At 48.0% G+C, this 63,249-nt stretch overlaps 1 protein-coding gene across 2 annotated transcripts; it reads left to right on the top strand.

Moving 5' to 3' along the window:
* Positions 1 to 2,864: 2,864 nt before the first annotated feature.
* Positions 2,865 to 59,046, top strand: LOC144122021 (ras-related protein Rab-34-like). 2 transcript variants are annotated; one of them, XM_077655531.1, is made up of 9 exons: positions 2,865 to 4,270; positions 27,540 to 27,631; positions 30,361 to 30,426; positions 39,670 to 39,771; positions 46,667 to 46,731; positions 47,963 to 48,099; positions 49,358 to 49,448; positions 50,721 to 50,837; positions 52,712 to 59,044. In XM_077655531.1, exons 1-9 carry the CDS (start codon positions 4,226 to 4,228, stop codon positions 52,786 to 52,788), a joined length of 792 nt encoding a protein of 263 aa, XP_077511657.1. In that variant the 5' UTR covers positions 2,865 to 4,225; the 3' UTR covers positions 52,789 to 59,044. The 2 variants fall into 2 exon arrangements, with proteins under 2 accessions (XP_077511657.1, XP_077511658.1); XM_077655532.1 differs by lacking the exon at positions 30,361 to 30,426 and having other exon boundaries at positions 3,259 to 4,270; positions 52,712 to 59,046.
* The last annotated feature ends 4,203 nt before the right edge of the window (positions 59,047 to 63,249 follow it).

The raw sequence follows: 63,249 nt of genomic DNA, 5'->3' as shown, positions 1-63,249 counted from the left end.
ACAGATACTGCGTCATTTCCTTTCTCCAAAAACCAATCATTAAAAACCAATCATCATTATAAAACGGCCCTTCATCTGCCGATGCATACAGCAAACGAGAAGTTACTAGCACTCGGCATTCACAATACATTCTAAGAGATGGAAGAGGCACAGCTAGAGATGCAAAAGGAGAGGCTGGTGCAAACAAGAAGCGGCAGAAGAATCCTAGAAAAGTTGGGGTACAACTTCGAAAAAATACTAGAAAAGGAAGCAGACATCCCCGACAACATGAGAGCCATTATCACAGTCTGCTCGCTCGCCAAAAACATGGACCCAAACCTACACCGGGCTAGGAGAAAGGCGAGAGCAAAATACATAGAAGAGAACTGGCGGTCAAAGAAAATGCGGTATATGTGGACGCGTCCAGATACAGAGGAAGAGACGTGAGAATGGCAGCGGTAGCACTCAACTGGGAGAGCGCAGAATTTGCTAGCGCATCCATTAAAAACGGTACGGTTGATGAGGGCGAGGAACTCGCAGTTGCTCTAGCGATCGCCGAAGGCAACCGGATCGGAAAATCTTTAACCATCCTAACGGACTGGAAAGAGGAGCGCAGGAACTATATGAAAGGATAGGATATGTAAATGTGCAAGACAGGTCCTAGCACAAGTGGCTCCAAAAAAAGGACCAGGCGAGGAATTTTATTTTATGGGTACCCGGACATGCGGAAGTATGGGGCAACCTCAGGGCCGATGAGACCGCTCGAGCTTACACGAACCGAGCCTCTCAACCACTCAGGCAGGAGGGGGCCTCAGAAAACGTAATTCCCACCTTCTCACAAATCACCAATTACAACAGGGGGGTAAGGAAAAGATATCCGGAATCGCACTCTAGCCTGACTCAGGAAGAGGCGGTCATATGGAGGAGGCTCCAAACAGAAACCCTAGCTGATCTTTTCATATTAAGATGTATCCAACGCAGTACAGAGACACTTGCCCCAATTGCGGAGGCAGACCCACGGTGTATCACACAACGTGGGAGTGCAAGGACAATTATAGTTTCCATAATCAGAAAGAAGCGTGTCGGGAGCAGTGGGAGGAAGCGCTTTCCAGCCACAGTCCAGCCTTCCAACGAAGGCTGGTACAACATGCTGTGAAAGCTGCCAGGTCCAATGGGGCCCTGGAATAGGGGCTCCACACGCTGAAGAGGGCGAATACATAGCAAGATTAAGACGACCTCTGAACACTGAAGTGTATAGAAACTAGAGCAATAAAGTTTATTCTATCCTATCAATTCCTCTCCACCAATAAAGTTTTTCTCTCTCTAACGGTGGTGGCGCCACTCAGTGACGTCACACGCTCATCAGCCACACGGCTTTACCATTTCCTTTGCGACGCCACCAGACTTATCTCGATCGATCGCGGCTGCGCGAAACTGCTTCCACATTGGAGGACGCTTAAGCTTCGTTTTTAAGACTGGTATGCGGCAGCGTGTTTCAGGGTTGCCAAGGGGTCCACGGAAGGAACGCCATCGCCCGTCCGACGCGGCGTCCCGTTGGAATTGTCCCGTTGGACAATTCAAGAAAAGAAAATGACGCCTGTCTCAAATATCTCGGCGGACACCCGAACCGCATTGGATTGACAGCTATAATGTGACAGATTTCGCGGATGGACGGACAACGATGAGCCATTAAAGGCCTTCGCCTTAATGATTTACTGGTGGATGCAGAGATAACGCTATACTGGCTGCGATAACATATTAGCGTCATTGTGCTGCTTGAAGGCTCGCTTGTCGCAGGTATTGTACGGACATATGTATAAGAGAGTGGTGAATTGGAGACGCTGCTGTGTCAGGATGATTACGATAAGTAAGCTTGATTTGCGTGTGCAGAATTAACAAGGTTTTATTCTACTCAGTCCCCGCTTTACATGAACTTTCGCGCAGTACTTTCCACGGGCATTCTGGGTTTCACTGACAAATTTTCTTAGGTGACAATAGTATGAATAGGATACGCGCAGCTGGTTTAAGAGGTTTGGATCGCCCACTGGTTGCGCGCGAGAATATGTGGCCTTATTTGATATACTAAAATTGGTTTTGGGGGAAAGGAAATGGCGCAGTATCTGTCTCATATATCGTTGGACATCTGAACCACACCGTAAGGGAAGGGATAAGGAAGGGAGTGAAAGAAGAGAGGAAGAAGGAGGTGCCGTAGTGGAGGGCTCCGGAATGATTTCGACCTAATGGGGATCTTTAACGTGCACTGACATCGCACAGCACACGGGCGCCTTACCGTTTTTCCTCCATAAAAACGCAGCCGCCGCGGTCGGGTTCGAACCCGGGAGCTCCGGATCAGTAGTCGAGCGCCCTAACCACTGAGCCACCGCGGCGCGCCAGGCCTTCTTTGCACTTCGCTGTCAAGAACGCCTGGTCGGAGCGATGTGGTCTGGGGAGTCAGCTAAGGATCGGGCTTTGAAGTAACCTGTTTTCGGCTCGCAATATTCCTTTTGGTGGCTGTGGCGGAAATTAGTGCGATGTTATCGAAACCTTCCCAGACATTGCGAATTTATTCTCGAAGTAGCGCATATCAGAGTACACGCAGCATCCCGAGATACCCCACTCAACGCGAGTGTGCCCATGGACTAAACGTCGAGAGTGACACGCGCTGACCTTCGCGACTACACATTGTGGCGCAAATGTAGGGCCGAGTGCCTCCATGTTTTCCAGGTCTCCTTTGTTTCGGCGGGGAAAAAAAAGCTAATCTTTTAGCTTCGCAACACCACAATAGGTGGCGCGTGCCGACCTGCTGCTGCGCTATGCTGCGCAGAGCGCACAGGACCTTGGTGTCTGCAACACGCGCACGCGTCGTGCCAGGCAGCGCGCAGAGCGCCCTTCGCCATGTGTTCGCTGAAGCGCACTCTTGGTGGCGAAACGCTCGAACCACGCACCGGCCCGTGGAGCGCCGGCGCAGGATCCGCGCAGGGGGTCCTTTCTTCAGCGTCCGGCCACTGTGACTTATCCTATCGACCTAGACTTCAGGGTCGCCTGCGGATCGATCCAACTGTACAGCGTAACACGCGTCCACGTCCATCGCACTCTGCGTTCTAATCTCTGCGGTTGCCAAGCCCGAACTGGTGCTTCGCGAAACAGACGCTGTCCAGACCCGGCGCTCGTCGAGGTCGCCCCTGGCGTGCCAGAAATACGCGAAAGAAAGAGGGACGTCGATGACGGCGGCGGCGACGTCAAACAGCAAGCAGACGACCACGCGCGCGTCGTCTGCTGTACGGCGCCTTGGTTTCTTCGTTTCGCTTTTAGGCCCAGGCCTCCTTTCCCCCTCTTCGAGACCGAAATAAGCGCGCCCCTTGTGCGCTGCTCGCACGAATGAGTGCCGGCATTATTATCAAGCGCCGGCCGGCGAACTGGGGTGGCCTTTCATCGCGTCGCCTCCTCCGGTGTCCCAGAAGCCCAGCGACAAATAATGGACGCTCGCGCGAGTGGCCAAGCGCCGAAGAAAAGGCCCAGCGCGAGCCTAGGGCGTCGTCTGCTTTTCTTGCGGGGATGGCGGTGTGTGAAGGCGTGTGCCAAGTCGGGCGCCGCCGGATGTTAGGAGGGGGGTCCAAAATTAAACCTTTTGTTGCGCTGTTTAGCTTCGCGAGCCGGGACGCCGGTTGTAGCCGCACCACCGACGGCGGCGTGCAGTGGCGCTGTTCCGCGCGCGCTCCCCTCCGCCCCAACGCGCTCGGGCGTTGTTGTCGGCGGCGCTTGAACCGTGACGATCCGCGGAAAGGGACGACGCGTCGCTATGCGTCATGACTCTGCCCCGGAATCGGTAAATGTTCTCTGACGGCGGCACAGGTGGAAGAACAATTCGCCGTCCCTGCTGCCCACTCGTTTCGCCGACTCCCGAGTAGCTGGCCGCCGCTTTTCCCGCTGGTGGCTGCGACGCCGGGGAGTCACGTTGCCGGGGCCTCCCATTCCGCGGTACTCCGGGCGAGGAGGACGAATGCGCGTTGCCCTCTTCCTTCTCTTCATATCTCTTGGCGTCGTGAGTGGGGCCCGGAAAACCCCTGTCTTTTTAAATGTGCGCCGACAACAACGGCGTGCGGACGTGATCGAGCGTCGTTTGTTTTGGAAAGTGCGCGGCTGATCGGAGCAGAGGTGCCTCCCGTGCGGGAGTCGTCCCCCTGACCTTGCCCGTTTGGCCCTCGGCGGCGTCCGCCGGGCCTTCGACCGCAGCGTCGCCGCTCCGATGAGGATTGACAGCGAGGGCTCCGGGATCGAGCACTTCCCGCAGGTGAGTGCCAGGGATAGACTGCGCCGCCCGTTGTGGGTCGCTCACTTGTCGCGCTTTGGTTGAGGAAGGACAGGCGGTGAGGAGAGTGCGTGAACGATTGTGCGCGAGGTGCGTGCGGGATTGGTGTGTTGGCAGGGCAGCTGCGTATGGCTCAACTGGCCGTTCGCGGCCAGATATTCGTCATCCAGTGTTTGACAGAATTTCGTCTGGAACGGGTTTAGATTGAAACGCGCGCTTTATTGAAAACCTTCACTTGCACATTACTCTAGGCATCTGTGCCGTCATGTGGCCCCACAGATGTCGCGGAGGACGAACATGCGGAAATAACGAACGCGCACTCGCGAAGAGACACAAATCATGGCCAATTCAGCACTCCTATACATCATGTTTGTCTTTTATTTGCCTCAAGTGGGCGAGTGTACGTTTATTATTACCACCAGGTGTACTCGTGGTTTATTGATTAAAAATCAAAGGTCAAGCATATTTGTGGAAGCAGTGCGTAATCTTTCTGCATGTCAAAGGCCCACCACGACTGCCTGATTTTCTCATTACATGTGTCTCAGGATATTAACTAACGTATGGATTAATTTTCTAGCGCGGGTTCAAACCTAAATGCGCATTTAAACCACGCGCTATCTACGTGCCGCTGTCCACCGGCGCTGGGTACGTCTGCACTTATGTGGGAAGTCTTCGGATTAATTCTCGTGTTCCATGCGAAGCAGTGTGTAAACTTATTTTCGATTGCTCGCGGCTAGCTCACTCTCATACGTCATAAGTCACTTGCTAACCTGAAAGGTTTCTCTAGGATATTTGAGCCTTTGCGGACGTTTAAAGATTCTGGAGCCATTCGACAAAAACAAATATTCTAACTAGAAAAGAAGCATAAGAATAACGAAAAGTTGAGCGAGTTGGTTTTGCGTATGCACCATGGCGCCCAAAAATGATGACAACAGATATAGCGCCTGTCTCGTCTTCTTGTCCGTTGTCCTCATTTTTTATGCCTTACGGTGTAATATAAAAGTAAAGAACACCCCTTTCGTATCTCTGCTTGCATCTTTTCTTGCAGCAAGCTGTCAATCACACCCTATTTCAGACATTGAAGAGTCCTCGAGAGATAAAACCACTTGACGGTCTCCATGGAGGGCGAGATAAAATCACTCGATGGCCTATTGACCCTGCGTCGATGCAGCGTTCGCCAAGTGAACGCTTCGTCTCTTCCTGGCGTCTGCTAATTCTCGAACACCGATTCGAACGTTCGGCGAACGCGAATGGAATTTCTACGGCGATCGCGACAACGACACTGCAGCTCTAACTGCCGCTCAAACTTTCGGTTAATGTCCCGAACACATCAGGACCTAACTTAAGCGCGCTGATTGTGTGTCACGTTGCCACATTTTACTGCCGTGACATTTAGAGCAAAAGCTTTAAACTTCCATAGCTTCGCCTCCATAACTTCGCTGTGTGCGCGAATTTGACATTGAACCGAGGAGAAGCCACGTGACAACTATGACGTCTCTCAGCCGCCGCCGCCGAAACCGAGCGTTCGCCTCTGTATATAGGCCATCGGCGTTTTTACTGTGTTCATTAGCATTGGCGTTGACAGCGTTCTAGACTCCGATGATTTTGTGGAAAGGAAGGGCGCATTACTAGCTCCCTGAGTCAGTGGACGCCTCAGTCGCGCTTTGAGGTACGTGGCGGTGAGAGAGAGAGATGTGCGCTGCATGCATTAGCGCTGACAAAGTTGTGGCACGCGCCACTGCAGAATAGGCCGCAGCGTGCATTGGGTGACCAACCTCTCGCGATCAACCATTAATTTCACTGCCACCTGGCAGAGTAGCAGGGTGGGCGCGCTGTATAACCAATGTGCGGAATGCACTCAACGTTACAGACGCCAAGCCGCGTCTATACTTGCCCGATACAGCAGAGCTTTCGCTCTCTAACTAGAATCAGCAGCAGTTAAACCGCGGCAATTTTTGTAGCGGGAGCTACACTAGGCTACCAGTCGAGCATTTCGCGGTACACGCGAGAGGGAAGTTGTGCGCATGCGCTGTTACCATGGCAACCGGGGCGGAGGAGTTGGTGCGCCACGCGCTTCGTCGCCGCCGTCGCCGCTCTTTCTTCCGGAGTCCCTCCTTTATCTCTTCCCTTATGGTACGGTTCAGGTGTCCGCCGATATGCGAGACAGATACTGCGCCATTTCCTTTCCCTAAAAACCAATTGAACCTTACGGCCGCGGTCCGCGTTGTCCGTCTCCACGGCAGGCGTCGCATGGATCACACCTACCGTTCCGCTGAACGCATCAAAGTGCACCGGCGTTTTATGATAATAATAATAATTGGTTTTGGGGGAAAGGAAATGGCGCAGTATCTGTCTCATATAACGCTGGACACCTGAACCGTGCCGTAAGGGAAGGGATAAAGGAGGGAGTGAAAGAAGAAAGCAAGATAGAGGTGCTGCAGTGGAAGGCACCGGAATAATTTCGACCACCTGGGGATCTTTAACGTGCTCTGACATCGCACAGCACACGGGCGTCCTATCGTTTCGCCCTCATCGAAGCGCGGCCGCCGCGGTCGGGTTCGAACCTAGGTACTTCGGATCGTTGATCGGAAGGATTGGCCTTGTGTATATGAGAGAAAGCAACCAGTCTAAATACTGTGTAGGCAGCACTGATGAGACAATTGCGCGTTACTTTACCGACCATCGGGCAGTGCTTATCTCTGTGAAAACAATTGAATAAATAAACAATGTGTCTCACCGAATACTTGTTCAGTGCTTAAAGGGAAGCTGAAACGGTTTTCAAATTGCATGAAACGCTGTGGTTGGGAAGAAGGTACTTTGAAAATCATGTGTGTAAATTTTTTCTCGATTCTGTTCTCAAAATGAGCCGCAATCGCTTGTTAAAAACCCGCCGCCGACACGCCCTCTTCGCTTCCGGAAGCGCCGAATGGGGGGACGCCAGAAAGCGGGAACTGGCGGAAGTGACACCATTCACGAGCGTTAAGGACTTGTATATATATATATATATATATATATATATATATATATATATATATATATATATATATATATATATATATATATATATATATATATATATATATATATATATATATATATATATATGAGAATGCCGTATGTCGAGCTTACAGGTTACTGAAAAATCGCCTTTCTTCATGCGACAATAATGATCTCGGCCTAGTTCAGCACGTCCTTTAAATACACAAAATAAGCGCTACGAAGAAGAAAATATACTTCAAAATCTATTCCAGAAGCAATTTTCGTAATTTTCGTATGCATCTACGAACCCGACGTTTCAAGATTTCGGTCTTGGTATTTCTGCTCTGTTACTTAAAAAATGCAAACTATTTCGTATCTTCATTTTTACACCAATGGCCATGGGCTAAACCAGTGGTTGACAATTTGTGGGGCCTTATTTGATAAGCTCTACCTGAAAAAGGGAGATCAGAACGCAAGCCAGTGTTCTGTTTCTCCTTCAAACTCTGTTTATTACAAACTTACTGCATTTAAATCGACGGAAAAGCTGCGCACATCTCCTTAAACTCTCTTCCTTACGTATCCTTGGCGTTCCAAGTACACCTATATACATGTGACTCCCGCAGGCGGATCTCGTTCTTAAAGGTATCACACAGTATAGTGCTGTGTACCGCCATTTGGTCAGTGCTATGCGGGGGCGCACGCAGTCTGCTTAATCTCCGGGCGTCTTCCCGTGCAGGGCAGTAGCCGTCGCGCGACTATGCATGCAAAGCGGCGCGCCGCGGAGGCTATGTTTAAAGCGCGTGGGACCCTTTGGAGCTCCTCTTGACTTTCGCGCTGCCGGAGTTGGCGCGCCGTCATCTCTGGACTTTTCGTCATGCGGTGCTCGCGTTCCTATTCACAGGCTCGAAAAGAAGGAAACGTGAAGGTGGCGAGGTGCCTTGAACGCGGCCGAAAAGATTTCTTGACAGCTTAAACTGGCACGAAAACGCTACAGCGCTTCAAACTGGAATGGTCGCGCTTGCGAACGCCAGGTTAACGTGACGGTGCGCGGCAGCTTGAGTGGCCTGTTTACTTTTGACCTGACCTGTACATTGTGTGTGCAGGTGCACGGAGGAGCTTAGCGTGCGGACGTTTCGTCTCGACTGCTTGCACGCATAGCTTTGAAAGTGGTAATCGCAGACTGCGAAAACTTGTTTATTAGACAGGAGAGTCAGGTCTGCCCCGATATACAGCTCTCATCTCCGCAGCGTTAGTCGTAGATAATTTGAGTTCAGTGACACAAAAGTCACCGCACTTTTGTGGTACGGTACTTGTAAGCTTATCATAGATTCCGAACTGACAAGATGTCCCTTTTAACTTGAGCCATAAGTTGGTGACAAAAAGAATAGCAGTTTTGGGTATCATTTTCTGTAACGGTTATCATCTCAATGCATTCTTCTCTTTCCAGCCCACTCTTGAATAGCAGAGCCGGTGGCTATCATTGCTAGGCAGGTATCAGCACCGACAGCTCAAGTGGCATTTATGTCGCTCATAAGAGGGGGCGAAAGAAGAATTAGAAAAATGACTGCTATATGCCGGAACCGAACAGCGCTTTTCACGGTCTCGAAGAGAACAGCGGCGTATGTTCCACGTCGCATGTTAATCAGTTCAACTCGTTGGCTCCGACTTGAACTGAATAACATGAAACCTGCGACGTAGTGGCTCAGTCATTATGGTGCTCGGCTGATGACCGGAAAGATGCGCGTCATCCCGACCGCGGCAGTCGCATTTCGATGGAGGCGAAATACTAGAGGCCCGTGTGTGCATTGTTCGCGCACGTTAAAGGAAATTGAAAATGGGGTTTTGGGGATAGAAGATGATGCAGTATCTGTGTCACATCTCGGTGGACACCTGAACCGCGCCGTAAGGGAAGGGATAAAGGAGGGACTGAGAGAAAAAAAGGAAGAAAGGGGTGGCGTAGTGGTGGGCTCCAGAATAATTTCAATCACCTGGGGATATTTAACGTGCACTGACATCGCACAGAATGCGGGCACCTTTGCGTTTCGCCTCCATCGAAACACAGCCGCCGCGGTCGGGTTTGAACCCGAGCACTCCGGATAAGTAGCCGAGCGCCCTAACCACTGAGCCACAACTAGAAAAGTCTTTCCCGACGAGGCTGTGGTGAAAGAAATGTAGCACCATGGAGCTTTACTTGATTTGATGCCGTGTAACTTTTTGAGTGGAGTTCTTCGCTAATTTTGCGGTAGAAAAAGTTTATTAGACCTTGGATACTTGTCTTGGTGAATACTAAATAAAAAAAAATAATTGGAGAGGACACTTAAATTCCGCCTTGAGGGTATGTCACGATGGCGTTAATGGGCTAATGCCCATATATGCGGAGCTGGTCATTCTCTCCTTTACATTCATAGATCCCTTGGGAGTCTTCACACCACTCCTGGCGCAGTGGTGCAGCGGTGAAGCGATGCGCCCCGCGATGGCAGGCGCTGCAACCGGCGGGGCTTGTGAGACCCAGGTTGCTCTTCGCGAGAAATCTATCCCGACCAGTCATTCATTTAACTGCCACCTGCCACGGTGGTCAGTTTGCTCACTATCTGGTGGGAAGGTTGGGATGACGCCACAAGGTCACGTGACCTAGGGGGCCCATCTAGGTTGCTGGACCGGGGATTTTCCGCTCACAACATCGACCACGACGACGGCGCCGGATTTTGTGCACAACGGAAGCCGTAACGCTTTGCCGCTGAAAAAATGAGCTTTCAGGCTGATCCCTGTTACGCCTGGATTACCCCATTGCACGAAAGGCATTGGGTATTCCTTTATGCAGTAGGCATAATTTCTTGTTCCATTTATCATAATGGAACTGCGGAAAGTCACATGTACTACTGCGAAAGCTCAGTGAGAGACTTCGGCCTGTTTCGCGACATTCTGTGTCCGCACTGGTACAGCTGCGCCCAGGAAAAACACAGACGCAGAGCATGTGTAGACTTAATCTGGCTCAAGTGCGGACCCTTGCGATTTAGAGCACGTGCGGATGGACGGGCGGGTAAAACTAAGAGGACACGGGCAATTGAAATTGGTCCGAAAGACGCCGGTTCGATCCCGACCGCGGCGGTCGAATTTCGATGGAGGTGAAATTCTAAAGGCCCGTGTACTGTGCGACGTCAGTGGACGTTAAAGAACCCCAGGTGGTTGAAATTCCCGGAGCCCATCACTACGGCGTCTCTCATAGCCTGAGTCGCGTTGGGACGTTAAACCCCCCATAAACCAAACCAAAAAAGAAAAGAAAAAGTGGTTTTTGAGGAATGCAAATGGCACAGTAACTGTCTCACATATCTCAGTGTACTCCCGAACCACGCCGCAAGGAAAGGGACAAAGGATGGAGTGAAAGAAGAAAGAGGTGCCGCAGTGGATGGCTCCAGAATAATTTCGATCACGTGGGGATCTTTAACGTGCACTTACATCGCACAGCACACGGGCGCCTTTAGCGTTTCGGCTCCATCGAAGCGCGGTCGGCTTCGATCCCGGGAACTCCGGATCAGTAGCCTATAGCGCCCTAACCACAGAGCCACCGCGGCGTGACAGATTCCGATTTACAAAGCTTCCATTGAGGACTGCAAGCGTTCTGTGTCTCCGAGGGCAGGCAATAACGCATAATGCCGCTTCAAACGGCACGCGACCTGGCCGCGGCGGTCATGCAGGGAAGGCCGGAGCTGTTTTTACCTTGTCCCTTTGTTGCGTCCCCTGTGTTCTTCGGCACTTAACGAAGCGTCGTGTGAAATCGGCCAGCCGAAGCGCGGACTTCACTCGGCGCCTAACGGCTTTGGACAGCGCGCGCCGCATAGCCGCTCTAATCGCAACGACAAACGAGACCGTATTGTCTAGCAGAATCGCATCACGGGGTACGGTGGTTCCATCGCGGCCATGTGGGTCAGGGTTTATTACCAGGCGCTTCTTTCCTGCGCATGCATCAAAATAGCCTTTCTTTCTGCACAGGTCTCGAAACATCCGTGTACGTTCAATGCGAGGCGCGAAATTGCTGGCACAGCAAGGCCGACCAGGCTCGGACACTTGTACGTAATTTTATTTATTTATCAAATACTGCCGATTAATTGCCTCTTGACGGCCAAGTCACAAGTTGGGTACAACAAAAATGAAAAAGAAGAAATACAGTTGCGATGTTCACATACAAGTATGAAATGAACGTCGTCCATAAAACCGAAAAAAAGAAAGAAAAGAATAGAAACACCAAATCCAGCTATGAAATCGAGATAAGCTATACATGCTCGTTCATTTCTGAGGATTCACAGAAGGGATTAGCAGTTAAGAAAAGCACGCCTGCATATTGAAACAGCCATTGAAAAGAAATGCCGCGCTCTGCAATGCACAGCTTTCTGATAACTTTCTGGTGCTTTCTGATAGCTTTCTCATAACTTTCTGGGGATGTTTATCACTCGAAATGAGGAGCAGTGTTTACAAGCATTATGCCGCATGATCGTTCACAACAGCCAAGAAAGAGTCGACCGATGAGAGGTTCACTATATCTGGTGGTAGGAATTCGTTCACATTCTGCTATGGTTTGAGGAAAGAAGGAAAAGTGATGTGCGTTAGTTCCAGTCTGGGGCATCACAATTGTGTTATCATGTTTCCTTCTGGTATGTCTGGTTCTGTTGAACTACTTGCAAGTGGTGAAATAGAATTTCGTTCGTTTGTTGATTATATTATAAAGCATTTGAAGCGGATGTATCTTTTGTCGCGTTTAAAGTGTGGGAATGCCATTTCTTTCCCTGAGGTTAGCGATGGATAAGTGCCTGCCATACGCGTTGGAGATAAATCTTATCGCTCTGCTCTTAATACTGTCGATTGCTTAAACGACAGATTTATTGTGAGGGTCCCACACGACATGGGCACATTCCTGTAATCGTGTTATTAGTGGTGCGTACGCCTTGAACTTGGTTTCAGACGTGCAGTGCTTTAAGCGACGTTTCAAGAGCCAGAGCTTCTTAAATTTGAAACAGTCGAGAGAATGTAATTTTACGTGACTACTTTAGTTTAGTGCTGAGGTGACATGTATTTCCAGGTATTTGAATTCAGTGACGGCTTTAACTGGTACATCGTTTATTTTACAAGTGTAGACTAGCAGGCTCTTTTGAAGCGCTACGGACACTTGGGTGCCTTTAGAGATATTTAGTTTCGTGCGCCGCAAAACACGCCAATCGCAGATTAATGCCAAGAAATCATTCCGGATGAGTTGGTCTGCGCAGGTTTGGATCTTCAGGTATGCTATGCAATCAGCGGCGAAAAAAACGTCAGCGAACTGATTAATTAAAGTGCAAGTCATTCAGGTAAATAAAAAAGGAAGCAGACCGATTACTGACCCTTGAGGAACGCGAGGAATAACTTATGCTAGAGGTGAAGGCGTGTTACCTATTTGTACATAATGGCGGCGTTGAGAAAGATATGCTTCAATCGAGCTGATAATACAATGAATCTTTGATAATTAGTTACTGTTAGATACCCGGTGAAAAGATTTTTCGAAATCGAGAAAAAAAACCATGTTAGTTGGCTCACAATTATCTAGAAGTTACATCAGTCAATTTTTCTCGTGAATAAGTTGGCTTACTGTCGACAGATCGCGGCGAACCCGCGCTGAGCGCTTTAAAGGAAATCGTTAGCTTCGCGAACTAAAATTGATGCTTGAAAACAATATTTTTCCTTGATTTTGCCGCAAGAGCGCGATAAGGAGACCGGTATATATAGCTCTGTTACACTGCCGTCTGATCTGAGAGTAGGCACCACTTCAGCTGGTTCCCAATATCTGGGTATTTCTGATTTTCGCAAACTTTCATCAAATACAGCATAAAGATACTTGGCGCAGCATTCTGCGTATCTGTCCAAATGCAAATGCAATGTCAGAAAGTAAAGGAGAGAAAACAAGTTGTCCGCCACGCACTCCCTGGAAAGCGAAAGGAGTGAACTATCCTGTTTTGTGAGTTCCTCGTAGCGGCGGGAAATGAATCTAGATGATGCGACTGGTGCCTGAAACGGTTGCAGACAGGCGCGTATCGTGCAGCAGCACTCTGCAGATGTAGCCGAGCTTATCGTGGCCTCGGTGCCTGCCTATAAACTGCGCTGCCACTGGATGACAACGGGACAGCCGCGTCTCGTACACTGCCTGCTCTGCGCGCCGCAGGAGCCTGGCTCCGGAGCCCGCGACATGGTCCGCATTTTTGCTTGACTCGTTTCGACACGGCGACCTGCGCAAGGAGGGAGTGGTGGGCGGGGGCGTCCGGAATTGCCCAAACGCGCTTCCGCGCATTGTTTCCCCCCTCTGCGCATGGGTGGCACGCGTGCATGCGAGACCTGAGCAACGATATGCCGTCCTGTTTCCCTTCCCTCCCTGCCTGTTTCGGGCCCCTCGAGTTCGCCTCCGCGGGGCAGCCCTTGCCGCACTCTTTCGGTTTCTTTTTTTTATTACCTCACCGGTTCACCCGTTCTTCAGCTTCTTGATGTTTATGCCTCCATGCGAAACAAGACATTACTGCTCAGAACCGGCGGCTCTGCGTTGACCCGCTGCACAAACCACGCAAAACTCGGAAAGAAAGCAGAGACCACGCCTATAGGTGCGAATATTGGCGGCCACAAGCAAGCCTATTTATCTTCCTAGGGGCGGCACATAATAAGCACTTCTTTTACTGAGCAGTACAAAATAGGGCAGACTGCAGCGGCGGCCTATGAGTGGTTCGCACATCTGGTTTGCCAATGCCGCCTAGCACGTCTTACCGGTTTTTATATGGGCACAAACATTCTCTCCGGCCTGGTCCTTGGCTTCTGCGGTCTCAAATACTTGGGGAAATGGGTCATTGACTCTCACCCTGTGCAAGTCCTCGCGTCGAAACGTTGTCGAGGCGAGATACAGCGAACGAAGCCTTTTACCTTAGGCGCTTTTTACCTTAGGTAATTCATGAACCGGATGTCGTCGCACCCACTGAAACTTGGCATCACGACGTGGTATATCTTATGCATTGCCTCTTTCTAATGTGAACAGCCGAAGCATAGCGAGCAAAACCCTTGACATTCAACACTTAGAGATAATTTTTGAACCTAGTGTCATCGCACTCGTTAAAACATGGCTTCATGACAGGGTGTATCTCATCCGCCAACTCTTTTGAGCGTGAACTGCCGATGTGTTGCGAACGAAACCGTTGACATTCAGCGCCTATCGATAACTAATGAACCGGATGTCATCACCCTCACTGAAACTTGGCTTTATGACTGGGTGTTTGTGAGCGAGTTCGCGTGAACTGAATACAGTGTTTATCGTAGACAGCAATTCTAGAGGTGGCGCAGGTGACACTGAATCCTTATTCTGAAAACTTGTGAAAATCACTGCATAGTCATAGGCGTTTTTACAGGCCACCGGGTTCAGACTTGGAAGCAAAACGCTAAGGCGCCCGTTTGCTGTGCGATGTCAGTGCAAGTTAAAGATCCCCAGGTAGTCGGAATTATTCCGGAGCCCTCCACTACAGCACCTCTTTCTTCTTTCACTCCCTCCTTTATAGCTTCCCTTACGGTGTGGTTCGGGTGTTCGCCGAGATGTCAGCCAGATACTGCGCCATTTCCTTTCCCCAAAAACCAATTATTATTATTATTATTATTATTATTATTATTATTATTATTATTATTTTTATTATTCAGACTTGGAGCTGCTGGAAAGCTGAGGCAATACATTAAAACCAGCATTACTGATAACGTTTAACCTGCCTGGAATTAACTGGTCTATATTCTCTGCCGGCAGCAAAGATGTCGCTCAAAACGAACTTATTGACATTGCATTTAATTTAGTTAAGGACTACACGCACGTTCAGGGTAACAATAAATCAGTTTACAATCGTGTATTCTTGAGAAGCAGAATATGAGGTATTCAATGTTAAGTGATATCAGATTGAATCTTGGATCACAAGGGCGTTTCAGTTAAGCTCGTCTCTTTAACTAACAAAATAATTGCCAACGTCATACGGGTGCCAGATTTTGCTTCCGCCGAGGACGTCCCGATTATAGCTAGGTTGGAGCTATGCTACGATGAAGTATGTTATAGTGGTCTCAATAAGTCGCACGACATGAACCTCTTGTGGGTAAAAGTTGAGAACACACAGTACACACATTCATTGAGCTCTTCGTCCCATCTAGCGCTAAGGAAACAAATTAAACCATTGGATCACGTGCGTAGTTATCTACCTTCAACTGCGTGGCTTTTTGGGCTTTTTGGCGCATATTCATAGCGCGACTGTTGCGCAGGAGGGGACCAGGACACACGAAGTAGAAACAAACAACACGAGCGTTATGTTAGCCCTCGTGTTATTCATTTCTTCTTCGTGTGTCCTTGTCCCCTGCTGCGCTACAGTCGCGCTATGAATAATCGGCCTTAACAAGATAAGCAAAAATCAGTCGACTAAGAAAACAGTTTAAAAAATTTAACGGCAGTAGTTCATGTGACAAAATCGCACTTTTTTCCCACGAACTTAACGGTAAGATGCGCTGTGAACAGTACAAGTTTTACAATGTACGCTTAAGCAAGATGATTCATGAATCACTTGCAAAGTTTGGAGGTCTATACCACCATAACATCTTTCAGAGATATTTTAGTTATAAGCGGTAGTCCCACGTTAGAGGTTGAAAAGATATCGATTGCCTTCAGCTATTTCAAATCAGTGCTCACAACAGGGCTGCTCGTCAGTTTGATAAATTCCAAGCAGTCCCAACTGTTCAGGATTCGCGAATCTCGGAACCAGAAATACTTAGTATTTTGTTCAATCTAGCTGAATTTTAAGTCTCCCGGTCCTGATAGCTGAAACAGATGCGCTTAATGGGCTTCTAAAATCTTTGCACTTATGTTTAACGCTTCTATTTCTATGGTGTTTTACGAAATGATTCGAAAGTGTAACCGATATTTAAATAAGTTGAGAAACAAATATTTTCTGACTATCGTTGAATAGTCTTAACACGAACATGCTGTAAATTACTTGAGCATATAATTCAGAAGATTATAATTGTTTTTCGTAAAAAACCACTCCTTTTTTTTTCTGCGGCGCAACGCGGTTTCAGACATGGATTCCCCACCTTAACTCAGCTTGTGGGAACAATTCAAGATTTCGTCTCAGCTGATAATGAGCGCAGCCAAATAGATTCAGTTTTCTTGGATTTCGCAAAGGTGTTTGATAAGATTTCTGACTTAACTAATGAATACGCTTTGGGTTGTCCTGAAGAACAAACAGCTCTGCCATTAGTTAGAGTCATACCTATAACCACCTACCTCTCCTTGCAGATATAGGCTCATAGCCCTCACCAGCTGTCTTGCGAAATCTTTCGAAAGTGTCTTGAATATCAGATTAACCTTCGTGCTAGAAGTCCGTGACTTCTCGATGTTCATCAATGTGGTATTAAAAGGTCGTGCTCCACTACTGACCACCTAGTTCGTCTTGAAAACACTGTCCGAGAAGCTTTTGTACACAAACAACACTGTCTTGCAGCCTTTTTCGATTTAGAGAAGGCATGCGACACAGCCTGGAGGTTCGGGATTCTTCACGACCTGGCTGACCTTGGCATCTGTGGGAGGATGTGTACAGCCTAAAAGACTTCCTATCTAAGCGTTCATTTCGTGTTCGCCTAGGCTCAACCCTTTCGAGGAATTTCATTCAGGAAAATGGAGTACCTCAAGGATGCATTTAAAGCACCACTCTTTACTCTAAAAATGAATTTTATCAGCAAAATAGTCCCAAGGTCTATTATGTATTCCGTCCATTTAGATGATCTTGAGATAGCTTGCAGGTCCTCAAACATATCAACATGCGAACGTCAAGCCAAGGTAACGATAGGTGAACTGGCAACATGGGCGGATAGAAACGGCTTGCGCTTTTGCCCACAGAAAACGGTAGCCACCCTTTTCTTTCTCAACACTATACCTGCACGAAACCGAATTTACAATAAAAAATGAGCACATATTTCTTGATATAACTTTTAATAAAAAACTCACATTCATGCCTCGCTTAAACGCGTTGCAAAAGTAACTTCGATCTCTGAACATACTCAAACTCCTTGCACACAAACACTGGGGTTCTGACAGCGCAAGCCTTCCACAAATTTATCGCTTTGCGGTACGATTCTGCTTAGACTACGGTTGCATAGTCTACTGTTCAGCAAAGCCGTTATACTTGATACGACGTCACCCATGAACCGTCCGTATCTAGAAACCAATCAACCACGACTTGCAGACAAGAGAAGCATGCTCACATGCTCCTACATTCTAAAATTTAGTTCACTACGAAAACATATCTGTTATCCAATAGCTAGAAGTTGCCCATCTAGAACACATTATCTGGCATTGGGCAAAGACGAGGCCCTCTACCTCCATGGTACAATTTCACTTTAATCTACGATTTGACTCCCACTAAGTTTCGTAAAATACATAATCCACGACTACATATACAAGAATTTCTTGCACTCGAAGAAAAATACAGTGGTTTCACGGACTTCTAGACGGGTGGTTCAAAAACAGATGTTTAAGTTGGAAGCGCAATGGTACGAAAGAATTCGACAGAAACAGTAAGACTTCCACAGCGCTCATCCATCTTCACTGCCGAATGTTACGCCGTCGCTGTAGCCATTGAACAAGTACTAAACGAGAACCACACAAACAGTATTATTTACACAGACTCCCTATAGTTTACTTACTGCTCTCCACCCTAGAAATGCAATCACTCCTATACTTGGTGACATCATACACAACATTGTAACAGCCACAGCTCGAAGACAAAACATTAAACTCTGCTGGGTCAACGAGAGAACAGACTTGTGCGCTGCTCAACCTCGTGGCAAGCAGGTAAAGAAAGTAAACATGCCCTATAACGGTAGCATGAACACAGTACACCGTAAAATAAGAAAAAAAAATAGCAGTCTGCTTGGAACAACGAAGTAAATAACAAACTACACTTGGAAAAACCAGTTCTGGGTCATTTGAAGTCTTGCACACACCAAATTATTAAAAGAAATACAACCACAGAAACTCGACTCGTGATTTGTAATTATATTTTTTAGAGATATCTCATGTGTCATTGTTATCAGTTAGCCCAACAATTGATACCAAAGGCGACGAGTAACATACATTGCACGCTAGCTATCGTCACTTACGTCTCAGGAGGTCCACTGTGAAGGAGCAAACGAATGAATGCGGAAAAGAATCGCTCGAAAATACGTCCCCTGCTGCGGAGCTACAGAGCGGCAAAAGTGAATCTTAAGCTTTTTTAAATTCCGTTTTTCTCGAACATAATGTACTGGAATTTTGCCGTTCAAGCAGAAACTCAGGTGTCGGCAGTAAAGGGGCTTTAGCCTTTCCTGTCAAATCTAACATATGTCGACCACAACAGCAGTTCCTTGACGTCTTCAAACCTGAGGTAAAGGTCGCAGTACGAGCGTTATTCAAAGCACATTTCTCGGGTCTAAGTTTTCTCATGAACAAACAAGAATATTTTGCAGCGACTGGTCCAACAGTTATTTCTCTATGCCCTGCCTCTGTGCTAAGTGCTACGGGTCTGTATGCCACAAGGAACATTGAACAACGTCTACTTGCGCATATTTAGTCAAGGACACTCGCGGCAGGATACATAAGTGAATCAAAGAGATAGATAAATAGGAGGAGGGAAAGGCAGGGATGTTAACCAGAAAGGGGTTCTGGTTGGCTACCCTGCACTGGGGAAGAGGAATTACGGGACTGAAAGGAGGAAGAGAGAAGGGGAGAATCGCAAAACGCACACACACGCACAACGCTGTCACAATTTGTCACTCAATCCAGTGAATCAAAATTACAAATAAACTCACGGTGAAGCGCGAGCAACTTATTTGGCCGCTGGTAGTTGGAAGTTGATTTACACAAAGCCGCTAACATGGAAGCTTGCTCAGGGCGCCCATATTGCTACAGAGTTCTTTAAAGGTGGCTACGTGGGAGTACAGTGAGCGCTATGAACTTTCAGAGGAACTTAGGATGCACACCCAACGTGTGGTTTTTATTTTTTCAAAACACCATTAAGGATAGATGTGCATTACTTATGCATGGAGTCTAACGAAGTTGCCGAGGGAAATTGTGCATCCCCGATGTGTTTGAACAGGGAAACTAGAATTTCGCCGGAGCGAATCATCCACCTATACTGTTGCCAGAAGGAGGAGACATCATTGTCTAAATGTGATCTGGAGCTGCGAGGTCAATGTTACCACGCCGTTGCTCGAGTCATCGCTGCCCCTGGGTTACACGCGCACCGCATAGGATTACACGCTTTGTTGGCGGTGCGTCGGCGCAACCCACTCCCGTAGCGGGCAACGACGCTGCGAGAGATGCGTCACATTCGGCCGTCTCTGGGCGCGCCGCTAAGCACACGCGCCATCTGCGCGCGCTCAGACTGATTGCACCGGGTCTTATTTACGACCTTAGCACTGTCACACTGCGCCCGCAGTCCTTCGGGGGAACGGTGACGTCACTAGTGCCATTCCGGAACAATGCGTTACTCATGCTCTATACGCGCTGGTTAGCGACACCTGGCTTGCGATGCATAATTTAAAGTTATTTTTATTAGATTTTTTCATGGCTTTCACAAGAGACGCCGCGCTATCCGATGGATAACCATCCGAAGAATACTACTTCCTTGTGAAGCTCTAAAATGAAAAAGAAAAACGAATCACTACTGTCGGCAGTCAAGTTCTGCATAAGTTAGAACACAGCAGGCTTCTTGAACCTCAGGTTGATATTTCGTCGGACTCGGCAACTCACAGTTCATCGTCGCCACCATCCTCCGTCGCAGCAAAAAGTTCCAGCTTTGCATTGGTGCCCTCAAAAGCTGCGCTCCATCTAATGACATTGCTCCGCCCAGGTGGCTCAGTGGTTAGGGCGCTCGGATACTGAGCCGGAGTTTCCGTGTTCGAACCCGACCGCGGCGCCCACGGGCTGTGCGATGTCAGTGCACGTTATAGATCCCCACGTGGTCCAAATTATTCCGGATCCCTTCACTACGACACCTCTTTCTTTTGGTTAACTGGCGTTGAAAACGTTGCAGACTCCGTTGATTTTGAGGAAAGGAAGGGCACATAACTGCCTCTCTAAGTCAGTGGACAACTCAATCGCACTTTGAGGTAGGTGGCGGTGCTGTCCACCTGAAAAAACCTGCTTTCGCACAATATTTCGTGCTTAGGAATGCTAAACAGGCAACTTTTTTTCCTTTTTTTTAACAGTTCTCTAAGAGAAACTAAAGTAGAACCGTCAACCACTTTTTGGTGTGTTTCAATGTTGAAACGCAAGGAACACGATCTGTTATTTTGCATACCACTGGAAGAAGGTAACTTTAACGGTTGCAGTTTGTGAATTTGGTGTCATATCGCTGTGTTCTCGTGTGTCGTGATGCGCGATTCTTGATCTCTGCTGCATTTGCGATTCGCAAGGCGAAGTTTAAAAGAAGCGAAACGGGGGGTCGATGAACGAATCAACAGACCTGCACGGAAAAGACGAACTGGTTTAGTCGTGGCTGCGTCCCTCCGTAGCTGCCTTGCCATTTACTGATGTTTGGTATCGCTTCGGAATAGTTCCATGGTTGGCCGAGTTTCTCTCGAGCGTGCGTAAGCATAAACAATTCCTATCGCCTTGCTGTAGGCAGAGATTCGGTGGTAGTTCGCTTTTGCTCTTTTAAGCATGACGTCTGCCGACCTAACCTAACTGGGTTAACTCGGTAATATTTTTTCTCTACGTGATGCCTACACTTGTTGCGATGAATCAAGTTTTGCTCTTCGGACACCACACCACCGACGCGTGAGTTTCCTTACATCGAAGAGATCAGTTCGCTGAAGGGCACCGCGCGGGCCAATCGTCCAATACATCTTGGGTGCTCGGGAACATTTACTTGGATTGACATTTAAGCTTTGTCGTAGTCTAGAAATGTTCGTTTTTCCGTGGATGTCGTCGCGGCAGCTGGAAGTCCTACTTTCCAGAAATTTCGAATTAGGCGCCACTGACGAACATGTTGGGCCTACTGGTTTATCTTTAGCTTTTCTGCATTGCATTCACTTGCCAGCTCACGCTCCATTAACAAAGACGCGCTGCATGTCTTCAGGCGGAACCGCATGGCGCGTTTTCCGCGAGCGAAAAACGCGACGCGCGGTGGACGCCCGCGTTGCCGTCAACGCGCGAGCACCCGCACGAAAAAAGGGGAGCGGCGCCTCCGCGGCGCGTTTTCCGGGTTGCCAGACAACGTAACTCCCAACGACATGAATTGTCCCTGCTACCGCATATGTAATATGCCCTTAAACTTACACAACACTGCAACAGAAATAATCTAAGTGTAATTACACAACGACATTTTTTTCCGAAGTATATTTATCAAGCTTAATTTCAAGCAGGAAGAGTGTGTGCGAAACTGCGACTATGTACTTTCTGCATGCCAAGAGGCCGCTGCTTGTTTACAACTCGACATAGAAAATGGAGTGTCGGGCGCTTACTACAGAGCAGAAGAGGCGGTCGCGTATATCCCACAGGACGCGACGCCTCTCCACTTCCGTGATAAGGGCCTCGTTGAAGACTGCTTTCTCCATTTTCGATGAACACGATGCGCGCACGAAACAGTAGCACGTGTTTTTCACGTGCGCGCCGGTTCTGCAGAGCGAAAAAAAAAATGCGCCGAAGAGGTTCCGTCGAGATGCGCAGAGAGTAGGGCCATCTAGCGGCAAAACCAAAAAGCCAAAAATGCCACGTGACCAAATACCACGTGACTTACTTGAAATCTGATTGGCGGACGCGCCCCGGACGCGCCGCGCGAGGCGTTTTTTTCTACTCCGAGTAGGAGCACGCGGCGGCGCGATTTCGTGACGGATCATACTGGGCACGCGTCAAAATGACGCGCGCGTCCCACCATCCGCGCGTCAATCGCGCCTGAAATCGCGCCATGCGGTTCCGCCTTAAGATCACAAGAACTTGAACAAAGTGTAAAAGGTATTGGTCATTGGATTTCTGAAAATTACCGAGGGCACTTACGTGCAAGTACTTCGAAAATGTTGCAAATCTATGCCAACTATTTTCCTATTCTGCTGTAATTTAATTCTAATTCTATTCTAATTCTTTTCTATATCTTTGCGGTTGGTGCAGTTTTAAGTATTTTGATGACGTCACACCGTTTCAGCCAATCGCGAGTCCTGTATCACCGCCATTTTTTAGGCGACGCCAGGATTTTGTATCGATGAGCCATCTAATGCCTTTACATTACTAAGTATTTGCCCGCAGGGATCTCTCTCTCTTTTAAGGTCTAGGGAAATTTCTTGACAAGCAGCCTACATTGTCGTGTGATCGTAATTCTCACCGTCGCATGCATACGCCTCTCCATGAGGGGGGTCAAAGTTTCTTATGCGGGAGGTGCTGAGTTCGATCCCCAATGCCACCGTGTACCACCGGTGATACAATGGGTGCAATCTTTCCCCTGGTCTGGTGCTCGGCTTCTTTAGGGTGAAATGCTTGGGAAATGGGTCTTTGACCCCGCGTTGATTATACAGCTAATAATAGTTCCTTCCCTTTAGACGCAGGGGAGTATACGGAACGAGGTTATTTGTCCGCACCGCGCCCTGCCTCTTATGGATGGGTGCACCTGGGCCCCAGCTATAGTAAACAGTTTTAACCCTCCATTTGGGATAGATTGCATACCACGAAAAGACGACTCCGTATTAGCGAATACTGGCAAGCTTGGAGTGCCGCTCGATTCAAGGCGAAAAATAAATTGCCTTCAGGCGCTTAATATGCTTTGCACTATTGAGTTACCAAATCACTGGCACGTTTTACTATGTTCTGTTGTAATGTGCGCTTTGGCGAATTTAGGATCTTGTGTATCATCGACCGCTAAAAGTTTACAGAATCGGGTGTGCGAGAAAAAATTATTTCGAGGCAGTCACCCAAGTCAATCGCCTCAAATGTTTGAAGTTCATTACTATGAATTCAGGAGAGACACTTCTAGTTCCCTTGGCTGCTACAAGGTGGCGCATGCTGCAACATTAGAAAATAGCGCGCTGACATCATGCGAAAACAAAATTGCGGCAACAGTACATATTAGATCACGTGTCTTCGCGGTTCGCAAGTAGCACCTGTGCAACACTCGGCCACAGAGCAACGAACACGCGACAACGGACAGGTTGGCTTTTGACCATATACTGCTCAGGATTAGTTTGCTCTTTTCTGAAAATGTCAACTTTGTGCACTTTTCTTCGTTCTTCTGACAAAAAAAAAAAACAACCTTTAAGAGTAGAAAGCTCGGTCCCTCCTATTTCTGTTTCCGCTATTTAAAAGCGATTGAAGGAGCAGATTCTTGATAAATCAAGTTTACGTCTCCCAAAACACCTTCGAATTTGGGCCGTTTCCACAGACTACCACTATTAACACTTTGAAGGGGGTGAGAAGAAAATCTCTATTCTGCACTAGGACGTCACTGCCTTCAGATGCTCTGAAAGATAACCAAAAAATCTGAATCACGTGAAAAAATCCAGGCCGATATCTCTGTGACTAGTTATTGGAAAATACCTGCCGCCTCCCGTTGAAGCGATAAAGGCTTCTAGGCTTAGCTGCACTGCTGGGCGCTCTCCAGACTCTCTGGTAATGATGTGGGAACGAGCACGCTCAATCAGATGGCAGCGTTATAGGGCAGCTGGGTCGCGAGGCTGCGCGACAATAATTTCATTTTTTTTCCCGAGGACATGCTTCCCTTAAACTTATATGGCGGACAGTACGCTCTAAGTACGAAATGAGTAAAAAAGGAAGTAAGCTATCCTCTAGCGCGCTCCCTTGAAGGAGCAGGGTCACTGCCCAAGCCATGGGGGAGATTTCTAGCCCAAAAATACAGTGTACTTATGGTTGCCAAAGGAAACAAATTTCCTCTTCAAAACAAGCGAAGTTCTAGCAGTTGCAAGGATATTAACCGAGGTTTCAATCTCCTCTATTTGCTAACCTCAGGGCCATCGCTGCCGGATTTAAAAACGTCCTGCCATTGCTAACTGCATCAACTTGATATATTTTGCAATGGGAATATAGCCCCGTAGCAAAGAGTAAGCATTCCGCATATTTATTGCTCGAAATCTATTCGAACTGAGGCATTATCATCATCATCAGCCTGACTTTGCCCAGTGGAGGACAAAGACCTCTCCCATATCTTTCCAATTAACCCTGTCCTTTGCCAGCTGCGGCCACCTTATGCCCGCCAACTTCCTAATCTCATCCGTCCACCTAACCTTCTGCCGCCCCCTGCTACGCTTGCTTTCTCTTGGAATCCGTTCCGTTACTCTTAAGGATCAGCGGTTATCCTGCCTTCGCATTACATGCTGTTACGTTTCGAAATATACTGAGCTTCGAGACAGTGGTTGTGAGATGGACGTCCGCTTGTCTGGTAAAATTCCTCCCGGCTGCTCCCATTGATTCGCGGTGCTCTAACGTTCCAATTTCTTGTGTGCATCTAGATGGCGGCGTTGAGATCGCCGTCCGCTTCCTGGGAGAGTTCATCGCGGCCATCCACTTGGGCCACAGTGGCATGGTATCGTGCGTCGGCGGTGCTCTGTGTGATTCACGGCGGACGCGTAAGTTGTTGTTTACAGCGAGCAACGGCGCCTGCATACTGGCAGTTCTAAAGAGTTTTCTCGTCTTCCTCTGTGCGCGGGTGCAGCTTCGGCATTCCGTTCCTACGGATAGCTGTAAAGTGCAAGTGTCTGTACTTTGGCACCACATGGGCCTCCTTCCAGGCTCGTCATCACTGCGGCAGGAGCAGCCCAGACAGTATTTTGCCGGAAGTGGCGAGAGCGTTTCGGGGACGTCCCTGTGGGCAGTTCAAGACGACTGGGCACGTGACCCAAACCACAGTGGTTGGACGCTTTTAACTGAACTAAATTCTCCAACTAGGGGCCTGGGGACAGGATACCTCTTTAAAAAGAGCGGCAGTGCTCACTTTCAGGACCGAATTCTTCTTGATCAACATGTGAATAAATATCTGTTAAGTTTGTCTATTCCTGGGCCCGTATCTGTATCGGCGTCAACAGCGATGTCCGAGTGCTTGCAGCCCGACTTTTGACTCGGCTCTTCCCTACCCGTCTAGTCCGCTTTCAGGGCAGACGCAACGCAACAATGCCCTGCCCAAGCCCATTTCTTCCTCTTGATTTGGACTACGATTAACTCGCGTTTGTTCCCTGACCCACTCTGCCATCGTCCTGTTTCTTAGGCAGCATACCCTGCGTCTAAAAAGGACTACGCTAGAAAATAGCTAACCCCCTTTTTACTCCGATATAGGCTTATTCGTGTACAGGTGCGGTGGGGGTGTGGAGCATGCTAAGGCTTTTTGACTCTCATTGCGCGTCGCCTAATGAGAATCGGAGTCATGAAATCTGGAGGCGACAGGTAATCTCTGATGCCGCACATTGCGATAGTGAAGCACAATGTTGCCAGACTTCTTCTCTGGCAGGCATGATTGCATTTACAACAGAACAGAGTGCTATGCTTACTTATTTACATGCCTGTAATTGCCTTGCAGCTTTCATGCGCACAGAGGAAGCTATCAATCTTAGCTATGTGCTGACTTTGCGCTATGCACTGGGCGGGTGCTCCCAGATCATGAATGGCAGTTTGCGAGTGTTCCTCAAGGGGAAAATGCATAACAGTTATAACTTGCCAGCTAGGGCTCACCTATGGCGTGTAAACTTGTAGGCTAATGAAAGTTGGGAGAAATTGAGGAAAGCTATGGGCTTAACGTTAACAAACACGAAGACAGCACAGTTTGTATGGGAACAAAAGCTAAGGAACGACATCTGGGTTGAAATCAACAAGTAAAAAGGGGCATGGGCAGGACATGCAATGCAATTTGAAGGTAAGCAAAGGTCCGTTAGGGTAACGGAGCGGATTCCAAGACTGGGCAAGTGGAGGGTTTGGAAGACAGTCGGGTAGCCGGATGAGATTAGGAAGTTTTCACGGATAAGATGGCAGTAGGTGTCACAACAGAGGGTTAATTGGAGGGATAACCCTTTGTCCGGCAGTGGCCGTAGTTATGCTGATTATGATTATTAATACTGTTATGTGATGATCTTTTGGAAATGGCCTTCACACGGCTAGCACTAAGAGAGACGCGCCGGAGTACTAGCTTTGCGCCGACGCCGCGTCATTTGACGTCAGAGATGAGGCGAAAGTAAAAAAAAATACCAATTTGCGTCGCGAGGGAGGGCTTTTGACGAGAGTCAGGGCGGTGACTGGTTCGTTCTTCTGCGAAGATTACGGACAAGAGACAGGCTACCCACGCTGACTTAAGCATCTCCTCGTGGTGACCTGTCATTTTCTTCTATGGGGCTTCCGCGTATTGCGTGCTTGATTGCTGTCACAACCTTGGTGGCCGCTAAAGGGCGTTGCGCAATGCATTCGCGCGAAGGCTGCTCTCTGTTTCTTTCGTGGATGCTAGAACTGCACGAGTCGCACACATTTGCTTGCGGCCTCACCTCCGCCTGTTGATATAGGTGGCTTTGATCGGTAGGGTCGAATAAAATACTGCCCGTGTGCGTTTTCGTGTCGTCTGCTGCGCGATGGAGACGCCTGCATGTGCACACGTGGGGAAAATTAAAGTGCAACTATATAGTATGTTTTGCGCGTGTGTTTGCGTCGTTTTGCTACAACCGTGCTGTCGGGACCATAAGTGATGTAAATCTAGAAGGAGCACCGCGGAGCGAAACGATCATGCTGTCATGCCTCTGGATCCACACGGTTACATGGTCGCCTGTTTCGACAGCAGGATCTCCCGGAAGGTGGCACAACTATTACAGACCTCAAGTAAAACACACCACGCTTGCTCGTGACCGCGGGTTGCGAGCCATTGCTGTCATGCAATGCCATTTATTTCGATTTGCCCAGCAGTCCATGACGACAGTATCACGCTGTTCTTTCAACAGAAGGTATAAGTTGATCTGCTGTGCGCTTCTGTGTGGTTCAAAAGGAAACGTCTCTAAAGGGGAATCTCAATTACACCGACGCCCAGAAACTGGCCCGCGCCAGTCGGGAAGTGGCCAGCTCATGCTTCGACGTCGTACTTGACTTTGCGTCTATAATTCTAGAGAAGTCGAAGGAAGCGTGCTTTCCGCTTGGGCCGCAGTGTTCTTACTTGTGTCGCTGCTCTTTCCTTCTACCCGACCCCTCTCCCACTGGTTTCCGGACTGAACTGTTGCGTTTGTTCCGGTGGTCACCACGCAGGCCTACTCGTACCTGGACACTCCGTACCCGGAGACCGACTTCCCGCCGGACATACGCGATGCCTGCCTCCGGAGGAGCTCCGTCGGCGCAGAGTGAGTCAGCATCTTTCCTGCCACGTGTGGGGCTGTTTGCCGCTTTAAAAGCGGACACTGAGGACAGCATCGACCCGCTTAGGTTTTGGAAAAAATCGATTGTTCGCCTATAAGGGAGTGTTCAGGTTTTTATTCGGCATCAGAAGATGCACCTGTTGCTGAGAAAATAGTGACGTTCCATGCCCTAACCGGAAATTCTCTAAATTAGCCCCAAAATTCCCTATTTCAGGAGGTGTTTCCCTAGAGCAGCTTGAAAACTGGGTCAACTTAAACGAAAAAGTGTGGCAATTTCGGTTTGTAATGTTCCCTGAAACTCTGTAAAACTTTGCTTTTCACCGAATTTTACCCCTGAAATTGCAAGAATAAAGAAAAATTTCCCGAGCAGAACATCGCTGAGAGGAAATTTTAGAAATAAAATTTTTGTCATGGCGCGGGATTGCAATAATTGAAGACATTAACGAAACGCACCCTGTGATTGCCGTTCGGAAGTGAATGACGATGTAGCCGAGCCTCAGTGGTCCACGGTGGGAGGTAACGATTCACCCTATTTAGCTTGCGAAAGCGGCGCGTCCTAACTACACCCAATACTTTTTTGTGCCTATCTAGCTTAAATAAGCCGCATTTTCAGGGATAGTAGCATTTTCGGGATTAAAATGCCATAGCCTATTAATAGAGGCCAACATCAGTCTTTCCTCAGTGTCCCTTTGCTTAGAACCCTGTGCTAGCTCGACGATCCCGCTCCTATCTTTTCTGCACAGAAGAAAAGGCCTTCGCCCTACAGCTGCACGGAGACATAAAGCATGACCCCATATGAAGCAAATAAAGGCGACGGACGCGAGCAGATAAAGCTATAGCTCGCGTGTCAGATGTCGTTCTGCTGTCCTTAATACGCCGTGGAATTCCAACTAGCCCTCCAGGTGCAACTTTACCATGCGAACACTGAAAACGCTGTCAAAGAGGCCTGTGAGGTTTCGACATAGATGACACGCAGACAGTGACAGAGTACAGCAGCCTTGAAGGAGGCGTTTAAATTCTGTGCAGCACCTCCAGCATGCCAACGTCTTCTGGGCACCTCCCCAGCACTTCTGTCGCGTGTTGCTTTATTCAGGTCCTGCTTTTGCTCCATGTGGGCACAGCTAGGGGCAAAAAGTATGCATGATCTGACCCAGCCCCCCTGATTTGTGAATGTTTAGGAAATAGACCTGTCCCAATTGTTCGAGAAAACACCCAAATTTGGACTTCTCACTGCTTCGTCGATAAGGACCCTCACTTCAGGACTTCCTGGGTGGCATTCAAGGACCCATGCATGCTGCGAGAAGTGTAACGTTAATTGTGTTTAAACACGTGAAGAAACTGCTTTGCTTTAATTTTTTATACCGAAGTCGAGGTTCCCTGTCACTTGATGTAGTGTTGTTGATTTCTGCTTTTTGACAGTTTTGTCAAGAAAAGACCTGTCCATATATTTGTGGCAGTTTATTCTTCCAGTTACGGATTGAGTATTCCGGCATTCTGGTTATAGACGTAATGCCAGACTACTTTTAAGACCAATAAGTTAACAAATATTAGAAGCCTTTCTGGTTAACTTGTTTATGAGCACGAAAAGGATAAGAAAATCATTAAATGATACATGTAAGCTTGACAAGTGTTACTATGCAAATATGCCTCAGTGGAGAACAGAGAACGGCTCATTTGGTTTGAGTTTTTTTTTTGTTCACAGCTTCTTCTCAAGGAAAACATTTTTTTTGTGACTGAATTTCTGTGAGAAATCTTAACCCCTTAACTCTCCCGGCGCTAAATAGCTAAAGAAACGTATTCACCACTTGTTCAATATGGCCGGGCATTGCGCACGCATGACAGGGAGTGCGCTGCAAGGCGCTCCGCGTCAGTTCGGATCACCCGGGGTTGTTCGAAGTGCAGCGAAACCAGAGCACGAACTGACTCTCCGCGCAGCTGAATCTGAGCCGGTGCTTCCGATTCCCATGGTCGTGGGCGCCCGCCAGATGGTACGCCGGAGATTGATTCAGTATGTGCCACGAAGCGCTTGCCTAAAATCTGCGCGCGTACCAGATACACTACTGCGCCGGAACAAAAACAAAACAGGAACAAGCGTAAACGTGACCGTACTCGGTCATTCTATCTCAGCGCCTCGTGGCGAATTCCGCGGCGACCAGGTCTTCATTCCCGAAGAATTACACGGTGGCTGCGTCGTCAATGACAAGGAAGCAGAAAAGAAAGAAAAAGGCGCCACAAACAGGCACAAAATCCCGAGCCGCGTAGCGATGCGTCAGTGCGCGGAGCGCGGAAAAGCCGTGCTCTGCGGGTCAATGTCACGGTGCCCGGAGGGAACGACTCCACGGTTCGCCACGTTAATGACCCGACCGGCCCGCGTGCCGCGCGCGCTATAAACGCATACCCGACGAAGGATAACAAAAAAGAAAACTACCAAGAAGGAATCTGGAGAGAAGAGATCGCAGCGGCGGTTGTTATGGCTGCTTGCGGGCTCCGGAGGCATTAATAGCATGCGCGCCCTCGGGCGATCGTGAAGGAAGGCGTTTTCTTCTTCTCGTGCCACTTCTCGGAGCAAACAGGGTCTCTGTGATCGCGAAGGTTGTGTATGCTTTCTGAGGCGGGATTTCCAGACTTTGCTGACACGCAGAAAACGTGTTGGGTTGCCCCCTCCCGTCTTTCTTTCTGATTTCTTTATTTCCCTCCTCGTGTTCCCGGTGCAGCGTCCGCGCAGCCAAAGTGGTGGTGGTCGGCGACGTCTCCGTCGGCAAGACCTGCCTCATCACGAAGTGAGTGCAATTCTCCACTTAACTCGCCCCGCAGTGACGACGAGAGGATGTTTTTACTCAGTGGGGGCACACTGATCGCCGTTGCACGCAACCGTGGGGGATTGTCCGCACACGCACGCAGAATTTCGCTCCTGGGGGCGCGAGTGGTGAAAGTTTGGAGGCGTTCCACGAAAGGCAACCACTTCGGTGCAAAATGTAGGGACCGAAAGGGGGGAGGGGACACACCGATTCTGTACGAGGAGCTGTACTTTCCGTTTCGGAACGACCACTCACGAATGTGTACGTAATGTGAACATATTACCGTGTATACGGTGGCAGAGACGTACCTGTAGATTTCGGTCACCTCACGTCACGGGCACCATGATGGAGCAGCGACCATTGCAGATCGCGCATTGCGATCGGTAGGAGGTGGTGATCAGAAAAAAGAATCGCAGGTTGTCGTCGTGTCTCTGATCTTAACGTTTGCGGTAGCCATGACATCAGTGCAAGCCATCTATATGTTTCTGCGAAGCCTCGTTCGTTCTCGACTTTGTTTTTTATTACTGCGCCTGCCTGTGAGTGATTTCAAGTAAACTGAGGTAAATTGAGTTCTAAGTATCAAACGTTGTTTTCAAGCCGCTTTAACGGCTATCACAACAGGATGCGGGAAAGGGGGATGAGAGGAATCGTTGTCAACGGATGGAGGTGGCTGCTGTCCACAGACAGTTACACCGACTTTATTGGAAGCGAACGTGAAAACATCGTACATGTCGAACTTTCGGGCGATATGTTCGCTGTTGTGAGTTGAGTACGTGCAGGCACCAGATAGGTTTTTTTTTCTTATTTCATATTTTTTTTTTGCTCATGGAGCAAAGTTTCGCTGCTGAAGGAGCGTTCGTTTCAGGCCGCCACGGCCGTGTAAGAGATTTTGGGTCTACAGAAGCAGCGCTTATGTGCCTCTTCTTAAAATACGCTTATTAAAACTTGGAGGGAATATCAGGGCACTGAAGCTGCTGCCGTAGCCGAAACGTAGCCGTAGCCGGGACAAGCAAACGGGTTTAAAAGGTCTTATTTCATTTCCTGTGTGGACAGTTTCTGGTGCTTATTTGGATTCACTGAAGAGCCAATAAAACAATGTCTGTTACAAAGAGCGAGTTTTAGAGGCCTGCAAACTCCCCAGAAGCGCTTTCGACGACTTACTAAGGGCACTCTTCCTGCGTCCAAGCGGAATTAAAAACGGCGCCAAGAAGCGATAGTGTTTTCAGGGGCGGAATCTATGCTGTGACGCCAGAAGAGCTGTTGACCGTTTTGGACTGAAGTAATGCAGCGGTTCCATACAATTTCTTTTTCAATTGTTTTCGGGCCTTTGTCAGTGTCTTAATCGACTCGAATATTTCCTTACCACTGGGGTTGCCACTGTGCGAGGCGGATGGCGGGGATAGAGTAGAACCGGAAGGGTCGTTTTATTATGATGGACATGGTGCGGCAGTTCTATGAGAGCATGTTTCTTTGAACGCGATGAACTTGGAGTGGTCTCCATTGTCGCACAAAGGGTGGTTCCTTATAATTAGAATGAGTATACTGCGAAGTAAGTTTTTCGTGCAGGTACTATCAAGCTTAATTGTAACTGCAATACACGTAATCTCACAGTCAGACCACAATGCAGGGCAAAGCACGAAGCAGCCCCGCCGATCGGCAGCATAGTGGCAGTCGGTTCTTTCGTCATCATAATCATCATTATCATCATCATCATCAACCTGACTACGCCCACTGCAGGGCAAATGCCTCTTTCATATCTCTCCAATTAACCCTGTCATTGTGCCAGCTGCGTCCACCCTATCCCCGCAAACTTCGTATCTCATCCGGACCTTCTGCCGCCCTCTGCTACGCTTGCCTTCTCTTGGAATCTAACTAAGGACCAGCGGCTATCTTGCCTTCGCATTACGTGCCCTGCCCAAGCCCAGTTATTCCTCTTGATTTTGACTAGGATGTCATTAACCCGCGTTTGTTTCCTCACCCACTCTGCTCTCTTCCTTTCTCTTAACACATGTGGCTGTTCTTTCAAACCAGTTTAAAAGGTGGAAAGAAAGCAGGCTTAAACGGTTGATTAAATTATAAACATTTCCAAGGCAAAAAAATAATACATTTGCAGTATCTTCCAGCAATAATGACCCTTCACATGACACTCAATCCTATTCATAGAACAATATATCACTCCAGACGACATAGCCAGTCTGCACAAAGAGCTGCGAAGTTTGAACACAGTGTGGTGCTGCCGTCGGCTCTAGCCTGACTGTATTTGCCAGTTTAAAACATAGAATCCTGCCAAAACCGCTATTTCTGACCTCGTTATCGTCATCACAAAGAAATAGCTGTAAGAATATGGCAATGTTTTCTTTATGATTGCTTCCCTGCCGCTTTAGAGGGTTAAATTTGACATCCGGGCGTACAGCGCCAGCAGTGATGCTTTATTTCGTATTTATTTCTGTACTTTACAGACTCGAAACATTTCGCACAGGCGAGGGCTGTTGCACGATTCAGTTGAGCACTTGACAGCATCGCGACGAAGCGGCAACTATATGATCACTTCTAAGTGCAGCAAATTATCGGACGTCCATTTCCATATGGGGTGGTTTCTCTAAATTCACAAAAAATTACCGCTTCTACAAAGCTGTACGACGCGTGCCCAATAGTACAATAATTTTTTATTTGATTTGTTTCTTATCTACAGCCGAAAATGTGGTACCTTGAAATAAATAGTATGGCACCGCAATACTGAGCTCGTCAAACAAAATGGCGCAGTGAGGTCACTAGACGATGAAGCAGAATATCGACGTTCCATATTTTAGTGTACGTGAATGCTAGTACATTCATACTAATACACGCTTAGGTGCTACAGCCATGCTCGGTGACAGCGCTTCTTGGCAATGACAGAAAAAGTACAGAGGCGGAGCCTATGTAGCTCTGTCATTCCACCAGTAGTTCAACTTCAGGACGGGCGCCTAGCACGCTGCTCCATGCGTGGTATTTTCTGCGGCTGGAGCAGCTGGCGTCACCTATGCAAGCTTCTTGGAACCGCAAGCGTCTAGACAAGTATTTGTAGAGAAATAATTTTTTGCCGTTACCACCTATCATTGAAAATGCACATTTATGTTCTAAATGTGCCTTAAACAGCGAGTGTTAACAATATAACTTTTCTTTCGTCGTCATCTTTTATGGTGCTCTGCTCCCGACTGAAAAGCAAGACCTACTGAACTAGAGACCTGCACAGTTGGCACTGCTCCAGCGCGCACCTTCTAGTTCATGCCTTTTTCCGCTAGGGAAGGGCAGCTACGGGCGGCGTGGCGCTACAATTAACCTGTTGAGCAAGATGGCGTCGGTTATGTTACTTCGAGGATGTAATATTTTTGTCATTTGTCTACGTTTTGAGTATTCATCATTCATCCATTGCCTTAGCAAAGATGCCAAAAAGTCAACGGATTATTCACCGCTAGGATTTAAAGAAATGTCATATTTGCATGGTTCATTACTAGGTTTCAAAATAATAAGACAGGACAAATGCACTGGGAGGCAGTGAGGGGAGAGAAATAATTTGTCGAAAGCAGACGATGATGATGATCGTGACAGACTAACAGGTCAACCGAGCGCCCTCAACGGCCGAAAAGTTAACGAAAGTTGGCGCACGCAGTCCCATAGGACCCCGCCAAATGTGCAGGTCTCTAGTTCAGTAGGTCTTGCTGAAAATACGAGGGTTCTTTCCCGTCCGCGGCGATCACATTTCGAGGGAGGCGAAATTCTGGAGACCCCTGTACTGTGCGATGTGTTTGTGTGAGATAAATTATTTAATGAAAGGAAAGATGTAAAGGTCGGCCGGCGGTAAGGTGACCCTGGCCTGCTACTCTACACTAGGGGAGGGGGGAGAGGGAAAGTAAAAGGAGAGTTAGGGTGCGAATGGAGGGCGATAATGTACTATTAGAATGAACTGCGTGAAGTGGCCTGGGTTACAGAGGAGACCACGCACACACTGGATGGCACTCATCTCGCGTTGAGGACGTGTAGCAGATGCAGTTCACGTCTTCCACATGCATATGCATAGCATGCATATACACCAGTTCTCATTGCTCACACACCGCGCCCGGTTGCAGAGAAGAGCTCTGCACACTCTCATATCCCGGCACAAACGCGTATGCGCTTACGCACTATTGCACAATAAGCTGAAAGTGCACAGACACACGTCCCGGCACATACGCGTATGCACATGTTTGGTCCGCACTGCACATCCTGTAGACGCGCGCAGCACAGCACACGAAAGCATCACAGACGGAAGGTAGGTCTATTTCACATAAAGACCTGAAAACAGACTTTATCGCACACCAGCCGTCGATGTGCGATGTCACTGCACGTTAAAGAACCCCAGGTGGTCGAAATTGTTCGGAGCCCTCCTCTAACGGCGTACCTCGTAGTCTCAGTCACTTTGGACGTTAGATCCAATAAGCCATAAGCCATAAACAATAAATCAATATAATTTGTTTTAATTGTTACCCAATAACTATATTCGCTGCTTACGAAGAGCAGGCGTGTTTCGGTTCCGTAGCCTTGCCTCCATTGCCAAGAAAAGCTTTTGGTGCCTGTCCGCCCAACGTCAGTGTACAAGAAGCATCATCCGGTCTCCAGGTATATGCCACGCGAAACGCTGTACTGACTTTTGCGCTGACGGCTGCGTATGTGTAGTTGGTAGAAAGGCGTCAAGAGGGAAAAAAAAATCTCCCCATGCTTCTGCTCTAACGTGGTGTTTGTATTTCGTTGCAACTACTTATGAGTAGAAGTACCCACCTACCTTAACTTACAGAATGTGCCGTACCTTAAATAATAAGTTTATATCCGTGATTTCAGTGCAGCTGTTTTAAGAACAATCCTTTTACTTATACAATATACATTGGCAACCACCCTCATGTAACGCTTTCGGGCCTTCATGGTGCTGATATAAATACATCGGCTACTTCGTTACATCAGCACAATGTCAACCATTTACTAATATCTGTTGCATCTGTTGGAGGTCCATATTACACACGCTTCGAGTTCGCATGGTTAGTGTGTGGTGTCCTAAAAGTGTTCTCAATGCTCAGTCGAAATTTCCGCGTATTAGCGCTAATTTCTGGTCTATGTCAGGGCTTCTTGTTAATAACCGTAATTTCCTGTATACAATCCGGGGAATAGGCATATTTAAATGTTATTTAGCCCTTAGCGAACTACATATAAGTGCAGACGAAATGATATTTTTGCTTCCGTATCGCCAAATATGGCCCGAAATTCTCAACGATTTGCCAATTACGAGGCTTTCTGACACTTGCGCTGTGGGTGGACGTACATTTTCATGCGCTTGATGCACACATTGCGTCTGCCGGCTATATACTGGGTCTGGACAGTGTTATAAAAGATTGAGCATTGCCGACTATACAGCAGGTGCGCACTGTGTACCAGAAATTACGGTAGGTAAGCAGCGTGGTGCAGACGTCTATAACAGATATCTCTGGGAAATGCCAACGACGGCCTACTGACATTTAAAGCATACTGATATGTCGTGTAGAGCGTCGAAGCCACAACGTCATCTCTATCAACTGAAAGCGAAAGCCTCAGAATATGAAAGCACGGCTTCACTTCGAACCTCTGCAACTTGCTTCCATCTCATTCACTTTGCTCTGCTACTCGGTAAGAAATGTAACGCGAATACAGACCGCATAGGACGTCGGTTTAGGCTCACTAAGCCTGTTTTCCGTGCCATTTGGTAATGTGCACGTTTCCTGAGTGAAAAGGTGCAGAGACAGACTAGCAATGTGGATTGTGCCAGCGCCATCCACGAAGAGCCGCGGCTCGTTTGAGCGGTATACGTCCGTGCTCGGCGCTGAGCACATCCTCCTGCTCGTTGCCCCGCTGTTCAGGGCTGCTCGATGGCCGCGGCGACTATGGCGCACGCGATGAGTGTGCCAACTGCCGGGAAATGTCCCGGCGCCAGACACTCCACTGCCGCACTGTCGCAGAGCGCACACAGATGTTTCACACGCGCGTATTAGGTTAATTTGTGACGCTATACAACGCTTGGCTGCAATGATGGCTCGCTATCGTCAGCAATCATCGCGCATGTATACGGTCTCACGTAGTGCAGCCTTGCTCCTCGTCGCGTTTTGATTGCAAGGCTCTGATCCGACCTGCGATCATCATAGTCGCTATCGCTTGGGAAAGCAGCCTTTGCGGGAAGCTCCCTGTTTCAGTGCGCGCTTGGCCCTCGTCGGAATGTGGCAGACCAATGTCAAATACATGCATTTAGGTACGCCGTCAGGTGAAATAAGACAGTGCCTGAATGTGCCAGTGCTGACCAATACTTACACACGGCTCAACGATTGCTTCCCTACGTTCGCAAGGCTGAGTAGATGGCTTCGAATGCGCACGTTTGAACTTGTCGTGCCTGTTTCATCCCATACGTTCCGGCGTATTGCGAGAATAGGACATAATGTGGGCTAACTTTCTGATAATCATTAAGAGAGGGCAAGAGGGGATAAGGAAATTTTGGGATGTTAACCAGGACAACGTAACGGTTTACAATCACCGTGAAATTCCAGATGTTTTTAGATGGGTCAACAGGTCTCTACCTGGCATTAGGAGCTGACCAATATTCGTACAGGCCTCTGAACTGTACACCTCGCCAGTGTAGGGGGCCTTGAGAGAAATATCTATGGGGCCGAAACCCGCCTATGCCGACTGAAATATCTCAGACCACCACTGCGTCTCTCGGGTGCCTGTCGAACACAACGCAAAGTGTTACAGGCACAGCCTGATGCGTACATTGCTGTAGACAAACGGCGCTTGCTCAAGAGCTGCAGCTCGCTTTTTAGATGAGCTGCTGCTGGCGGTGTTGCTTCCTTTCTTGAGCGGAAAACTTGGGAGTCTTTTCGGCGCGCGTTAATTACCGCTGCGGCACACTGGGAGCCCTCGAGTTGCCCGAGGAGTACTTGTCTGTTCGACAGATTTGCACCCCGCCCAGAAGGGAACGCACAGAGCCAAGACCTAAAATTTCTTTTTGTCCCGGGTGAGAAAGTAATAGGGACCGTTGCACCGCGTCCTTCTGCATGCAGGCGCCTAGCTGCATTCCCCACTGGCCCCAGAAAGCGATTAATAGCTCCGTGCCTGGCGCATGATTGCTTAAGGTGCTCGTGCAGCCCAGAAAACCAATTAGACTGCTTAAAGAGCCGCCTACATCATGTCCTAATCTCGAGAGCGCACACATGACCCGTGTGGACAGCGCCCTCCTTTGCTAGTGCGGGAGTGTTCTACAGCGACATACGCCGACGCTATTCGGAAAAGGTCCTTCAGGCACCAGTCGCTGTCAAGCGAGTAACCTCAATTTTGTACAGACGTCTTAGCGGGGCACAAGCGTTTTCTTCCACAGGCGACGAGTGGCTGCGGAGGTAAGCGACGTGTTTGCGAGAGAGAGAGGCGCTTTCTTTTCGTTGTCCTTATCGCCACCGCTTTCACCGCTCCGCTTGTGCACGATAGCGGGCGACGTGCTAAGGTGAAGTGCTCTAGAACAGCGCGATCCGCAAATCGCGCTCGTGATGCGCTGCGCTGAGACCCCATGGCGCCTTCCCAGTTTCAACCTCGGGGCCATTTGCGCACGCGAAGGTGGCTCCTCGCAGAAGCGGATCGCGCTGTGCTAAATCTCTCTGTACTTCACGACAACTCTTCCTGGCAATGAAGCGGAAGCTGCGCAGCCGAAACATGCCCTCTCTTCCTATACAACTGAATATATATAGTCTTCACTTGCAGTTATTTGTTTGCTCTGTAATTGTCGTATAGTGGTAATATTTGTTATTTAGTGATATTTTTAACAGAACTGTTAACTTTTAACATCGAAAGTCAGGAAACAAACGTTTTCTTGATTACAACGAATTTTCTAGGACGTCTAATTACAACAGGCTTCAATAGATGGTGCCAGCAGCTCCAGCGATGAAATAAAATTACTTCGGGGAGAGCAACAAGCCATCTCGCGGCCGAGCTGTTTGGCGGAACGACGCATTTACGAGCGCTCCGCCCCTGTGGCCTTCCCTCCACTGCCAAGAAAAGCTGTCGCCGTGTATATGTTGTTGTTAGCGGCTAATTATTAATAAAAATAACAATGGAAGAAAAAGGTGTTGCTAGCCGTGGCATCTGCCACCGAAACCTGAAGCACCTTAGTTGCGACTAGCGGGAATAAAAGGACAGAGAGAGGACAAGGAGAGGGAAAGAAAGGGGGGAGTGATAGTAATATGGATAGGAGCAGGACGGCTATATACACTATGTGAAAACACAGCATATGGAAGTGTCGTATTTAAGCACAAGAGCCATTTTGCCCTGCGTTTGTAGACGTTTGCACTTCGAGCGGAAATCGCAATGGCGTCCGTGCCCGCAGTGTATACATTCTCCTCAGCACACTTGACGTGAGCGCTGTGGGTTTAAATGCGTTCCTGGAAAGTCGTTTCAAATCAGCGCATCATGGCTGTATGAGGTACCACTTGGCACAGCACTGACGAGAGAGGGATAGGCCTTCATAATAATTTTTCCTAGAAAGCATAAGGTTGTCTTGGTGCAGATACTTAATAATAGACGTGGCTGCTACTGCGTATAAAATGTACAATGTTAACAGACACTGTAATTTACTATACCGCCATCACGGGCCCGCACTACAGCGGTCGTTAACGTCCTGTTGAGCATGCACGTTTTGGCGACCCCTGGGAGTTTAGTGGTCATGGCGTCTATAGATGACAGTCAACGCTTATTTTCTCATTCGGCCTTGGTTGCTCCGCGTTGTACCCAGCTTCTTCACCACTTTCTGAAACGCCATATCAGCGCGAACCATAGCATTTTCAATTGCCTACGCGAGGCGTTGCATGTCTTGCATCACTAAGGCGGCAGTCATGGCATGTTGGTGATTCATGATGCAAATGTACAGCGCAAATAAAAACGAGGACACAAGGAAGACACAAGGAACACACGACCGTTCGTGTGTTCCACGTGTCTTCCTTGTGTCCTCGTCTTTATTTGCGCTGTACATTTCCAGCTTGTGTTAGAATAGCAGAGTTGGTGCTATCGTCTGTTCTGGAGCGGTTCCCACTACGGCGCTCTTTGCCCTGTCTGTGCTGCATCGGCTGAGCCATTTTCATCATCGGTGGCTCTAACCCTCGCTTTCGCATTTTCCGCGAAGAGGCATATTCTGACGGTGTCTACCCGCAGGTTCTGCCACGAGGTGTACGACGCCAACTACAAGGCCACCATCGGCGTCGACTTCGAGGTGGAGAAGTTCAGCATCCTCCACGTGCCCTTCAGCCTGCAGATGTGAGCACGGCGCCAACAGCTTCATTTTTGATTTGTGTGTGTGCTCCGAGCGACTTTCCGCCGCCTGCTCGTTGGATTGTAAAACATTTATTTCGTCAGAAGGCAAAATGCAGATGGTCTGTGCTAGGTGGCTATCAGTCCACGGCTGACAGCGACCTGAGTAGCCCATTCAATGGCTCGGCTTTGAACGCCCAGCTCTGAGCTGACCAACACGGCCTCCCATTGCTCGGGAATAGGAACTTTTATTAGAGATTCCGGTGGCGGCTCCTCTATGCAGTTCCACTATATGTGATCGTAAGTGGCTATTCTGTCCCATAGTGTACATTCCGGGTCGTAATCACCGGGCCGCCTGCGTGTATTGCCTCAGGAAAATCTAATTCAGACTCGCACGCTGAAAACCACGCGAGGCGCACGCGATGTGAAGTAAAAGTTGCGGAAAACTGTTTCTTGCTTTTCAGCATTGGTTTATTGTTGCGAACTCTGGCTTATGTATCGGCAACAATTGTGTCCGCGGTTTCTGAAAAAGAAAGAAAAATGATAAGGCGGAAGATGTACAGCCCTGGCCTAAAGTCTGCAGGTCACGGGGTTTTCTTTTCGGCAGTTGCGTGCAACCCTTTGTCGCCCCTGTAGCTGTAAATGGGCGTAAGGGGAGGAGAACCTTTTACCTCGTATTTTAAGACCTTTACATCGTGAGGGCTGCTTTAAATGCTCCGTTGTACGTCTCGAGATTAAATACTGTGGCCTGGAAACCAGTGATAAACTCGGCACATCTTTACAGAACAATGATATTAAAAGGATATCAAGTCAGCAACAGTGCTACGAGCACAAGTGTAGCTCCGGGTATAAATGAGTTCAGTAAGAGCATGCCTGAATATCTAAATACACCGTACGGGAAAAGTATCCAGACATGTAATACTGTTACAAAACTGACGTGGCTGGTCAAATGCGCAGGAACTTTTTTCTTTCTACGTAGAATACTTGCTTTTTTCGCTATGACGAATGGACTAAGCACGCCAGATGTGAACGCTGTGTATGCGTGAGTGATTCTCAGAAGCAACTGGCAAGTTTATCCACAAGCACTGCCGTTCACGCAAAGTGGGCGCGTGTTTCCGGGCTCCGGACATTCCGATGCGCATCGTCGGTCGCCGCTGTGGTTCTGTGCATACACGGCGGAGGGAGGGAGCACGCGACGTGACAGCCACCTGCGCCAACTGACCACTGGACCTGGTGGGGCTGGTGTCCGGACTGGGTTTTATGCGGAAGTACTAAACTGATCGAAATGGGAATTAAAGAAGGAAGCCGTACACGTGTGTAACCTCCATGAGTCAGCTCAGAGGGGTATGACTCACTCCTGGAGAGGGAACCGCGAAGGTAACTTCGTCAGCACTCGGGCGGAGTACCGTCACGCAAACTTGCAGTTTTTGTACGCTAAGTGTCACGATGTCGTCAGCAAGACTCCTTGCTCTGTCACGCGATTGCGTTTTTCCGCGACAGCCTTAATTATGAAAAACAAGAAAAAGAAGAGTACTCTGGTCATGGATGGTCTACATTGACAAATCTACAAAAGAGGTCCCAGAGCACGAAGGCCGTATAGGGACATTGTATGGGCAATTATGAGCATTGAAATGCAAACAAGGAGGACAACAACGGCAGTTTACAGTGAAAGGACAAAGAAAGATCGGTAGGAGTGATGAGAAAGGAAAACAACAGCTGAACAGTATGATTCATACTGCTGGAACAATAAATAAAAAGTGCAGGCATTGAAAGTACCGCCGGGGTTGCTACTGTTGCGTTTTGATGTCCACGCCTCGAGCCGGTCGTCATCTGCATCGTGATTTTAGAGCAGTGAGTATGGAGAGTAGATGGGCAACTTCGTTTTTCGATGCAATGGGGTTGACTTCTATGTCCGGCATGTAAAACGGAACTAGGCGCGAGGATGAGAGTTGTACTGCAAGCTTACACGTGTTCGGCCACATTTAGGACCTGCATAGTTCCGTCAGGACACCTCGCTCTCGCTATATGAGCGTGGCAGTTTGAGGCGGAGGTCTTCGCTGCGGTTTTGAACCAAGGCAACCCGTACTCAATTCCCAGAGCTTGCTGTGGCCTCATCGAACTCCGTCACAGCTATCGGCATTAAATCCTTTGTCTATATGAGATTCAGTTGCAAAAATACCATCAGTAGCAGCGCATGTGCGGTCGGTCGTGCGTATTTGCCCCGCACTGAACTTTCTGTCCCCACCTCAAGGACATTGGACTTGTTACAAGGACTGTTGCGGGACAACTTCTTGCAGCTGCAGGACATTGAACTTTAAAACTTTACGCCATTCTCATTTTTTACACATGAAATTCATTGACCGCATATTTTTACTCTTTTAATTGTTCTTTATACTTTATACACCCTTATATTTCCGCCTGTCTCTTCCAAAACCCCTCTCCGAAGGAAAGTTGCACGCCAGCGCCGTTTCGACGCCGTCAAAATTCTTCGCAACTTTTTGACTTACTTGTGGACAGCTGTGACAGACAGGTGGTATTACGGATAACTGGTAGTAATGAAAAACCCGTTCATCTTAATTAAGGAAATCAATATATTTACTATAAAGGGCAAGTTTTAGGAACAAAAGCCTTACTATGCGGCGCCGTCGTACGCAATTATGATAATTGTATATGAACTCTTGGATATTTGTTAAAAAGGATACAGTTTCCTTTTAGCGCACTGCAAGAGCAGGGAAAATGATAAGGGTTTTCCATTATGCTGCACTCGTCCCGTACAGTACATATGCACTGGGGTGGTTCTCTTCACTGTTAAAATGACGGCCACCAAGTGACAGATGGAAGGGTCGCAACGTGTGGGAAATGTTCGGTGAGGGGTCGAATATAAAAAAAAGCGCTGGATTATTTTACAGTCGAGCTTTTCAAACCAAAATTATTTTGTGGACACTTTTCGGGCATGCGTCGTCTTGCTGAAGCACGGCCCATGTGGTGACCCATCCTCTTCCCCTATATTTGAGTGCGTGTCCGGGACCCAGACGGCAATGAACGACCTGGACAGATATCAAATCAAATCAAATGCAGTTTATTTTCCGTCAGAAAGAAATCAACGGAGAAGGCTCGAGCAAAAAGTGAAACGTGTTCACTTGATTGCGCTCAAGCCCCCTTTTACATGGCATGCAGTGACGACACATAGGTGGACATTATATATTATATAAAGCATACTCGTGGAATATGGAAATATGAAACAAAGCAAGCAAAACGTACAAGGTTAAACAATATAGAGTGGTTTTACAAAGCTCTCTTGTGGAACTTAAACAATTTTTTATATGTACAGCAAGTACGAAGACAAAACAAAATAAACTGTAGTAATTTACAAACAGAATGGAACGTGCATAGGTACATATTCATAAAGGCAAACGGTTTTGCAACAGAATTGCATGTTATTATTTCAGGTGCACTAATTAGTATGGGTTGTCTGATGCTTGCCACGCGGAAGCATGTCGAGGTGAATGATGCCGCTTCACTTCTTCAATATGCTGCCCGCAGTCTGGCCTGCCAGCGACGCTTAAATATAGTTAGCATGAAGTCGCGTTCACGTGCTTCCACTCCTTCATAGAGATGAGCTTAACTATCCAAGAGAGGAATGGTACACCCACGTTTATTCAGCAGCACTATCCAGATCAAGAAAGGGCTGGCATTCTTGTAGAGGCGCCCCTTTAAACGGCCGTCGGTTCATAGTGGGAGGAGCCTCGTAGCGCACAGTATCAGTGCTTCTTACCGGGAGCAGTGAATACATCTTGTTTCTAAATGGTGACAGCAGGAACGGACTATGGCCTACTGTGATCGAATGTGTGCGTAGATGGTGTCTTCTGGAGTGGACTACGTTATACTGTGAGTGAATGTGTGCATGGATTGTGGCACTACAATTGCCTATGTTCTACTGTGACTGAATATGTGCATATATGATGAATTCTGGAGTGGACTGTGATGTGGACTGTGTGAAGTGACTGTCTGCATACATGGACATGGTGACTGCGGGAGAGGAATGTGTACTATTATAAGAGACTGCGCATAGCGGGGTAGATGCGACAGGCTTTATGACATTATTAACATAGAAGGGACGCTACGGTGGAGCAATTGCCTGCAGAATAAGCAAGGATAACCCCAACTGTGGCATTCAACACCTCAACTGAACTCAACTCAACACTACCAATTTTTTTTTCAGTAAAAATCGATTCTGTTGGTCTTTCTGGCCGTATTTACGTTTTTCCTGCCGCATAGACTCATTTATTGCGGAGAAAATTGTATTCAAAAACTTTTCCCACTACTGGATTCAGACACGTGACGTCTACACCAAATTTAACTGCGTGATCGCCGTTTTAAAGTGAAGGCAGGTGTAGTTTGACCTCTGGGGTCCACACTTAAAAAATTGTGTCGAAGAACCACAGTCTATTTGTGAGATCAGCCGCTGATGGCGACACTTGTGCAGGCTAGAACACCTAAGGCTAGAGAAACATCTCTCACCGCCACACAAACAACTGTCCTCCTCAGATGCCATTGACTGGAGGAGAACGCAAACAAACACATATCCAAGTCTTCCCATTTTACACAAGATCAGACACGCACAATACCCAAGTTACTGCCGTTGGTGCGGAGGGGGCCCCACGCTTTACCATACACTATTTTTCTGGCTTTTCCTAGTTTATAAAAGCTCAATTTTTACTGAAAGCATAGCCTGTTTGAGAATGCGGTAATTCATAGATGGAGATTAAATTCAATTTGTTCCTAGGGTCCTTTCAGGAAAAATGTTTTCGAGGATGATAATCAAACTTCCCACAGAAAACCGGGTCCTTGTGACTGTACGGTGAAAATAATGCCTTGGTATCACAGTACTCGGGTGCCCAGGAAGTGCGCAGGCGACAGGGGACTGCCTGTCGGTCGGCGCGGCCACCACACGCTGCTAATATTTCGGTCAGTGCGTTTGGTAGAGCGGAAGAAGTTGTCTAAAGCTGGCAACGGCGTTGTTTAGTGATAACTGCGCAAAATTCTTGTACAATCAACTCTTGCAGCAGCACTTCACACACGTGTGGCAGCGGTGACGGGTAGATTGCGGTAACTGACGGATTATTTCAGTGTTGCAAACGTTTGGGGAAAAAAAAACCCTCCCTGCAGGCTGTCGTGTTGCTTGTTGCGCTCTTGTGTTCACGTGACGATAAAGCGCGGGTCAGATCGTAGTGCAAGTGTTCTGCACGTGCTCAGAGCAGTCCGAAAGGCACGCGTTTTGACTCTGCACTGCAAACAATGCAAATATATTTCACCAACTCTCCTGTAATGATAAGAAACGGCATCCTTCTTTGGCTGAAGACTTCTTTGTCAGTTATAATAAACGCGGCCTTCGCTATACAGTTTTGAAACTGGACCATTTCAGTTGCGATGGCTTAGGATCCCCGTTTATGCGAGCTGTTCCGCACTGACATATGCTGAAAAAATGTTCTTTGCGCTATAAAACGGATTAAGTAGCGTGGAATACTGGTTAAGATTGCTCAATGCTGCTTTGCTAGCTTTTGCTCACCCGAAGAGCCAATAGGCAAAAAAAAAAAACACTCTTCGGAAAGTAAAAACTAACTCTTCCCATATATATATACTTATGAAGGGAGCCAACAGTCACCGAAACCAACGTGCATAGGGGAACGTTATTTTTTTTTAATGTGTTGTGCTTATCAGTGGAATAATATAATTTGATTATAAATCGCTTAAAGAAAATTACTTATATAAAGCAGCAGAAAAAACAACCATGCCGCCGGTGGGATCTGAACCCACGACCTCCGAATGTCGCGTCCGGTGCTCTTACCAACTGAGCTACGGCGACGGCTGTCCCATCTCTGCTCTCGTGGGTATTTATGTTTATTTGGTGTACGCGAACCTTGAGAGTGTTCACCAGCGCCACCCTCGACCATAGCGGCGGACGTAGCACGTCCTGTATTACCGCGAGCGTGACGTGGAACGTCATCTAACGGCGAGGGCGGAAAGTGTGCGAAAGCCCTCTTAAGCAACCTGTGGCATCAAGACTGCCAGAACCGAGACCCTCGTTAAGCTATTAGCAGACAGGGTAAAGTAAATGAGGGGCCCGTTTGACAAACTTATGAAGGGAGCCAACAGTCACCGAAACCAAGGTGCACAGGGGAACGTTAATTTTTTTTAATGTGTTGTGCTTATCAGCGGGATAATATTACTTAGATTAAAAATCGCTTAAAGAAAATTACTTATAAAGCAGCAGAAAAAACAACTATGCCGCCGGTGGGATCCGAACCCACGACCTCCGAATATCGCGTCCGATGCTCTTACTAACTAGAATTTCAGCTCCATCGAAATTCGACCGCCACGGCCGGGATCGAACTCGCGTCTTTCGGGCCAGCAGCCGAGCGCCATAACCACTCAGCCACCGCGGCGGCTTTGTCTGCTATATATATATATATATATATATATATATATATATATATATATATATATATATATATATATATATATATATATATATATATATATATATATATATATATATATATATATATATATATATATATATATTATATATATATATATATATATATATATATATGCGTGTAACTGTATTAAAAATAAAAAAAAGGACGAAAGGGCACTGGACATGTGGTCGTGTGAGCCCGACATTAAATTCAGAGGGTTGCCCGCAATCAAAACTGTGAGTGGTGAAATGTCACACGTTGTGTCCGGTTAGTTAAACAAAAAAGCCAAATTCGTGCAGTTTGTTGTTGTGTTTCTTTACTTCACCGAATATTTGAACGTACGCTAGGCGCGACACCAAAAGCTTTCCTTCCAATCGTCTACGCCCTTCTACTCACTGTGCTGCTACTTCTTCCGATAGATGGGACACGGCTGGCCAGGAGCGCTTCCGGAGCATCACGTCGGCCTACTACCGAGGGGCTCAGGGTACGGTACGCTTCACGACGTCTTTCTTCGCGTCGGTCTGTTTTGAAGTACTTGGCCGCTGTGAGCTTAGGCCTTCACATTATTTGTGATGTCTTAATGGGAATAGAAGAGTGAGGACAATGTTGGCATTTTCGCCGGCGCTGGAATGCGCGTCTCGTATTACGGGGCTCTTGTTGTTGAATTGTGAACATGTCCAAATAGGCGTGGCTTAAAATGGGGCCGTATTCTATAAGAACACATTATCCGTGTTTCATTTAATTTGGCGTGACGTCAGGGTGACGGCAGCATCAGACGAATGCAGCAAGCGGCTAGTCACAGAAACACAAGGCAGTGGGTCCCCCACGTTGACGATAGCTATCGCCAGTCGCTGCATGCACCGTCTCAAGCATTGGCTACAATGTTTAGCCAGTGGTCAGGTCTGGTCATCAATCAGCCAATGGCATTTTCGCTCCCCACAGACGCTTGAAAGCCACGGCTACTTCATCGAACAATAGTGACGAATGCCAGAGAAATAGATGGACCTGAAATGAAAAGTGGATAATGAATCCTTATTGAATACTGGTCCTGGGCGCGTTCTCTTGCTCCAAAATAATGAAAAACGTCGCAGTTGTCGATTACTGCCTAAGAGCTCCCATTACTTTCGTATCAATCATGACAGACTTTTGCTGCTTTACAACGCTTTAGTATGAGTTGTAAGTACTTGAAGTACGTTTCGTAATATTTACATTTGCACTGCAATTACTGATGCAATGGAAAGTGCAGTTTGAGCAGAGAAGATATAACAGCAAACACGGACTAGTTCACGTCCTACAGCCACTGCGGGTCCAGCCCACTGGCGCGGACCGAAGTAGACAAGTCCACTTAGTGGAGACATCGAGAACACTGTATTGGTAGCAGGTGCTGTTGTAGTAATGCCTTTGGCTGACACTCTTGGGGGGGGGGGGGGGAGGGGCTAGAATGGTAGCCTGACTTTACCTTCCTTTTCTGCTTTTATCCCGTAATCTCTTTTTCATTTCCGTCTTTACCAAAATTTATTTTATTGTTCTTGTGGTATTGTACCCGTTCTCTAATCTTTAATTAGATTTTTTCATCACCTGCGATACATTAGCGGTGCTGGCGAGGTCCTTTATGATACTCAACCTAAAGTCTGTCTGTCTGACACCGTGTCTCCCGCAAGCAAATCTCGCCAGAACGCAATTCGCGTGTTTCTCGTCCCACGTGCTGGATGCAGTGGTGATCCTGGTGTTCGACCTGTCCCTGGCGTCCAGCCTGTACAACACACCGCAGTGGCTGCAAGAGACCCTGGAGAGCACGGGGCCCGGTCACGAACCCCTCCGCTTTCTGGTGGGCACCAAGAAGGACCTCTTGGTGAGAACACCTGCGCGCTCCGCCCCTCCTCTGCGCCTCTTTGCTTCATTTGTAATGCTTGCAGGACACAGCGCAAGTAAGAACGGAACACAAGAACAAGGATGATGACAGGACGTAGCGTTGAACTAAATACTCTTATTTCGAAAAAGGGGCGAACCCGCATTTAAGAGGTGCATATCAGGCCACATGTCCATGGCGAACGGAAAAGGCTTGTGGCCTGATATGCACCTCTTAAATGCGGGTTCGCCCCTTTTTCGAAATAAGAGTATTTAGTTCAACGCTACGTCCTGTCATCATCCTTGTTCTTGTGTTCCGTTCTTTCTTGGGCTGTTTATTGCAAGCATGGAATCAAAGCAGCTCGCCAAACAGAAAGTGTTGCTTTATTTGTAATGAAGTCGGCGCACGAATAACCCGGTGAAGTGCCCAGGAAACTGGACAGGGACAAGAAATGCAGCGCCAACGGTGAAGCTGAACATGAAAGTTCCTTTATAGGAACATGAATCGCCTGTGTAGGAAAGGATGAGACAGTAGCCTCCGACTTAACCTAGACGAAAAAAAAAATGAAGGGGACACTTGAGGGTATGACACGGTAGCGTAATGGGTTAATGCCCATATAAGCGGGACTGGTCATTCTGCAATTTACATACATAGATCCTTGGGAGTCCTCATATTTCTCCGGGCGTAGTGGTGCAGCGGTTAAGCGACGCGCCACTGCCCTGCGATGGCAGTTGCTCCCAGCGGTGGGCTCTGTGTGACCCAGGTTGCTTTTCCTTAGTGACTAGTGATTAGATTAACTGCCACCTGCCACGATGGGTAGTTAGCTCACTATCCCGCGGGCGCGTTGCAAGGTTAAGTGACCTAGGTGGCCCACCTGCCTCATAGGTTGCTCTGTGAGGACGACATTTCAGAGCCATACACGTAATTTTTCGCTCATAACGGCGACATCGAATACAAAGCCTGCGCCGGATTTTCGGGAGAATGGGGCTTTAACGCTGTCGCGTCAACAGTGAGGAAAACGGCATAAAACGCGATAGGCCTCTGAGAATAATACTTGTTTGCAGCAAAGTAAAACATTATGTCCAGCCTGTCCTTTCCAAAGAAAAATCGGGGCACAGCGAAGCAAGAGCGCGTACCAGTTATCTCAGAGCTACGAAATTGCACTATTCTTTCGCATTCTGCGCTGATGGTCCCCCAAATGCAGCGCAGATCCAGGCATTCATTGGCCTGCGAGCGATGTGTGATTTCTCTCTGTTCGCAGAACGATGGCAGCCTGGATGGCATGGAAGGAGACGCCACCAAAATCGCCCGCAGACTGGACGCCGAGTATTGGTCCGTCTCCGCCAAGACAGGTGGGTTAGTCGCAGCGCGAAGAGTGCAGATTCGCTGCTGACGCGGCGTAGGTGTACGCCAGGCTGCACTTTAGCTTCTCCGCTGCTGCCAAGTTGGAAAAAAGGCGGTGAGTAGGCGGCCAAATATTTCAAACAAAAAGATGTAAATAAAAAACTCAATGACGCTCACTTGGGCGACACGACGGAAAATGCATGAGCGGTCGCCGTAACGAACTGCCGACGGAATCCTTCGGTCAACCAGGTTGGCTTCACCACACCACAAGCTGCATATTCAGTGTTGGCTTCTTTGTGCGGCAGCAATGTAGTGCGTAAAGTTCGCTAGCCAAGCAAACAAGTTGGCTTCAGCACTTGACACGCGATGGCTTCTCTGCATGATTGTAGTGTTCCGTGGAAAGTGAGCTAGCCCGGCCTAAAGCTAATGCCAACCCCACCGCATGTTCTCCTCGTCATGCGATTTTTAAGAATTTTCATGTGACTAGCGCATCCGCCCCAGCCAGAGCGTAAAATGTGATCGCGGGAGCGCCGTTTGGAAAACCGCCACTTTGCAGGGGCGCGGCGCATGGTTGGATATATCGAACGATCTGGCGAGCGGTAATCCGATAATAGCTAACAAAAGTGAGATACATTTGCACGGCATTTTCAAGGTGATGTTTTCACAGTTCGATGTCAACAACAATTCGATATAACCAGTTTGGTGTGTCTGTGATCGACTGCATTCTAATTTGCGCACACGCATTCATAGAGTCATTCATAGAATCATACATTCATAGATAGCTGGGAGTCCTCATATCACTCCTGGCGGAGTGGCTAAGCTGTTAAGCGATGCGCCACAGCCCTGCGATGGCAGGTGCTGCCACCGGTGGGACTTGTTTCACTCAGGTTGCTCTTGCTGAGCAAACTCTGGCGTCCAATGATTAATTTAAGCGTCACCTGCCATGGTGGGTAGTTTTCTCTCAATGTAGTGGGCAGGTTGTGATGACGTCACAAGGTTACACAACATAGGTTGCCCTCCTGCCTCCGTGGTTTCTTAGCTGATGATTTTTCGTGGATTTTTCGATCACGGTGAAAGATACCGACTCCGACATCGGCATCTGCGAGACGACCTTCTTAACGCCAAGGCGTTAAAAAAAAAACACCAGGGCAGCTTATCCTCGCTATACCATTTTCCTGAAGAGACGGCACACAAGCCTACAGTCTCTTCTCTCGCGTAGCCGTGTTTGGCACCTCGCGAAGAGGCACTTAGAAATGAAACAGTGGTTGTCTCGTGCGCAGGCGAGAACGTGCAGCAGCTGTTCTTCCGGGTGGCCGCGCTTGCCTTCGTCAAGTGTCTCACCAGGGAGCTGCAGGAGAAGGAGTCGCCCGAGAAGGTCGTCAGCAACAACTTTGTCCGTGAGTGCCCCTGGCTAGGCCTTAGAGGGCGCGGAGGCTGGTCATGGCGCCCTGCTGCGTTGGCCGCGAGAAGCCGGTTTCGATGCCCGCCCAAGTACGACGGGAGCAGAATGCAAATGCACGCGGTTCCGGTGGTTTCTGTGCGTGGTAAAGAGCGCCCCGCGGCTACAAATATTTCGGAGTCATGCACAACGGAGCCCTCAGGGCCCACATTCACCTTTCGGTCAAAAAATATGCGTGGAATCGGGTTTTGGGCTTACTGTTTAACGCAGGACGCAGAGTCGACGAATTAGTGGCGGATTCACAGGTCGATTTGGAGTGGCATTGTTTTTAGAATTCATATAGGTATTTTTTTGGAAAGACATAGGAGCGCACAAAAAAGCACGAACACCGACGTAGTGAAAGAATGGGACTGCGCTCGTCCCGTTCCCCAACTAAGTCCGTGTTCGTTTTCTTTTCTACCTCGTTCCAAAATCAGCGCCAACAAGCAAGCCGAGCTACAAATACTTGTCGTATAGGCACGGCGCTCTTCATACCTCATCATCACCATTGTCATCAACCTAACTATGCCCACTGCAGCACAAATGCCTCGGCCATTTCCCTCCTAGTTACCCTGTACTGCGGCAGATTCCATGACCTTATCCCTGCAAACCTTGCTAAAGCAATCCGGCCACCTGACACTCTGCCACGCCTTCTTATGGTTGCCGTCTCTTGGAATGTAGTTCGCTATCCTTGAAGTCCATCGTTTATCTTGCCTTCGCATTACATGCCTTGCCCATGCTTTTTTGATATTTTGATATGAGCTGGACAGTATTACTTCGTTCCTGATCCCCATGCTTGTTAACGTTACATCTATCATTTTTCGTTTGACAGTTCGCTGCGCTGTACTCGGTTTTGATTTGAACCATTTTCGTTAGCCTCCAAGTTTTGTCTTCACACGTGTGCGTTGGCATGATACAAATAAGGCGCACTTTGATCCCGAGGCACATTGAGAAGCAGCCAGCCGTGACCTGAGAGTACCTGCAAATGAACTGAAGCCCATTCTGATTCTCCCAGCTGTTTCAGTTTCACTGTCCTTAATTGCGTTCAGTATTTTGCCCAGAAAGATTATATCCTTTTAACACTTGCAATACCTCTTTATTTGTCGTAAACTGCTGAAGATTAGTTTTCCTGATAAGAAGTTCTAGTCGCACCGTGTTTTTTTGCATGTCTAGGTCCTCAGTCATGCTTTGAACTTTATCTTCCCAGGTACTGAGTTACTTTGCCTTAATGCTTCCCCAAAGGGCCTGACAGTGGCCGTAACGCAATCTTGCTATCTTTAGGAAACTGTCGCTGCCAATGCTCATGGCGCTTTGAAACGGCATAACACCACGGCCTTAGATGGCAGACCAGACGGCTGTACAGCGCGTTAGCGTATAGGTTGGCGCAGCGGTGTCCAATCCATTAGTCGCCGCCATATCCGAGGCAGGTACGCTGAGCTTATCTAGATGTTCACCATCCAGTTCGATTTCATTCCTCGAGAGAGGCCGCTCCAGACCAACCGGTAGAAATTGCCAGAAGTGAAACGCTTTTCGCCTTTGAGGTGCTTAATATCTTTCAATAATATATGGATCCAGGGTACTCATCGCCAGTAAAAATATAGAGGGTAATATGAGCTGCCATACGTTGCATCATTTTCTGAGTTTAATGGGCGAGGGGCACGCAATGTTGCAACAACAGACATTTTGGGATTTTATGACTAAGGTGTTCAGTTTGACGGGCCTTTTTTTATTAATCGGAATACAAGGGTTATATGCCCCTTTCAGCTCAATGTAGAGTTCTGAGCGGTGGTGATGACCACGGTGCCACTCACCTCCCTTCTCACTTCTTCGCAGGACTGAGGAAACGGAAGCACGGCAAGAAAATGAAGGCACCGAAGTGTTCCGGAACTCAAAAGTGCGCCACCAAGTGAGCTTCACCGAAGACTACAAGACGTGGTTTCCGAGCGGAAAGCAAGACCACCGGACTATTCGGAGATGTGTTTGTTGGCAGCTTCACTGCTGGATTTGTGGCGTCCTCACCAAAGAAAATCGGGTTGTCTCATTTCGATCAGGAACTGGGCGTACCGGTGCAACGCTCCCACCGCATTTCTGTGCGGCGTGGCTTGCCGTCTAGCTTTTGGAAGTGCGGCATCGCAACCGGGTTGCTTTCATGTCTGCTGGCATGAAAGGGTAGAGAGACCTAGGAAACGCTATGAGGAAACACGACTGAACTGTGAGAGGACTTGCTATGGTGGCTGCTCGCTCGCGTCCTAGCGGTGACGCCACAGTTTTGGCCATGTGGTTCGTTCCAGCTTTGTGCGCGATGAGTGCAGCCTGCGGAGCTAAGCGGCCGTAGTGCGTGTGCCAGCATCTCCACGCCATCGGGCTAAGGCATGCAGGCAAGTGGAAGCGAGTGTCGTCGCTGGAAAATTGTGAAGCGTGTATTTTGCCAAGGCGTTGTTTACAGCGTGGACGGGTTTTCCAGCAATGTGTGACGTAGGTGCGGCGTAGTCATAGCGAGGACTAGTGATCGCCTCTCCGCCAGCCGGACATCGAGGCTGGCAAGCAGCAGTGACAAGTTCGCAGTTGTAGCCTTCGGCTTGTTTCGTTCAGCAGTACTCAAGCTGAGATAGTGCATATGCGCATCTGCTTCTGCGCCAAATGAGTTCGACTTGCCTGGTTTGGGAAACTTCTCAGCAGCTTGTTCCTCGGCCCATGCACTATTAGCGAGGGGGTTTGCAAAGACTCCCTCCTTCAGGTCAAATATCTGCTCGCATCATATGTTGAAATGAGACCACCCGCGTTCTCATAGCGACTGTTTATTTTTCTGGTCGTACGACCTCATTCAGCAGGTATGCATGGAAGAGAGGTGGATTTGTTTTCATAAGGTTCAGTGCACGGTGAACACGCGCCACATAATTGTGCTTATGTGTGCTTCGAAGGCTCGCGCTGGAATAAGGGACACATTGGTGCCTGGCTCTCAGTTTTAAGGCCATTTTGAAATGACTACATGTTGGCCGCAGTGCGTTGTCGAGAGCAAGCCTTGTAGAAAACACCTGAAATTCTTTGTTTTTGTCATAAAATGGATCGACCTTACGCGCTTGCGATAAGAACCCAAAGAAACAGGCGGTCACAGCAAAGCTGCATTTGATGAGGCACAACAGTTCGGCATTTTTTCCTGCCGTATTTTTCATGAGTGGTAGCTCTATCATGCCATACTTTATATCCGGGTTGTGTGTTTAGGTTCTTGTTGCAACCGTTCAGCCTCAGCGATTATGCAGAAAGTTCTGAACAAGGTTCAGTGACGCTGTTTTTGTTTAGACAACAGCGCCACGTTCATTAAACCATTCCTATTACTGCTTACAGCGCCAAACAAATGGCTGATGTCACAGCCTTATTGGCTGGCAGCTTGCTTTTTTATTCATATTGTTGTTCCAGGAGAACCACACTGAGATAAATAGAGTCTGAATGTCCGATTACGCAAGCCAGCTGCAATAACTGTGGAAAGGGCGACATCAAGACACATAAACTGTCAAGGTGGCCTCCAAACGTGCTTCGGGACGCTGGAGAGTTCCAGGATATGCCTTGTTATTTTTTCCGGTCGGTGTCCATAAGGTTACCACCGTGTTTTACAATCCCGTCTGCCATCACGGCTGCGGCGCTTCGCTGATCCAAGTGGCAACATTAATTTAACAGGAGCTTTATTCACAGCGGCATAGTACCGGTGATTTCTATGTTCTTTTTTCTGAATGGCCGTATTTGCAAAAATGGGCTAGTTGCAAATATGCTGAAAAGAAGATTAGGCAGTACCTTTCACGCTTGCCATTAAATGTTCACGAGAAAGGAACTTCGACCATTGACAACCCGCAGCGATTGTGTTAAAGTTTTCAACCTTGCGCTGAGATAAGACTACAGCACTTGAACTGCGTTCGATGTAGCCTTGCCGCACAATGCTGGTCGTTCAGAGGCCCGTGGCCACTGGATGCAGTGCGCCATTTTGCATTGCGCGAAATTCACTCTTCGTCGAAACGACTGCAGCCATCACCCAGCTCTTTTTGTGGTGTTATGCATCAAGGCCTAGATATGTCACGACATGGGCGGTTAGTTTGAGACGTGCACCCTAGAAGAAACGTACGCTGTTTTCGCTGAATACTACTGTTTTTCAGACACACTCTGGCGGAAAGTTTTCAAAAGAGAATATAGTGTTTTTCTGGTCCACGGTGCATGTGCATGAAATACCTCTGACATTGCGTTTCTAGCAGCTTTTCTCAGAAGAAGCTGAAAGGAAGCTTTATTGAATAGTACAGATGAGAGATCTTAGAACTTCTTGCTGGGTGAGTTGGTTCACGGTTTCAAATTGACAGCACATTGCGCCAACACAAAAGACAGACACATGAGACGAGTTTGACGACGAGTGGTCAGGAGACGACGAGATATATGGGAGACTGTTCTGCCAACGGCTTTGCTCGCGGTAGAAATTTGTGCTCCGAATTGATGCCGTTGGCGATGAAAGTTCCTCGTGCATGTTTGAAGGAAACTTTTTCCACCTGTAAGTTGCTGAAAATGCTTGCTTAGGTATACGTGTGGCATGCTGCTCCCCATGACAATGAGGGAGAATGACAGACATTCGTGTTCAGTGGCGTGAGCGAGGTGCAGATTGGTGCTTAATATTTGAGAAACAGCAAGAGTGTGTTCATCTGGCACTACCTCGAAGTAGTGCTTACTGAGGCGTAAGAGCATTTTGCACATTAAGTTCCGTGTTTGACAGCAGTTGCAGCGTTACTTTAAGGAAACTTCATGATGAAACCGAGCGACTGCATATGCAGAGGGTTTTTTTCTTATTGCATGAGACGTGAATGACAGTGGCTTCGTAACCATGTTGAAAGGCTGCAACACTGTATCCATGCGAAGACTTCTTTCCTGAAAGTGGGTGCAGGATTCATTATTTTAGCTTGGACCCCTACATTCACCAGTAAAGTCACCTCTGCATATTATGGAGAGGCCTGATACCAGACGCACTGCAGGTACACATTGTACGTTCCTGTCTAGTCACAATTTTGACAGGAGATGCGATGTTACCTGCTTCGCACACGTCATAGCAAAGATTTCAACCTGCATGGAGCAACATTGTGCAGTTTATTGTTTTTGTTTCCCGTTTTTCCTGTCATTGTGTTGTTTGTATTTTAGGCGAAAATGACTTGCTATTGATGTTTTGTTTATGTTCAAGGAGGACAATGTTCACTGTTGTTCCTCTTGCTTCTCTGCAATAGAACGGCGTCTTGTACGTACGCGTGTCTGACGCCACTGTATAAACACTACTGCATGGTTCAAGCTACATGCGTTGATTTTTGTCCAGTGCGGTGTGACGATTTTCGCCCCGACTGGCAGCAGCTATATTCGCATTTAGAGGCACGTAGACGAGTTCAAGCAACCGCGGTCGCCTGACCTATGGCGCAAATAATGATACGGCAATTAGCGTGGGCAGTAGTAACCACGGCACCATTACTGAGATTAGCTACGATTGTACACTGTGAACAGAAAGGATTAAAAAGGGAATAAGCTGTCCTCTAGTGGCCTCTATTTCATAAAAGGGAGTGAGATGTAGGACAGCTTACTCCCTTTCCACTTCCATATAGGCGTTTCGGTGTTTAGAGTGCACCTGTAACAGCTGTATAAAGATACGCCAACTGCTACGTAGCCATGCCCCCGGCCTGAACCCTGTGACTCTATAGGAAGCTGTCCCTTCGTCACACCAGTGCTGTAAGCTAGGCGGCGGACCACCGAATGCCTAGGCTTTGGTCTGAGCTCGCCAAGCAGGCTCTCCATTATTCTTGATGGTGTCCCGCGAGCACTATAGAGAGTAGGACACTTGTATAAGCTATTGCCTCGTGGTCAAAACTTCTAATCCACTACGCAGGTGTGAGATGCAGTAGACACGTAGGTTGAAGTGTAAGGTTATAAGATGAGACACCTGGCCAGGTCCCCTAAAGTATCACGCATTGCGTGGCGGTGTAGGCAGAAAACGCGGGAATGCTCCTTTTCTCTCGTGCTCAGTGCAGCCTCCATGCTGTCAGCAGCCAAACGCTCTGCCCACCAGCCGATCGCAAGCGCGCAGGTGACGCATGCCGAGGGAGGTGTTCTCAAGCCCCTTTCCTATACCATGCTGATGTCCTGCGCAGTAGGTTCCGATAATACTCCAAGAATAAGTATATATCGTGCATAATTTGTACTTGATGCACACCTGTATACACCTCCTTTTATGCGCAAAAAGCATCCGGTAAACTATTCACACCCTGGAAATATCAGTGGCTGCTGCTTTTTAACCGCAAGCCGAGGCCAACAAGCTCGCATAATTTCGCGTTCTGCTAAACCTGAGCCAGGGCGTGTAGTGACCCTAAGCGCAGCGCCTTCAGTCGGTCGTGCAGAAAATCATAGATCGATAGATAATAAGTGAACAGCAGGAATTGGTTTTACCTGTTAACATAAAGAAACTTCTTAATGATGCATTGCACTTGAATACACTTAGAATGCGAAAGGCACGCACACAAACATCGGCGTAAATCCACTCCTCAACTTCTCGCAGCGGAATATGGAAGCTGCGAGCGCAATATGACGGCTCCCTGACGTGCGCCGCTCACTCGCGAGAGCGTGGAATCCGTCTGGTAGCGCTTGCAGCATCTACTCTACTGCAAGTGGATGAGATGTGGAATGTACAATGGGCATCTCCATCGACGCCTCCGAAATGCGATCTCGCGGATCTACTGTCACTGACTCGCGGAATGTGCGGTGTTCGGTAGTCAGAGATTGCACGCGCGCCCCCTTCACCGCAGATTCGTCTACCATGTACAGATTCGCGGTGCAGTGGGACTCGGCGAACCAAAGCATTCTGCGAAGCATTCCCACCCACGGCAGTTAAAACTATGTTCGCAACGCACCCTGAAATCCCTTCTTCCTTCATCGTTGCTTTATTCCTTATACGCTGACCACGCATTTGACGTTTGTAAAGGCGTCAGTAGTGGCGCCGTGACGTCAGTAGAGCTGTGACCGTGGCCGTGCAATGGAGACGTACGAGTAAAGAAAATTAAATGTTTGCCTGTGTCACCACGGGAAGTTTTACAGACCTGTAGTCGCGCACGAAGGTGAAGACGTGGTCTCGGTGGCCTAACGTGTCGCTATAAGGCCACTGAAAAGCGGACGAGCACAATGCCACGCCAAACAACGAAAGGAGCGAGGTCGCTGAGCGCACTACCTAGCGTGCAAAAACATAAGCTGCTGAACGCTGCGGCACGCTAAGCACCAGAAGCGCCGAGGTGCGCCGAAAGTGCCGGAAGAGTAACGACAAGGCTAATCCCATGAGTACCATAGAACGATCTGAACTCAAATTGCTGCAAGAGAAGCGGATGATGGTGGCGTCTACTCAAGCCTCGAAAGCAGCCATAAGGACCATGCGACCTGCCTATGTAGAATAGAAGCAGGTGGAGATTTAGGCACGTCCGGCAGCCAAAGGATGTGGGTGATACCCGAGTGCAGCAAACGCGGTTTATGTGATGTTCTAGAATGTGCTACTTCTATTCCGCAACGCATCTTAATTCTTACAGCTTCCCTCGACGACAAGATAGACTTGTTTTAAGACGAAAAGCCTGAGCAATATTATGCAAGCGAGAAAATTGTCACGTGGCATTGCTAACATAACGGATGGGAAGGAGACGAACTCATCTTACACAAAAAGTTTACGGTAGGAAATTGTTCCCTGAAGAGCAAGTAAGCTCAACAGGACCTATCACGGAATCGTCGCTATGTAAAACCCTGCTGCCAGCTCCGCCATTAAAGAACCTTTTTTTCTTGCTGTTCCTGCCCATACATGGCTGTCAAGTCGTGCATTGAAAATAACTGCTGGTATCAGTGTAGTGTACTGTGCCACATAGCTTGACATTGCTGCGCGGTTTTTTTCGAGAATACATTGGTCAGACCTCAAAATTTTACTCATAGGAAGGGTAGCGACGAAGTAACAAAGAGTCCTAGCGAGTAATCGACGCATTAAGTTCCGCAAGTAATGCGGAACGAAGCTCATGACGAGAGGAAAAATGTCACATTTATATTAACAACACAGCCCCTTGGGCTGATGAAAATTTCGCAACAAAAGATTAGCGGGTAAAGTACGCCCTGCAGAAGGCTGAGCTTAAAAGCGACTGATTTCCTGAACAGTCTACAGAAGCATCTGCTCGGTGCCGATTTTGGTGTGTTACATACCACAGCTCGGCCCACCCACGTGTAGTCGTGGGTGGCATCTGGCTGTGTTCTATACAAAGGGGGACGTAGTGGCTGAGCCTGCTTCGTGTCCTTGGGCGTTTAAGGGAGAGGAAACACATCACTTTCGCCCAAGCTTCTCATGAACTGTTCCCAGGGCTGACCCGACTGGGAAAATTGGCAGTACTCCTCGCTATCTTTCATTTCGCTAACGTTTTTCTAACTTTTATGTCTCGCTTTCTAGATTTCTGCTTCTTTCTGGCTAGGGACAACGCAATGTGAGGTCAGAAACATTGAATTCATTATATTCTTTTATACTGGTGCTGTACTGCTGGCGGGGGCAAGACTCGATTTCAAGTTGATCTTCCATCCCCATTTGAGGCCTCCGCAATTTATTTCATATTCTTGGATTCCTTGCTCTGACTAAAAAAAAAGCAAGATCGCTCTCGGAAAGGGTGCGCACCGATGTAACACTGCACTTCGTTTCCTAAATAAAATAAACCGCTTGTTTTATGTAATCTACTGGGATGTAGCAGACAGAGCGGCTAGACTTCTATCGGGTTTTTAAATAACAAAATGTTCAAATGGCACCATTGGATCTGGTTACAGAGCGACTTATACAGTAAGTGGGTATCTCCTTATAGATGCGAAACAGAGTACTGCGATGGGAAAATGATCTTAAATCTTGAATTATTACGAGACGTTAGAGGGGATGTAAGCCGGAACCGGTGTTTGAAATCCATTCATGGTGTGAAATTCGAAATGGATTTTTTACATTCGTCTGAAAATTAAATGCTTGAAGGTACAAAAGGGGGAAACATCACCAATGTCTAGCGCATAATGATCTGCGTAGAAGACAGGGCATACAGGACATCTTATCCTAACTTTTGCCTCGAGTAGTCCCCCGCATTCTGTTTAATTTGGATACGTGCAAATCTGTGTGCGACCCGACGTCACTAAATTGCGCCGATGCTTTAAGTGTCAAAACTGTGGCCACAGTTCTCAGGGCTGCCGTGGGTGGTTTACCAATCCCAGATGCGCTGCCCATGATTGCTGCTGAAACATCTTTGATGTAGAGTAACATTGCGTGAACTGCGACGGTGATCGCCGTGCACATGCACGGGCTCGTCCGTTCTGAAAAAAAAAAACGAAAAAGAAATATTACTCAAGGTAAAAGCGAGTATATCTTTTGCAATGGAAGAAGACGGCTAAACATAAATCAAAACACCACATACGCTGATGTGGCGCTACAGGGGGTTGCATAACAAATGACCTCCGGTGTCTGCCCAGGCCACATGCAATACGCCTGCGGCAGGGCCAACCACGTCCACGGCGGAAGTAGCTGGCGCTACTACGCCGTCCACATAGAAAGCCATTCTGACCTCGGGGGGGGGGGGGGGGGGGGGGGGAGAAAGGTCTCTCCACGGGATGGGAAGTAGCACAACCGTGAACACGGGTCTCCTTCCAGGACTTAGTTGTCTCAAAAGAGGTAATGAATGTGAGACCAAGTACCTTCGCGTCGTCGGTGCTGGAGTGGCGGCATAGTTCCTTGGAGCGCCCCTGAAAGTAGGAAAAACAACTTTTACCCCACTTTTACACCTAAAAAGGCATGAAGCACGGCTTTCGTAATGCAATTGAATTTTTAAATACTAACTACATTGATAGAATTATTATCGGAAACCGTTGTACCCTGTTGAGCTAGACTCGAAGGGACGAATCTTGGACACCAGCACGGGAGCGTTCTAAAGAAATGTGTATTTTGCCGGGACCAGGAACAGGCAAGTAGGCTGTCGGGAGGGGGGGGGGGGGTCGCTGTTCTTACGTCAAATCGAACGGCTACTCGCGAAGTTGAAGTTTAAATTAGAAGCCTTTGAAGTTCCCACTGCAAGCTTCAAAATCACCGCAGTATGCTCAGCTGCTGTTGCACCACATCTAAGACTAGCACTTCATGAACGAACTGAAATTTTAGAACAAATAATGGTGTCCTGTTTGGTAATTGAGGATGTTAATGCTCAGTGTGTTGATGGGGATGTCAGCAAAAAGATAACAGAGGCCAAGTTATAGAATATATTATTTTATCCAATAGTACATACCTTTTAAGTACCACTAAACCAACATACTGTTCCCTCAAGCTCAGACAGTATCAACTACCTGGCTTTAAATTTTAGCTTTACTCATATTTTTAACAGTCTAGACTAGAGAGATAGTCTTCATGGAAGCGCTAATCAACTCGTTATCATCAATCCCTCATTGTTGTCGACGCTCAATGCAACGAAAGCCCGGCACCGGAATGCACATTTAGCAGACTGGTGTCTGTAGAGGGAGACCCCGAATAAAGAGTTTACAGGAAACCTTAGCGTAAGTGAGTTACTTGAAAGATTGACTGCAGGCATCCTCAATGCAGCGAAGCTGGCAATAACTCACTAAACAAGATATGTAATGCACGTAAAAAAACATAGCATAAAAACTCGAGGGGAGACTTAAGCTCCGTCTGAAGGGCATAACGCGATAGCGATAGTGGGTACCTTCAATGGTATTCGCAGACATAAACACTGCACTTTCTTTCACCGTCACATAGCTCTTAACCCAACCTTAAGAGCACAATGCGTTAGCAATCGATACCTCTCCAGCGCAAGTGCTGCTTCCCGGTCGACTAAGTTCTGCCTACACGCCCATATATGCACAGTGGGTTATTCTTCACATTCCTCTTAACACCCTTGGCGCACTGCTGCAGTGGTTAAGCGGAGCGCCACTGTCCCGGCATGTGACAGTTTCAAGCACAGCCAACGATCGGGCTTGTGAGACGCAATTGGCTGTTCCCGAGCAAGCTCTCGCTACTAATCATTAATTTAACTGCCACCTGCCACGGTGGGAAGTGGGGTCACAATCCGCCCCTGTGGTTAGGTGGCACAATCCGGATTTTGCACTCACAATTCCGAAGACACCAACGACGCCAGATTTTCTGCCCAACTGGAGTCTTAACCACTCTCGCACTGAAACAGGTACATCCGGCGTCAAAAAGGTTGTGAGGCGGACGTCTCGTCGATTAACGCTAGTTCTGTGTAGTCTCGGTAGATAACCGTGAAATGACACAGCGGAGTTCCCGTCCTAAAGCAGACGGGCAGAAGTATGGTGAATAAAACGTCAGTTATGCTATCCAAAATTTTTCACAGATGAAATGGCCCGGTATGGTATGTGGGGTTTAACGTCTCGAAGCGGCACAGGCCTGTTACAGACGCCGTAGTGGAAGGATCCGGAATAATTTAGTCCATCGTGAGCGAGAGATTAAATTGATTGCTATTTTAGCTAAATGGCCGTGGAAAGAACACAAAAATTCTCACAGCGCCCAACGTATGAAATAAGAGGAGTGTGCTGGGAGAATTTCAGCCAGGAAATTATTACAGCTGTGGTAGAAAAAATAGTGCCATAATTAATCAGTCAGACCTCTCCACCGCTGCACACTCCGTGAGTTTGGAGAGGGCGGAGGAACAAGCTACTCCACCCACTTGCGGGAGAAGGGAGATTCGGACTGAAGACCGGCGCCAGGGGTCACGGCAGATTAGCCTGAAAAGCCGCTGACCGGAGGCACAGGACATAAACAACAGATCAGACAACAACAATAAAAAAAAACTATGCACCAAACCAAGTTTCAAGAAAACGCTATCACGCTGAGTGTTTGAGATTACTAACATGTTTTCCGTAAGGAGAGGCAGTGAAGCGTACACGCCTGAGAAATTAAAAAAAAAGCGCAGATATGACAGGGTACAGTGTAATTAACACACGGGTATTACCGGTGTAATAGCCGAAAAAGATGCATAAATTACACTATCTTGTGCGATGGAACGAAACTAAGCAAGAAATACAAGATGACATTCAGAAATCGAGCTACATCCACAAAGAAAGAGATCGGGGGAGCAGGGAAGGCGAAAAAAGAAAACAAAACCCTTTCAGCTTCCATCCGTGTGGGGGGGGGGGGGGGGGCAGCCATCGCGGATCCTCAATAGCGCTTATGGGGTCACCAGTTGGGTTAACCTGCTGGCCACCTAGTAGGGCAATGTAATCCGGCCATATATAACTATACGGCCAAATAAAGGTTTCTTCTCTCTCTTAAAACCCAGCGAATATGCAAGAAAGCCGATTATGCA

The sequence above is a fragment of the Amblyomma americanum genome, chromosome 2 (genome assembly GCF_052857255.1).
Source record: "Amblyomma americanum isolate KBUSLIRL-KWMA chromosome 2, ASM5285725v1, whole genome shotgun sequence".
Classification (NCBI taxonomy): domain Eukaryota; kingdom Metazoa; phylum Arthropoda; class Arachnida; order Ixodida; family Ixodidae; genus Amblyomma; species Amblyomma americanum.
The sequence above is the reverse complement of the archived record's forward strand: the minus strand, read 5'-3'. Positions and strand labels throughout refer to the sequence as shown.

What these genes read in the sequence shown, in the direction of transcription:
- LOC144122021 (XM_077655531.1), top strand. Translation starts at nt 4,226, where the DNA reads ATGAGGATTGACAGCGAGGGCTCCGGGATCGAGCACTTCCCGCAG. An exon ending in GGATCGAGCACTTCCCGCAG is followed by an intron (nt 4,271 to 27,539) that starts GTGAGTGCCAGG and finishes GTCACCACGCAG; the next exon opens with GCCTACTCGTACCTGGACAC. An exon ending in AAGACCTGCCTCATCACGAA is followed by an intron (nt 30,427 to 39,669) that starts GTGAGTGCAATT and finishes GTCTACCCGCAG; the next exon opens with GTTCTGCCACGAGGTGTACG.